The 57948-nt window shown below is 30.9% G+C and overlaps 8 protein-coding genes across 9 annotated transcripts; 5 read left to right on the top strand and 3 right to left on the bottom strand.

Moving 5' to 3' along the window:
* The first annotated feature begins 1034 nt into the window (after positions 1–1034).
* On the top strand, positions 1035–2665 carry LOC106768593 (RING-H2 finger protein ATL48). Its single transcript, XM_014653827.2, has 2 exons — positions 1035–1236; positions 2270–2665. Exons 1-2 carry the CDS (start codon positions 1176–1178, stop codon positions 2440–2442), a joined length of 234 nt encoding a protein of 77 aa, XP_014509313.1. The 5' UTR covers positions 1035–1175; the 3' UTR covers positions 2443–2665.
* A 3378-nt stretch (positions 2666–6043) lies between these two features.
* On the top strand, positions 6044–13427 carry LOC106768592 (ubiquitin-conjugating enzyme E2-23 kDa). 2 transcript variants are annotated; one of them, XM_014653825.2, is made up of 7 exons: positions 6044–6149; positions 8455–8526; positions 11040–11119; positions 11446–11560; positions 11839–11891; positions 12117–12245; positions 13087–13427. In XM_014653825.2, exons 2-7 carry the CDS (start codon positions 8483–8485, stop codon positions 13221–13223), a joined length of 558 nt encoding a protein of 185 aa, XP_014509311.1. In that variant the 5' UTR covers positions 6044–6149; positions 8455–8482; the 3' UTR covers positions 13224–13427. The 2 variants fall into 2 exon arrangements, with proteins under 2 accessions (XP_014509311.1, XP_014509312.1); XM_014653826.2 differs by having other exon boundaries at positions 6091–6149; positions 8452–8526.
* Positions 13428–15638: 2211 nt separating this feature from the next.
* Positions 15639–17280, top strand: LOC106768591 (RING-H2 finger protein ATL47-like). The gene has a single exon (XM_014653822.2). The coding sequence runs from the start codon at positions 16200–16202 to the stop codon at positions 17178–17180; it is 981 nt and encodes a 326-aa protein (XP_014509308.1). The 5' UTR covers positions 15639–16199; the 3' UTR covers positions 17181–17280.
* Positions 17281–22810: 5530 nt separating this feature from the next.
* On the top strand, positions 22811–27353 carry LOC106769296 (RNA-dependent RNA polymerase 2). The gene is made up of 4 exons (XM_014654853.2): positions 22811–23494; positions 23678–25581; positions 26133–26283; positions 26373–27353. The coding sequence occupies exons 1-4, from the start codon at positions 22958–22960 to the stop codon at positions 27138–27140; spliced, it is 3360 nt and encodes a 1119-aa protein (XP_014510339.1). The 5' UTR covers positions 22811–22957; the 3' UTR covers positions 27141–27353.
* A 1685-nt stretch (positions 27354–29038) lies between these two features.
* Positions 29039–30126, bottom strand: LOC106767386. The gene has a single exon (XM_014652267.2). It carries the CDS (start codon positions 30042–30044, stop codon positions 29568–29570), a length of 477 nt encoding a protein of 158 aa, XP_014507753.1. The 5' UTR covers positions 30045–30126; the 3' UTR covers positions 29039–29567.
* Positions 30127–33231: 3105 nt separating this feature from the next.
* On the bottom strand, positions 33232–34170 carry LOC106767502 (protein NUCLEAR FUSION DEFECTIVE 2). The gene is made up of 2 exons (XM_014652408.2): positions 33952–34170; positions 33232–33881 (listed from the first exon to the last, which is right to left on the bottom strand). The coding sequence occupies exons 1-2, from the start codon at positions 34083–34085 to the stop codon at positions 33476–33478; spliced, it is 540 nt and encodes a 179-aa protein (XP_014507894.1). The 5' UTR covers positions 34086–34170; the 3' UTR covers positions 33232–33475.
* A 4695-nt stretch (positions 34171–38865) lies between these two features.
* LOC106767250 lies at positions 38866–41360 on the top strand. The gene is made up of 4 exons (XM_014652099.2): positions 38866–39264; positions 39338–39418; positions 40631–40770; positions 40862–41360. Exons 1-4 carry the CDS (start codon positions 38947–38949, stop codon positions 41109–41111), a joined length of 789 nt encoding a protein of 262 aa, XP_014507585.1. The 5' UTR covers positions 38866–38946; the 3' UTR covers positions 41112–41360.
* Positions 41361–42985: 1625 nt separating this feature from the next.
* Positions 42986–45759, bottom strand: LOC106766365 (spermidine synthase). Its single transcript, XM_014651098.2, has 9 exons — positions 45585–45759; positions 45045–45121; positions 44699–44821; positions 44479–44583; positions 44253–44325; positions 44108–44179; positions 43777–43975; positions 43553–43679; positions 42986–43458 (listed from the first exon to the last, which is right to left on the bottom strand). The coding sequence occupies exons 1-9, from the start codon at positions 45757–45759 to the stop codon at positions 43393–43395; spliced, it is 1017 nt and encodes a 338-aa protein (XP_014506584.1). The 3' UTR covers positions 42986–43392.
* Between the last annotated feature and the right edge of the window lie 12189 nt (positions 45760–57948).

Genomic DNA, 57948 nt, shown 5'->3' with positions numbered 1-57948 from the left:
TTGACGTTATGTAATTCTAAGGTCATTGTTTTATGTTGATTTGTCTTGTCATGATGTTAATACATTTTAGATGGCAAAATGTTTTTGTAATAAATATGAAGTGATTGAAATTATTTACAAAAATATCATTGGTCATTATTAACATTTTCTTTTCTATTATTGGATGTTGAACTTGTGATATAATACACGATTTTTATACTAGTGTAACTAGTTTAAAAATGATTTTGATGTAAGTTAACTATTTAATAATATTAATATATGATTTTGCAGTAACTAGTAAAAGTTCATATATATACTACAAATTCAAAGTCCAAGTATTCATTTCAATATTCTGTATTTGATTTTGAGTATTATAGTATTTTTTTATATATGTCTTTGACTATAAGAACTCTTAATATTGAATGAGTAAAAATTTAAAGTGATTTAAAAACTGAAACATCAAAATTTAGAGAACATGTATATATACACTTGTTTCACTGTTATTTTATAATAATAATAATAATTGTTGCTAAAACAAAATATTTACTTAATTGTTTATTCTAAGTATCTTAAATATATGTTATTAAAGATAATTTTACATTTTCTTTTCGTTTGCACGCACACTGGGTATAATTTATCCAATACCAAATATTGTGTGAAAAAACTAATCAGATAATTGATATCGGTTAGAGTATTAGGTAAATTAAAGATAACTACCCAACATAAAGTTATTTTATACTCTTTTAGTTGAAAATGTATATATTTTAAGAACTTTTTAGAAGTTTATTTAATTGAATGATGTTAAATGAATAAAAGTATATTTAAAAAAACAGTACAATGTAATGCTCGCACTATTAACAAAAGAAGAAGATAAATTATTCTTATAATATTAAATTAAAATTAAACAGAATAGGTTGTATATTTTCAATCTTAAAATAGGGTAATGTAACGTGCAACAATCACATTTTGTAAAGAAAAAATTAAAATGATTTTTATGAAGTGAGAAAAATAAAATAAATAAGGGTGTATTCCTAAATAAATACAATGCTACGTGGCATTGGTTTGTCCAAGCACCCACCCCAAGGCCACCTCCTGCACGATTCATCTCCAAATATTCATTGATTTGGTGTCATCTACCTTCTTCCTGTTTCTCCAATTAGGGCTCAATTTTCACTTTGCTTTCCTTTTTTCTCAATATGTCTGAAGATTTTCTCGAACAAGGGAAGAAGCGAGTCCGGAACCCTTTTGTCCCTATTGGTAAAAACCTCTTCTTTTCAATTTTAAGGTTTTTCAATTTCAGTTATCTGCATCTTGCATTTGTTATATTCATGTATGATTTGTTTCGTCTTTCATTCGTCAATATTTCCTTGGGTCCTTCTTTTCACTGGAAAGAGGATTGACGAAAAGAAAGGTTCAGAGGGTTTATAATTAGGAATATTATTTGTTGTTTTATATAGATATTGGATGGACTTAGGGAGTGAGAAATTGTTGTAATGACTTTATTTGGGACCTATCTTCCATTTTGGAATGAAAGGTGGTGCGATCTAGGGTTGTTGTGTGGACTTGGGACTGCGGTAACAAAATGTGAGTGATACGTTAATGGTATGGTCTTATGTTGGAGGGGTTGAGAAAAAAAAAAACAAAGTTTATAGGTTTATAATTATAATTTGCACGGGCATATGTGTGAGACATAATTTGAAAACCTAAGAATTACTTATTTAATTGGTTTCTTGATGTGCCGAATTTGCTTATATGTAGGTTATCAGTATTTAGATTACCTTGCCATTACTTCACGAAGGATTATATGTTAGTGGAAGAAATTTACCTTGGTTCTGAACTTTATGTGCAATGCTTGAATTAAATCAACTAATTTTGAGTGTTTGATTCCTGTAACTTTGAGCTTAGAAATCACTTTTATAGTGGGAAAAGAATTCGTTTTTTAATATTGACACAAAATGTGAACAACATGGGATACCTAATGGTAGCATCCAGTGCCTCCCTTTATAATAAATTGTCTTCCACTCAGCATGCGAATATGCAGCAGATAAAATTGTATCTTTGCGTTTCCGAAGGAAGAAAAAAGGAATTTGATGATTTCAAATTTAAATTATAATTTGGGGTGGAGTATGCATTGGCCTTGGGGAAACATCGATTTTACATTTTTGGTGACTGGAGAGGGCTGATATTGATGTTTGTGTTTCTGTTTCGCTGGTTGGAAATTGTTCTTTGTATGGTTGTCTGGTCCTCGTCATTCTACTTGTGTTAGTTAAATTTGTTGTGTTAATTTCAGGTGCACTTGTTACTGCTGGTGTTCTCACAGCTGGCTTAATCAGTTTTAGACAAGGTAATTCTCAGTTAGGTCAGAAGTTAATGAGGGCTCGTGTGGTTGTTCAAGGTGCTACAGTAGCGCTCATGGTTGGAACTGCCTTTTATTATGGAGAAAATCCATGGCGATCGAGTTAAATTTATAGTGGCCCGGAGCAAAAGTTGAAGTTGGTAAGTGTGTGCTTCCTTGTTGGTTTTAGTTATACTTATGTCCTATCTTGGTCATTTGAGGACCAAAACCTTTGCCCGACATCTCATTTTTTAAAGTTTTATCAGAACACAACGATTTAGTTCACCCCAATGTACCTTTTTTATATATAGATTATAATGAAATAAACAGTCGATTAACCGTTCCTGTCCAGAGAAACAGACTGCAACGTGATTGTCTTCGTTATGGTTATAGAAGCCAGGTTTCCAATTATTCTGGCTCTTGCATTGAAACACTTTGTTTTGACACAAGGATACGGGAAAAAAGGAAATCTGACTTTGCTACTCTTTTTTGCTCATGCTCATGAGGAGTATAATGAATGTTGGAAACTATTTTTTTTTTTTTTGCATACTTAACTTTTGTTTGCTTAGTGAGAAAAAAAAAATAGAACTGGTTAATGAGAACAGGATGGACTGGAAGTATGTTTATGGAGACAGTTTCTTTCTGCTCCTCCATAATTTTCTTCCTGCATTCTCATACATTTTTTTTTTAATCTTTTTCGTGTTGTACACAGTTCAGGATTTATTTGACTTTTTATTGTATAATTCAAAAGATATTTCTGGATTTTGATTTGTGTAATTCAAAGTTCTTTTAAGAAAGAAAAAGTAGTTTTTAGATTAAACAATTAAAATGTGACTTTTCACTCGTTTTCCTTCACCCAACTCACCATGTTTCGTTGATCTGCATTGTTCACTACTTAAATACTCTATCTAAGGTCAACGAATGGACTAATCGTTCAACTTTTTCTTTGATTAGTTATTGCATTTGAGAGAGAAATATCTCAAACAACTACATGACTATGGGTGGATCACCTCTATTATGGTTGCTATAATATCGTACATCCCTTATTTTTCAAATAACACTCACTGCATTAATATCACTAGTACCTACTCCTAATTATATCAATATTGCAAAACTTTTTAACCATCTCTTCTAATAGATTTCTAGAATAAATTTATACAATCAATTCATGCTAATACATTTTCTTAATCTATCTGAATTATTCACAAGACTTACATAAAGGAAATATATATATTTTAAAGATTTTCTTATGATAAGATGCAATATATTGTATAAGATTAAATTTAGTTAATTTTAATATGCAAACTTAATAATTTTAATTGAATGTGTGTGTATATGTATAATACAACATAACAAATTTAGATAAATATACTACACTTTCAAGCAAAAGACAATTTTTTATAAAAAATATTAACTATTATTTTATCCTGTTAATTACATTATCAAATTGTAAATGTTATTATCTTATAGCATTCAATATCTTATAATTATTGGAATTATTTCCGTGTAATATGCATTCAGATTTTATAGGGAATATTACGTTTTGTCGGTTAAGAAAATCATTCAATTGAATTAGTAATGAATTGCACTTGTTCAGCTAAAATATCTAAATTATTGTTTTAAATGAACTGAAATGTTTCCTAGTTTTATTTTTAAAAATTAGGCTGTTAGAAAATTGAACAAACTAAACTATGCTGATTTTTTTTTTTAAATTAATATAAACGTTAATATTGAAGCAGAGTAAAATATTTAAAGATTTGGATATCTAACTAGCCTGTCAATTTTGATGATAACAACCTAATTTATTAAATTCGCTTTACGTTACATATATAATAAATATGTTTTGTAAAATTAAAACTTTTTTATATCTTAAATTTTATAAATTGATTGATATAATCTTTTTAATTCAATAACTGAACTTTTTTTTTTTACAGGCGGTATTTTAGAATAAATTTAAGTTTAAATGTGTTATATAAGATTTGAAAAAAAAAATATTTAAAAGTGAGTTTGTAAAGCAAGAACAAATGAAAAAGAAATTCATTGTCGAATTGTCAAATTTTTTCAATAATGACATACCCTATTTTTGTCTTGATACGTAAAGATCCACGACATCATCTTTCATGACATTTTTTAGAATAAAAGTTTGGTCGATGAGGTTGACTAAATTGTTATCTTACTTAAAGCGAATAGTATATTTGCAGCTCCAAGTATCTTAGAAAGATTGAGGTTATATCTCTTTCAACAACGGTGTCAATGTGAATCTTCCAAACTATATATAATCATTCTTTTTCTTACGACCTCCTCTTGAGTCTGACTCCTAATCAAGCCTTTATTAGAAGCTCGATCAGGCATCACTATGTTATTTACAAATGTCAAGCTTTGCTCGACGATCCCTGATCCCTAGATAATGACATGAGTGACAACGATGGTGTAGAAGTGTCACCAGCATATCCCTTCTCTCCCGATTAGAGGAGCCTTTTAAAGATATGTCAATGGTTGATATTATTACTTTAAGAATGAAAATAATCTAAAATCGAACAAGGCATAAATAAGTATACGAGTAAAAACAATAAAAATGACGAGATCACTCGGTCCCTATTTATAAAAAACAATGGAGACATATGACACTCTTATCACCATCAAATCTTGCATCATCCGATGACAAAGGAAACACAACATTTCGTATTTGATGTTAGTGTTAACAGTGCAGTTCATGAGGTGCCACACCTGTCCATTGCTAACAATCATATCTTCAAGGGCGAGCCTGGTAAATGTAAACCTTTTTGGCTTGTGGTCTTCACTCAAGCTTAAGACTTGGGGGTCTATATGTATTATATGTACTGAACGAGTTATACGAATCAAAATAACATGATCGATCGTCCAAGCATAGGAGAGACCAATTGGTCGTGATTATAATCAACTAATCATTTAGTTAATCTAAATAGACAAGTAATCATGATTAAGCTAACTTTAGTTAAAAGTCCATGGAAAAAAATTATAAATACAATTTAAATGTATGATTCTTAGGACTTTTAATATATACTTATTACAATATTAATAGTTTAACTAGGAGAATCCAAACTAATTTTAGTACTACGAATCGATTAAAAAACAAATTACTAAAATGAAGAAAAATTAACATTACAATAAATAATCAAAAAATTGTTTTAAATCAATGTTCAACCTTACACCAAAATTTATGAATAATTTATGAAAACATTATTCTTTTAGTTTAGTTTAGAATATAGAAGTTTTACGGTTTAAATATTATAAAAGAAAATCATTTTTTTTTCATTTAACTTTTCTAATTTGAAATATACTAAAAAATTCACCTTTAAATAAAAATAAACGTTAATTAAAATTAATATATTTTCAGATGTCATTTATATAATAGAAAAATAATAATCATAGCACATTTAATACGTTATTTATTATTAATTAAGGCTCAAATAAAATATAGTTTTATGAAAAATTGTGATTTCCATGAAGATGAGGATTATATATGAATGAAAATGTTAGAAAAATTGAGCAGAAGATGTTAAACTACCATTGGTTTATCGAGGAAACAATAAACGCATTGAAGTGGTGATTGTAGCTCCTAGAGTAATAAATTGGTAATTAATAGAGATTGTACTTACTAGAAAAATGGTGAAACATAATTGCCACATTGCCGAACCTTCATATAACACGTATTATGTGCCACGTCGACATTCTATCTCCCTCACACCCACCCACTCCCTATATATGTGTTTCTCCTCATTTCCTTTCTCAATTCTCTTCTTTTCAATTACTCTCTGATCACAACGCCATCACCATAACGCTACAAGGGTTTCAGGCAAGCCATCATTTCCCCCAAATTATAGTTTCACTTCTTTTATGCCAATCCACTTTTCCTCTTTATCCTCCCTTTCTTTTGATTTTGCACTAATTCAAGCATGCTTAGCAATAGCAGTTCACGCATTGTTTTTCCTCTATCTTTGGTTAAATGGGTCAGCCATAGATCTTTCTACCGGAATCTAGAATAGTTCTTTCCAAACCTTCTTTGTTGGTATCGGTTCATTCAATCAACGCAAATATGCCTTTTCTCATTTTGCCCTCCGTTGCCGAATTGGTGGCTAGGAAGTTTATCTAAGTAAGACAAGGAATTTTGGGTATTTGCCTTTGTTTCAAATGGACGCAGTCGTTTGCAAAAGATTTGGACTTTCATGTATTTGCACTTCGTGCCAAATAAAACGTGCACTTGTGCCACATTGTGTATCACGCACTTTGTATTGCTTATTCCTGCACATTCATCAGACCCTTGCATTAGTCACTCTTGCTTGGTGTTCTCCTTTGGACCTGGTAGCCTTATGCTTCAATACTTGGAAGGGTGGTAATGTTGGTCCGTATTTTATTCACATAGATAGTGTTTGTCTCATTGGGTTGGGATTTTTCACCAGCTTAAGTATTCTTCTGTCCTTCTGAAATTAGAGGTTTTTTTGTTGCCTTCATCGTAGTTGAAGGATTACTTTTACTGGGTAAGAATTTGGTGTAACTTTGCCTGTAGTGTAAATTCTACATGTATGCTCTATGATGAACAAGCTGTGTAGTATATACCTAAACAACTATGTCTATGACTAATGTGCTTTTATTTAGGAAGAATAACTGCTTATTCTTTCAAGTGTTATGTAGAACTTGCAAACTAGGCATTTCTCTAAAAATAATCTATATCAGACATGCAATGAAACGCATTGATGGATCTTAATCAAGTTGTTTCCCTTCATATATACAGCCTCTCTTGGTTCTTTCTAAAAGAACACCTCTAAATTGTGAACTGCATTAATTGCTTTATTGTATATTCTTATAAAATACCCCAAATCGAGAGGTAGTTTTTAGGTGGAAAGAGATTAAGTGAATAGAATTAATTTTTGATGTCGAATGATATTTTGAACATTCAATAAAAAAGACAGTTTCTTCGAACATGTACTATCTTTATATGATATAGGGCCTCTTTCTTCACATATTTGGTTTCTTTTTATGAATCAATATCTATTAAGAAGTGAGTTTAACCTCACAGAACCGCAATGTGAGGATTCCTATTTATATAATCCAGAATCTTCAATACACCTCCTTCACAATCTTCATATGTCTCCAATATCCTTCATACTGAGTATTATCTTTAAATGATAAGGGTGTAAAAATCTTGAATAGCCTCCTTCACGTTGAGTATTAACTTTGTATGATATAGGGTGTCTTTCTTTACGGATGTGGCTTCTTTTTAGAGCTCAATATAGATCTTCTTGATCTTGATTTTTGCATTTATTAAAAAGTGAGAAGTGAGTTTACATTCTTTCAAAATTGCCACCTTATAAAGTGAGGATTATCCTCACTTACATATTATAAATTTGCACCTTATAAAGTGAGTATACCTCACTTATATATTATGAAGATTTGTTTTATCTTTAGTGAAGATCTCCAAAATTTGCTTTATCTTTAGTCAAGATCTTCAACACATCTCTCCCACATCGAGACATGTTCATGTAGTGCATGTGGTGGTCCAATAATGGGTGTTATGATAGGCCATACTAATCAGTTTAAATTTAACTCATTCTTACAAAATTGGTTTTAATACCATAGTTAAAATTTATCTCATTCTTACAAAGTTGGCTTGTAAAGTAAGGATTGTCTTCACTTTTATACTCTAATACCATTCAGAATAGACTCTAATACCATACTTCAATCTAAATTTAACTCATTATCATAAAATTGACTTGTAAAAAGAGGACTGTCTTCACTTATATACTGTAAAAATCTTATCCTTAGTTAATGTGAGATCTCCAACAACATCAAGACAATTGCAAAGTTTCTTATATTTGGGTTTTATGCTTCTCTGTATCATTTATCTGGATCATTTATCAGCTTATGGTGAATCTTTTACGGGCAAAAATATGTTTTGGATTGATATGTAGGGCACCCCAGAAACATATTGAGCTTATATATCAAGTTCCTAATCCCATTTTAAATTTAACACAAATGAATTGAGTTTATATAGACTGCACATTGAAATTGGGTTTTGTTTTCATATCTTCCAATTTGGTGGAGATGAGAACAGATAAGTACATTTGGCACATATTAAACTTTCTTTATTGTATCTGTAGCAGGTTGAAATAAGTGATTTGTATAATCAAAATGTCATCTCCAAGCAAGAGAAGAGAAATGGATGTTATGAAATTGTAAGTAGACTGTTTTAATGAGTGTTTATGGTTACATTATTTTTAACTGTTTGAATTATTTATTGTATATTTTTTCTATAAGTAGGTGGCAAGCAGTATACTCAAATTCTTTTAAATGTATTATGGTTAGTTTGTTTTGACTGTTAGTATGACGTGATGAGTAAGCACATTTGGCACATTGTCGGTTATTTTCTCGAGGTATCATTTTATCTTGAAACCACGTTCATAATGTGGGTGGGTTTGAGGAAGTTTAATTTGGCTTAAAGAGAAGCCCCTTTAAAAACTAAAGCTCAATTGCACTAAAGGACCTGGACTACTTTGTTGAAATGAAACAGCCATTATATATAATAATTTTTAAGATTTGTAAAGGATTAAAATTTGTCCAAATCCGTTGAAGTGCATGCCTTTCCTAGCTTACCATAATTTTTTTGGTTTTGTTAATCAGTAAATACCGTGTAGTTTTGTTTTCAAGTTAAAATATCTGTTAGTTGATCGGTGAGAAGCTTACAAGACGCTGAAAACCAGATTTGAAGGGCCCTAATGTGATTGTTGGAAAACTGCTCTAATTGCAGTCTCCCCTTGGTTGAAAAGAGCTACCGAGGGAAGCCTTTTCATAGAGGCCGAGTTAAGGATTATAGTGGGTGGCCACCAGGACGTGTGTTCTTGATAGTTTAGATCTCACATACTCTGGAGATGAGTCATGTGGTGATTTTAAAGTTTAGAGACGCCTTATTTTTTTCCAATTTAGTAGTTAATTCTAAGAGTAATAAATAAACAAATTTTGGGGATTCATGATAAAGAAAAACTTCAGTTTTTGTGATGGTAAGGCATGATATGCACGAAACATAATTATTTAACTGTAAAAGTAATGTTTTCACTTAAGATTAAACAATAGGGTTAAGTGATAAAAAGTAGACTTTGGAGTTAAGTTTAGAAATGCAACACTTAATAGGAAATTTGGTTTACCCATTTATTAACATTCATGATAGAAGGCAGGATTATGAATTGGCTGTTTCTGTCATGAAAAATCACCTCGAAGTGATAATCGAATTCATCATAGCATGATATGCCAAGCACAGGATCCAACACCAAAATTAAAAAGAAAAATTTGCTTATGATTTTCTCCATCACATTGCGTTTTAGCATAAGCTGATTTTTAGTCATAACATAGACTTCAACCTTTTCAGTGGTAATAAGGATCTGCAAATTACTAAGAACAATTGAGGAAATTAAAAAGAAGCGAAAAAGAACATTCTTACCTAGTTTTGGTCTGTTGGCAGTTTATGTTTTCCCCATGGTGCCTTTTCTTGTGTCATACAATCATATTTCCCTGTGGTAGGGGACTAAACCACTGCTTTTTTTATGATTTTATTTTTCAGTTGAACATTTTTTTTGTAAATGCTGAATAATTTATTTTGAATCGCAACCATGTAGTTCTTTGTCAAAGTAAACTCATTATAAATCAATCCCATTCCTTCTACTTTCCTTTTCTTCCTCCCAAACATTAAATGTCTTAATAACATATGATAGTTGCTATTCTTGACATCGCTCAATTAGTAAAACTTTGTTGTTCATGTAATGAGTTATTATAGGTTTTTGACTAAGTGACGATGATATGTTGCTGTCTTGGTTGCATTATTATTTATGCATATTTTTGTTACCTAAATAAAAGTTGTTACACTGAAAGATGCCATAGTATTATGTGGTGCCACTTGGTACTTATTGGCTGTTATCACAATGAACTGGTAGATATCGTTACAGGAACATGATCAGAGAGTGTAGTCAAACTTGAAATTATATGCTGCATTTATGTACGGAATAGCATGGTTGAAATTGATAATGAAGGCATATGGGCTTCATCTAATTTAGTAACCTGTGCCTAACAACAATATCAAGTGACTTTTACATGCTTCAAATGCATTGCATAATTGGTGAGGCTTATGAAGTATGTGCATTTCTATTAGGACCCAAAAAACAAAGTCGCAAAAGCCTAGTATGAGTAAACTTTCCAACCAACAATTTTTAGGAGAGAAAAAGGTAATTATACCCCCATTTCTCTATAAGCTAAAATTAATTTATGAAGCTCAACTTTTCAAAAGCTCTATCATCGAGCTTCTCAGTTGACTTGTGTGAAGTTAATTTTAACTTAGGAGAGAAATTCAATTCGTTTTCTCTCTCTCTCTCTCCCTCTCTCTCTCTTTTTTTTTTTTTTTTTTTTTGTGCTAGAAGTACTTGTTAAAATTTTATCCAAATGGTGTCAAAGGCTTGAACTTTTTGTGGGATTTGGCATTGATCAAATGCTGCTAATATACTATCATCAGTCTAGAATTATAAAGCTTATGCATGTACTAATTTGTAAATTCAAGTTGATGACTGTTCCTTATATCTGTTGGATGAACTGAAGTCCAAGACTATCACTCTTGGCATTTTATCCACATGGTCATGTATGCTTGATTACTCGCAGCAAATTTTTTTGTAGTCATATTTCTCAAATACTCTTTACTTCTTTTCAGGATGATGAGTGATTATACAGTGGAGACGATAAACGATGGACTTAGTGAATTCAATGTTGAGTTTCATGGTCCAAAAGAAAGTACTGTCAAAATTCTTTGGTTAACCTACAATTTTGTTTGATGAAACTGTAAATGTGTACGAAGAATTACTTAGCACTCAATTTTTTTAAAATAAATAGTTTCCTTTTTTTCCTTTCTCAAGACAAAAGAGGGAAGACAGAGTTTGATGAGAAGCTGCCTTGTTTCTATCAACACAAATGTCCATATAATATTTGCATGTTATACTTCTTCTACCTTGACACTGGTTTCCTTGTCTTTAAATGGGGTTGTGAGCACAAAGATCAATTACTTGTCTTTAAGTTATTTGGTTGTTCTTTGATTTATCACATTTACGTGATTGTTGCAGGTCTTTATGAAGGTGGTGTCTGGAAAATTCGTGTTGAGCTTCCTGATGCTTACCCATATAAATCCCCTTCTATTGGCTTTGTGAACAAAATATTCCATCCTAATGTCGATGAGTTGTGAGCACTTCATATGCTATTAGTCAATCTTTATTTTTTTGGGTGAATATTTCTCCTGCTCTATGTTGTTTCTGCACTAATATGGGTCAATGGATTATTACCTTTATATTTGGGTTCCATGATACATGTCAATAATTGCTTTCTGCTGTTTATATTTCATTGTTTTGGGATTTTGTACAAGATATTTCTTGGGAGTATCAAGTCACTGAAACAACTTGCTATTGTTTGTGCACAAGTGGATCTGACTGATTCTGCTTTGCACATTTCATCAACTGCAGATCTGGCTCTGTATGCTTGGATGTCATTAACCAATCTTGGAGCCCAATGTTTGGTAATTCAGTTATACGCTTTCATAGTAAAACTTACAAGTTTCCATTGTGTGAAGGTTCTATTAGTTTGTCATATTTCGGTCTATGTACACTGAGGTATATAGTTATCTGAATGAAAATTCAACATGAATATAGAATATCCTCCATTAATGTCCTCCCTCCTTTTGTGGCTAACCTGTTATGTTTTTTGTTTCTTATCAATGACCAAGATTTATTGTGCTTTTCAGATCTTTTAAATGTCTTTGAAGTTTTTCTTCCACAACTCCTGCTTTATCCAAATGCTTCAGATCCTCTCAATGGCGATGCAGCATCGTTAATGATGAAGGATAAAAAGTTGTATGACCAGAAAGTTAAAGGTGAGCAATTGTTTGTTATGTGCTACTTTTTCTGATAATTGAAGACACGTTATATTGGTTTCCCTATTTTAGTGGTCCAAATGCAATGCCTATTGTCTGCTGATTGGCAGTGTTTGTTTGGTGCATGGATTTGTGAATAGAATGGGAATTTGACATTGGAATTGATTTGCTATTTCTGTTAGTACCACTACTATTTTCATCACTATTACTATTTTTTGCCACCATGACCATCGCTTACTCACCCCGTTGTTATCATCAATCACCTTTTACTGCCGCCGCCAATTGGGGATCAATTTTTTATTTTATTTTATTAAATTTGTTGTAATTCTAGTCAGAATGGAATTATAATTCAATTCTTACCTTTTGTTTTTTGCTTAATCCGAAGGTAAGTAGAATCATGATTCTGAACCAAAACTCAATTGCATTTCAACTACGATTGTGATTACATGCTCTTAACATACTCTTGGTGTAATCTTCCATACAAATCTCCTTATTCTGATTGAATAGCTTAACCTCCCGGGCGAATCACATCTGGACTTTGGTTTGTAATGATAAAACCGTCCTAGTGCTCCGGACCCGTATTTACTCCCTTTTTATTCTCCTAACACCCGCCCAGCCCAGATCAGGAAGTTGTATCATGAAATGCAATGGTTCAGCATTCTATATTTTGACCAAAGGCTGTAAATTATTCAAACACGATGATATTTTTTGTACCCGAGACTGCTTCATGTATTTCTTAATGTCTGGATTTATTTCTAAAGTTAGGATGCTTTGGTGAATGGGGGGCTATTTAATGGTGAAAAAAGAAATATAAACATTGCTCTGCTATTTGTGGGGACAGAGTACTGTGAGCGGTATGCTAAGAAGGAAAACATTAGCAACTCTACAGCTGGTGAGGAGAGTGGAGATGAGGAAGACATCAGTGAAGAAGACAGTGGATCTAGTGATGATGACATTCCTGGTCATGCTGATCCTTAAGCGGGTTTAATGGTCTCCCAATTATACCTTTAAAGGGTCCATGTAATACCAATCAAAGCATTATTACATCATTGTTACTTGTTCAATTATAAGACGTAGGAATTATATTCACTGTTTCTGCTTGTAAAATTACAGTTCTCATTCCTCAGTAATTTCATGAAAAGCTATAATATAATATATAGTTAGCGCTTTAGTTGAATTTTACATTATGTAGTTCATTAATTTGAAAAAACAAAAGATGTTGAAGATTCATGTTCAAAAATTCTGTTATCTCTTGTATAGTTATCTAAAAATATTACTTCCAGTTATGACGGTAAAATTCTTCCTACTTCTAACTACATAATTTTACCAATGTAGCTTAAATAAACATGAAATCCTGCCCTTTGTTCCACGCAAACCAAAGAATTAAAAGCAAAGCCATTGTAGCAAATTCAATGAAACAGGAAACTATAGAGTTAAGTTATAACTTTCCGTTCAATATGGATCATAAAAAAACTTTGTTTCGTTAGCCTCTTTGTTAATTCAAACTTTCCCTATTTTTTACCATTTTAACCAAGTTGATATACAAAGAAAGGACACAACTATCACATTTGGTATCTAGATTTCTCACTTTCTGATCCCTAAGGACTCACATTCAACGGTTTGATTCAAACACACTCTAAACTTTCTTCAAAAAGGAATTACATAGCCAGAAGAAAGAACAAAACATTCTTCACACGAATCCAAAAGCTAAAAACTGAACTTGCCACATTTGTGATGAATCTAAATTATTAATTAAGATTATTTTTTATCATATGTATGAAAGAAAGAGTCAGAAACTGAGTAAAAAACACGTAGGCCCAACCACTAGTTTAGCTTCGCTATTGGCCAAAATCTACAAATGAGCATTACCGTAATGATTTTTTGTGTGTAGGATGATGCAGAAAACTTTTGAAGTGTTAAGAGATTAAATCAGAGTGCAAAATAATTTTCAATGGAACATGAAAAAAGATATAAATTTAGAAGAAAGGTTTTGTACGTCAAAAGAGAATACTTTGTACAATGACAAAGATTAGAACCTCAAGACTTGCTTTTCTAGGTGTGTAACAATGTGTAGTAAAGTCGTGTTTTTTACAAAAGATAATCAAAACCCTTTGAAGTTAAAATGACTATTTTTTCCATCATATTATGATTGCTTGAGAGAACAGGAAGTGAGGCCAGTTTTGTGGAGGGAATAACATCTGAATGCTCGAGAGCAGAACCCATGTTATTGACTTCTTGCTGGTTTCTAAGGGGTTCCGACAGACACAATCATAGGTTTAATTAGTTGCCATGCGTGCAAGAATCCACGACCCTACCATTTACTTTTGTCTTTTCACCATATCTATAGTTTCCATCTCCTCCCAACATGTGAAAGGTTAACACAGAGAGCCTCGTGAATTTCTCACCCCGTTGCTATTATTACGATTTATAGGAATTAACATTCATCATTTCAACTTTTAAATGTGGCCCAAATGCTTGTATGATGTAACAAAACACGCCTATAGAAGTTCGAAAAGACACTTCATAGGTTTACACTTTAACTTGAGGTTACAACTCGAGCCTTGAACCACCAACATTTTCAAATTCTCACACAAAGATTTAGAACTCAGGGGCCATTCAAACTAGCATTCATGTATGAAAAAAATAAATAAAAATTTCCCCATTTCACTTTTTATTGTTTTTTTCTTTGCAGTTATCATGCCAAGATTGGCGTGGAATGGTCATTATTATCTGCAATGATTCTATACTCGAAAAAGAAGACACACCCTACAAATAGACAGCTTTGGAATTTAAACTTATCGATTTTTATTGGATATAAAAGTCAACATCTTAATCATTTGGCTATTTTTTTTCTTTGTTTTCTGTTTTTTTTTTTCCTTACAGACATCTGGTGTATTTGTTATCATACAAGTCAAAATGAAATCTTTGCATAAAACTGTCAAATCACTTTGCCAACATTGGAGATGCTCTTAATTGTACATTCTCGAGGGACAAAAATTTGTAAACATAATTTATTTTAATAATTCATAATGACAATAAAAAAAGAAGACTAAAGAATGAAGCTAATGTAAAAGTAGTTTTGAGATGATAAAACGTAAATGATTGTAATATCAGAGAGATTAACAATCTTAATGATGGAGTTGAGGGGTAAGTGGACCTAATTATTAGCATAACTTATTAATAATATTGGCATGCCAAAAAAAAAAGTAAGAGGCAGTGGGGAAGAAAGAAAATGAAAAAGTTATTTTTACTGTGTTTGAATGCCTGTTGTCATCAAGTGCGTTGCCAATCAGTGTACGTAGTGTATCAGTAAAAGGATACAAAAGAAAAAGCTTCGTGAATTCGTATCCTACAATAAGAGACAGAAAAAATTAACATGAAAGATTAGTACAGGAACTTTAGTATTTATACGTGAGAAATTGTATATTAAAAACCTATGTAAATATTAGTATAACTTTTGATGTGTAAAAGTAAAGTTAAACAAATTTTCATGTCCACCAACCAACCACTGAACTGACAATGCGGTTATGGTTGTTGACTTTATCAAAAGGTAATATACGTACACTCTTCCATCTATCATCTCTTCCTTCATTTTTCTCCTTATAAGCTCTCTATATCTCCTTCCATCTTAACTAGAAAAAGGGAAACAATTCAACCATAACATACTTTTTCTAATGCTTCTCTAGTGACTCTACTGCACTGGAATGAATCTTCCACAAAGTACAACTTCATAATCACAGTCTTTGTTCTCTTGTCCAACTCAACGCCAGAAAATGCTCCCTTGAACTCCCACATTGAAAACCAATCACGAATATCAGTTTTCAAAATATTCATGTGCTAAAGTCTTCTACAGTCACCCTACTAGCTAGCAATTTGAACAATTCACATGAAGTGTTGGACACAAACATCATTGTTGTCATTCTACATTGAAAAAAATAACATTCGTCTGCCAAAATGCGCAACATTCAGATTGAAACGAAGCAAAACGGTGATGTGAAGTACTCGTATGAGTCATATCCTATATCTCCTTTCTCAGCTTATCAAGCTCCAAATGATGGTAACACTACCAACGAGCAAGAATCAACAACGCCGTCATCTCTCAGCAGAATCAGCCCACTCATTTTGCTGGTCATAATTGTTCTAGCAGTTATCTTCTTCGTGTATGGACTTGTCCATTTGGTTCTATGGTTTTTCATGAAAACACCAACCTCTTCATCAATCTACAACTCCAACAGGTTCCACGAATCCACGCGATCACGTGTTCTTCAGAGGCAGCTTCAACAACTCTTCCGCTTGCACGATTCAGGTATAGACCAAGCCCTCATAGACGCTCTACCAGTTTTCCATTACCAAGACCTGCTGGGTTCAAAGGAACCGTTTGATTGTGCCGTGTGTTTATGCGAGTTCTCCGAGGATGACAAGCTGAGGTTGCTTCCTATGTGCACACACGCCTTTCACATGACCTGTCTTGACACGTGGCTTCTCTCGAATTCGACGTGTCCTCTTTGTAGGGCGTCTCTCTCGAACTACGTGGAGAATGAAAATGAAAATCCTATTTTGTTTAATGTGGGTATTGGGCCAAGTGGGTTGAGAGGTGAGGAAGAGAAGGGGTTTTCAGAGAGTGAAAGATCAGTTGGGAAAAGGGTGTTTTCTGTGAGACTTGGAAAATTCAGAAAGAATGGGATGGAGTTAGGGAGTGGAGATAGTTGTAGCTTGAATGAGAGAAGATGCTACTCCATGGGTTCATATAGGTATGTGGTTCGTGATTCCAATCTGCAAGTGGTTTTATCTGAATCTGGTGATGTTTCAGAAAATGAGAATGTGAAGGGAAAGAGGATAAGCGACTCAACCAAAGCTGAGAGCTTCTCTGTTTCCAAGATATGGCTTTGGTCCAAGAACCCTACATTTCATGCTTCTAATGCACCTTTCCCTTAAAACATGTATGAAGAAGAAGGTAACTGCTTTTATTTATGTTTTACATTATACCATTAATAAAATGGCCCTGCTTTTTCCTCTCTTCTTCCTTGAAACCAAGGGTTCCTGTGTTTAATTGTGTTAGAGAGGATTATTAGTTTCAGAAACATTTGGATCTTTTCAGTACCAAACAAAGCGGTATTATAAAAATTGCACGTTAAATAAAAATCAGAGAAAACCTGTAAAAAAAAATCAAATTTATAGATTGGAAGACAAAATTCTGAATTTTACACTGTGTTCCCTTTTACTAAAATTAATAATTAAAGGGATTTATTATAAAGCTTTATTTAGTATTTATTTGTCTATATCACTTTTCATCCCTAATACAAAAAATCCATAGAAAATTTTGAAACCCATGAAATTTTTTTAATTTTGAAACCCATCAAAACGAACCACAATTTTTTATTTGATTGAATTTTCTTTCTTAAATTAAAATCGAGTTAAATTAAATCACATTTTATTTTTATGCCGAGTTCAAAAGACAACTTAATAAAAAAATGAATTTAAATATATATATATATATATATATATATATATATATATATATATATATATATATATATATATATATATATATATATATCAAGCTTTATTTTGTTATATTATTATTATTTCGGTTATAAGGTCGAGTTACTATCGACACTTCCACAATTTGTCTTTTAAATCGTCTGGTGTCACTTTCGGATATCTCATTCTTTGAATATTATTCGGTCAGGTACCTATCAAAGGCTAAGTGCATAATCCATTCGGTAAATCTATGACAGTAATAAATGTGCAGCAAATGTGAATCACCTACCTCGTACCTTTAACTTGTATTAATAGTTTTTATCATGGACGATTAGCGAAATCTTAATCAAGACTCAATCCTGACCCATCCTAATCACGTCTTACCTTAATCTTGTCCTAAACTGAAAAATTATGACTCGTTGTCCGTTGTTAGAGGACCGTGTCTTTTCAAGACAATTCTTCTGCCGTACAACTAATATTATTTTAATAAGATAATGTAATTTTTTCACGTAAACATTCTATTTATTTTTTTATTAATATTTTAATAGAAATACATTTATTTATTTTTATTTGCAAATAATATATTTTAATACCATTTATTTTTTAATAACTCACATTATATTGAAAACTGGTGATATTTATAGGACTTCATTTTTTTTTTCTTCCTTCTCTAGGATTGATAGCTTCAATTCTAACAAATATTACTACTTTTGCATAAGCAAATAAAAATAATCTATTTATAATATTTGCCTCCAACCATAATTTTAAACTCTTCACATAAACACGTTTTAAACCATATTATTGGTGAAATATCTATTGATTTTTTCGGTAACTAATATATGTTAAAATGTTTGGTGGATTACCTTTATTATGTTTCACCTTCAATCACATTTTTTCTATTTATTCTTTTTGTTATAAAATTATTACCTCTAATAAATACTACCAAACAACTTCCGAAAAACATTATAATATTCATTGAGCCACAAAATAGAACGAATTTTTAATACAAATAACTTGGTAAAAAATATCATGAAGTCATAAAGATAAAAAAAATATATTAATCATCCAATTTGCATTGATTACACATATGTTTAATTATAAAACTGATGTATACAAGAATTTTATTGTAATTATTTGTAATAAATAAAAATTGATATTAATAGTTAAAATCAATAGTCATAAATGATAAAATGTTGAACAAAATATTTGATTTTGTCTAATTTCCTTTCCAAACGGATAGTGAAATGGTCATGTTAAGTTTGTCTTTTAACAAATTAAATCTTATATGAGTGAGAGGTTTAGCCAAATAGTCTGCAATTTGATCAGTAGTAGGAATACATGCCACAATTATTTCAATGTGTTTGGAATGTGCGTGTATGATTGGATTATAAGCAATTGACTTTACACTTAGGTTATCACACTACATAATTGGTTTTACGAGCATTGATAGTTTTAGTTATGTTAGCAAGATCTAATCCAAGCTACTTCAGCTACATCAGCCAAGACTCTGTATTTTGATTTTGTGTTTGATTGTGACACTACTTTTTATTTTCTTGAAGATCAAGAAACAAAAGTTTCTCCAAGAAACACGCACGGTCCATTGATTTTTTGTCATAAGTATTAGTTGCCCAATTTGCATCAAAATACTTCATTAATGTAAGATCATTTGAGGGTTTTATGTGCAAATATAAGTTCATTATGACTTGAAGATATCTTAGAATTCTTTTTATTCTTTGCCAATGATCCATGGTAGGTGTGCTCATGTATCGACTGAGTTTATTAACAATAAAGGAAACGTTTAGCCTTGTGTTGGTCAAATATTACAATGCACCTATGACTTGTTTGTACAAAGTAACATTGTTCATTGGTTCCCCTTCTGTAGTGAATTGTCTACTAGCCACCATTGGTGTTGGACAGGCTGACACTGTCACCATGTTGAACTTCTTCAGAGTATCTTTCATGTACTTAGTTTGCCTTAGGTACATTGTCCTTTATGTATACTTTAATTCCAAGAAAATAGTGTATATGTCCTAAGTCTTTTAGAGAGAAAGCAACATTTAGTTGATTGATTAATGTTTCTAAACACTGACAGTTGCTTCCTGTTACAATATTATCATCAACATAAATGAGAAGGAATGTGTTATGATTTGTACCTCTAAGAATGAATAGAGAAGAATCACTTTTGGTGTTTCGGAAACCCAACTTAGAAGAATGTCTCTTAGTCTATCAAACCAAACTCTTGGTGTACGCTTCAAACCATATATGGCCTTAGACAATTTATGTATATAATCTAGTTTGGTTGAGTCTATGTAGCCTTCAAGTTGATGCATATAAATTATTTCCTTTAGATTTCCATTTAGGAAGGCATTGCTTATGTCAAGTTGTCTAACATCCCAATCGAAATGTTCTGTAATGGCAAATATAATTATGATAAAACTGGACTTGACAACGGGACTGAAAGTTTCACCAAAGTTTATGCATGTTGTTTGCTGGAAACCTTTTACATTAAGTTTTGTTTTTCTTCTTTCGATTGAACCATCTTCTTTGTTCTTGGTTTTGAAAATCCATTTTGAGTCTATTGTGTTTTCTTGACCCTTGAATGACATTAATGTCCAAGTTTGATTAGAATCAGAGCCTTGAATTTAGTATCCATGGCTTCTTTGCATTCTGGCTTGATTAAGGCTTCCTTAACATTTCCCGATTCTTTTTCATCTTAAAAAACCTTTTTCAGTTCTATGTATGATTGCTCAGACTTGTAATTTCTAGCTTTGCTTCTAGTCACCATCCAATGAGTGTTGGTGTTGGGCTGATGTTGAACCTTCTTCTTAACTTTCTCTTGATGCATTGTTATTAGTAAAAGATTCACCAAAATCTCGTTCATTTGTACTAGTGTTGACTTGTAGTATTTTTGTTTGGTTTAAGAGTATTATTAATAGTGGTACTTGTAGAGTGATTAGGAAGCAAAACTGACATAGGTTCAATTAATTCTTTTAAAGAATTTAATCTGTCAATGAAACCTTCATGAAAAAGAAAGCGATTCTCATTGAAAATCACATGTCTTAAGATGAAAATTCTCCCATGAGAGCTAATGCATTTGTATCCTCTGTGTGAATTACTATAATCAAGAAACACACACCCTAGTTGTATGAAACTAAGCTTATTTTTATTGTAACAGACAAGGATAATAGACACAACCAAAAGGTTTCAAGTTTCCATAATCAAGTTCTTTCTTGTAAATCAGTGAGTATGGACTTCTGTTTGGATTTATTGATGACGATAGTCTATTGATTAGGTAAACAACAATTGAGAAGACTTCCTACCAATAGTGTAGGAGTATTTTAGCTTGTGCTAACAAGGTTGTTAGGTCAAGTTCAACATGTCTATGTTTTCTCTCAACCTTGCCATTTTGTTGAGAGGGCTAGAGATAAGACATTTTAAATATAATTCTTGATTTTGAGGTAATCATTTGAACAGGTTTAAATTCACCACCTCCATCACAATGAATGACTTTAAATTTTTTGTTAAATTGATTTTCAGCTATAGCTTTGAAAAGGGGGAAGACATGTATAGTTTATGATTTTTGCTTGAAGGGAAAAATCCATGTGAACCTACTAAAATCATCAATAAAATGAACATATTATTTGAGCCTAGATTGATATTGAATTAGAGCAATATCCTAAACATCAATATGAACTAAATCTAAAATTTCATTAGCATGTCAGGAAAAGCCTTCGAAAGGAAACATATGCGATTTTCCAAATTAACAAGCTTCACAAAATGTGAATAAGTCACTAGATGATGTTTTCACACTGCATTTCTTCAAGACCTTTTCGATAACTTTATTGTTGGGATGTTCAAGTTTCCTATTCCAACTTTCTTTAATAGACATGTAAACAAAAGAGTCTTTATTGTCACATAGTTTATACAAGTCATTTTTAAGTTCTCTTTTAGAAGATCTTTATCGATCAGTTTGTCCTTCACAAAACAATCATTTTCATCAAATTCAACAAGAATATTGTTTTCAGTAGTCAATTTTGAAATTCTCAACAAATTTTTGGTGGTTTTGGAATAAAGAACATCACGTAGATGAAGATTATTCAATTTGGTTGATCTTGAGACCATTACTTTGAGTCTTTCACCATTACTAACAAGTAAAAAATTCTTACCATTATTTTCACCAAGTTTCTTGAATTTTGTCACTATGGTGAGTGACATGGTTGCTAGCTCACTACCAAAATACCATTCATGATTTTGACCTTGATAAAATGAAACTATGAATACCCTATGTGTTTCTTATTTTTCACTGTCAATAAAAAAAGTTTTTCACGATCTTTGTCCAACTTGACAGATATTGTATATGGGTGACAATGGATCATCTGAGTGGTTATAAATCAAAATCTCATGTACTAAGATAAAAAAAGATATTAAATAGTCTAATTTGCATTAATCATGTATGTGTTTAAATAAAAAAATGACATACAAAAATAAGGTACAATAAATAATAATTTATAATTATACTAATAAAAACAAATATTATTCTAAACTGATATTAATAAATAATTACAATAATTATTGTAATATTACACGTTAAAATCAAGAATTATAAATAATAAAATATTAAACAGAATATTTAATTCTGTCTTACTTCATGTCTTTATTTTAATTAGTTAATATTAAAGTAAAATAAAATAGTAAAGACTTAAAAAAATACTTTAGAGAAAAAAAATAAAATAATACATGAACTATAACTGAGATGTTTTCCGCAACAAATCGTCTGAAACAAAAAAAGTAATTATCTGAATCAAATGAACAACTCAATTAATAAAACAATAAAAGATAACCTCAAATTAGAAAAAAATTACATATAAATGAAATTAAAAAGCTTCAAAATTTGCAGGAACAGTCCAGTTCTAATGTTATACGCTAAAAAGTTTTCTTAATTATTTTTATAATTTTTTAATAAGTAAAAAAAAAACGTTCAATTTTTCTTTTAGATATGAGTGTAGAGTTGGGCTCATAAGTTGTCCAAAAGAGTTGTTTTCGGCCCGGCCCACACTGTGACCCATAGTTGAGTGTGGAAGACCAGAGTCCTATAGAAAAGGGAACATGAGTTTTGTATGTTTTCCTGTATCATCAAATTCAACTATTTTCTAATTTCTATGGAAATACACTCCCAGTGTTGTGTGTGACACTGTCACTCACTGCAAATAAGGGGCATCTTCATCATCACCATGGGAACGACAACAACTCCTCTTTCGCACACAGTTAGCGTCTTCAACATTCCTCGCTCCGCCACCGCTAAGGACCTTCTCCACTTCCTCGAATCCAAGGTGGGTACTTCCACCGTCTTCGCCCTCGAAATCTTCTCCGACAACGCCAACTGGAAGTCTCGCGGCGCCGGTCGCGTTCAGTTCGAGACCCTCGACGCTAAGTCCCGCGCCCTATCTCTCTCCAACCTTCAACAACTGCTCATCCACTCCCACTTCCTCCGCCTCTCCGATACCTCCGAAGACATCATCTTCCGCCCCCTCCACCGCCTTCAAAATGGTGTCCTCTACGCCGGCATCATGCTCTCCGACCACCGCATGAGCGTTCTCGGCTCCTGGGAAGGCGTTGCGGGGTTGGTAGTGCCCCAAAGGAGGAAGCTTGACTTCTTGGTGTGGCATGATGACGACTGTTACCGACTCGAGATTTTTTTTGAGGATATTTTGGAGTCTCATGGCTATTGTTTGGGAGAAGAAGCCAAACTCAATGCCATTCTCTTGAAGGTACATTTTTTTCATATTTTATTATGATTGCGTAGCAGCATAAAAAAAAAAACACTTAGGGACTCTATATAAATTGTCTTGATCAATGACAATAAGTATGAATGTGAATTAGGATTTTTGTTTTGTGCGATTCATGAGTTTCTTTTCTTTTATATTTTATTTGACGGTGTTTTTTTTCCTCAGCTTAAATTTGGGCCAAGGATTTATAAGAAAAAGACGGGGCCAGATGTGGCAACCACGTTTAAGAGTGATAGGTACCATTTTTGTAAGGAGGATTCTGAGTTTCTTTGGGTGCGGACAACTGACTTTTCGGCTCTGAAGTCAATTGGGCACTCGACTTCGTTTTGTTGGGAAATTGAGGAAGAACATTTGGCTTCGGATGTTTTTACAAGTTTCCCGCTCTACAAGGAAAATATGACAGATTTGGCTCTGGAGGATGGGGAAGAATTCTGTTCTTCCACTGAAGCAGTTCCTCTTGTAAAGTGTGCTTTGCAATCTAAGTTACCTTACGAGGCCCTTTTCCAGTTGAATTCTCTTGTTCATACTCAGAAAATTTGTCTTGCTTCGGTGGATGATGAATTGATTGACCTTTTGGGAGGCTTAGATGAAGAAATTAGAGCTGTGATTTTTCAGAAATTGCACCAGATGAGCTTCCCTTGCTACGAGCCTCTTAAATTCGTGAAGACTCAGTTGCATGTGCTGAGTAATAAGAAAAAAAGTCCACCACAATCTTCACAGAAAAGATTGACAGATAATAACATTATGAGCTGTCATAGAGCCTTGATTACCCCAACGAAAATTTATTGCCTTGGTCCTGAGCTTGAAACTTCAAACCATGTGGTAAAGCACTTTGCCTCCTATGCTTCAGACTTCATGAGGATTACCTTTGTTGAAGAGAATTGGAATAAGCTTCCAAATTATGCGGTATCGACTGGTGTGCAAAAGGGAATATTTTCAAAGCCTTCTAAAACTGAAATATATAATCGAATATTGACTATTCTTCGAGATGGGATTGTTATTGGATCAAAGAGATTTGAGTTTCTGGCCTTCTCTGCTAGTCAGCTGCGATCAAATTCTGTTTGGTTATTTGCTTCTAATGACAATTTGAAAGCAACAGATATCAGAGAATGGATGGGATGCTTCAACAATATCCGCAGTGTTTCTAAATGTGCAGCGAGGATGGGTCAGTTGTTCAGTTCTTCCATGCAAACTTTTGAAGTGTCCCCTCAAGATGTTGAGATAATTCCAGATATTGAAGTTACCACTGATGGTGTAAGCTACTGTTTCTCAGATGGTATCGGAAAAATTTCCCAATCTTTTGCTAGGCAAGTTGCTCAAAAGCTCAAGTTAGATCATAGTCCTTCAGCATTTCAAATTCGGTTTGGAGGATTTAAAGGCGTCATTACTGTTGATCGCCATTCCTTTAGGAAGTTATCATTGCGCAAAAGCATGCTGAAGTTTGAATCTAAAAATAGGATGCTTTGTGTCACTAAATGGAGTGAGTCAATGCCTTGCTTTCTCAATCGAGAGATTATATCCCTGCTGACTACATTAGGAGTAAAGGACGAAGTGTTTTTGGCAAGGCAACAGGACCAATTGAATTTGTTGGGAAGGATGTTGACTGATAGTAAGGCAGCTTTGGATGTTTTGGAAAGTTTGAACGGAGCTGATTCAAGGAGCATTCTAGTGAAGATGTTGCATGAATTTAATGAGCCAAACAGTGAGCCCTACCTATCTATGATGCTTAAGGCTTACTATGCATACCAATTATCTGACTTGAAAAGTAGATGCCGAATATTTGTTCCCAAGGGTCGGGTCTTAGTAGGTTGCTTGGATGAAACTGGTATCTTGAATTATGGTCAAGTATTTGTTCGTGTAACGGTGAAAAAAACTACGGAAAACTTTGATGACAACTTAAGGAAAGTGGATGACGATGATAGCACACGTATAGTAGTGGGAAAGGTGGTAGTCACGAAAAATCCTTGTCTTCACCCTGGAGACGTAAGAGTCCTTGATGCTATCTACAATGAAGAGTTAGAGGAAAAGGGTTTGAGGGATTGCCTTGTATTTCCACAAAACGGACATAGGTATGTATATAATGAACTAAATTTGAAATCCCATTTGCTTGTAACCCTTTTTATATATAGCATGGAATTAACACATTTTTTACCGTTTATTTATCTTTGGTCCTGCGCGGTGTCATCGACTACCATGAGCCATTTAATCATATGCTAACAAGATGTGAACTGCAGGTTGAGAGATACAAGGGGAAAGGGGGATGTTGTTTTTAGCTATGCCATCACTGTCGCACTTATTGTCTATATTGTAGAACTTGCAGCATGTACTCTCGATGTTTTCATTTATTTGTGCAAAACCAAAATGTTATTCATATATTTCAATAATTTGGTGTTCTAGTCATCATCAGTTTATTATTGTCTAAGTGCCACTTGGTTTTGTTTGGGTTCGTTAGGTGTGTGTATTAGGTTCATTGTCTGAAGGACATTTGGTGGTGATATTAGATTTCTGTTGTTTTGCCGTGTTAGATATAACAAGTGTTTTAGGCACCTTGGTTCTGCATCAAGAAGCCATTGTTATCTTGGATGTTTATTGCTTCTAATACTTGTTGGTTGGCATACAGGCCCCATCCAAATGAATGCTCTGGAGGTGATCTCGATGGAGATTTGTTTTTCATAAGCTGGGACGAAGATCTAATACCATGTCAAATCGAGGCTCCAATGGACTACACAGGACGTAGACCTCGTATAATGGATCATAAGGTGACCCTAGAGGTAATTTTCGTCAAAGTTATTTTTTTCTTGGAAAAGTACACTGATGTGTGTAGAACAACTTAATCATTTGTTATTTCCTGACTGGGCAGGAAATCCAACAATTTTTCGTGGATTACATGATCAATGATACTTTGGGTGCTATCTCCACCGCCCATCTAGTTCACGCTGACCGAGAACCAGATAAGGCCAAGAGTAGAAAATGTCTGGAGTTAGCAGAGCTTCACTCCATGGCTGTTGATTTTGCAAAGACCGGAGCACCTGCTGCAATGCCAAGAGTTTTGAAACCAAGAGAGTTTCCAGATTTCATGGAGAGGGCGGACAAGCCTATGTACATCTCCAAGGGGGTACTGGGAAAACTTTATCGTGCTATAATTGAGTCTCAACTGCAAATAAAATATAGTTTTGTTTGGTCACAAAAGCTTGCTGAAGAAGCATATGATCGTAGCTTTGAAGTGAATGGTTTTGAGGCCTTCCTTGAGACAGCCTCAAGTAAAAAAGAAATGTACGCAGATAAGATGAGCAGTTTGATGAACTTCTACGGTGCCGAGACTGAGGATGAAATGCTAATTGGTAACTTGCAAAACCGTGCCTCATATTTGCAGCGTGATAACAGGAGATATGGTGATATGAAAGATCGGATTCTGCTCTCAGTGAAGAATCTTCAGTGCGAAGCTAAAGAATGGTTTGAAACTAGTTGCCAACCGCACGAATATCGTCCTATGGCTTCTGCATGGTATCATGTGACCTATCACCCCAGCTATTATTGCCAGGAAAGATCGTGTTTTCTTAGCTTCCCATGGATAGTTGGTGAGATTTTGTTGCAGATAAGGTCTGTAAATAAAGCAGTTCAAGGATGAAGGCTTCCTCTGATGCTGTGTGGATAAAATAACAAGTCTATGCAAAAATGTTGATATAAGGTGCCACCTTGTCCGAGACATTTTGGCAAAGTTATTGTTATATTATTTGACATTATAAATATTTACTAGCTCTACTTGCAAATCTGGTGTCATTGACTTGATGTTTATCTGTATATATAGAGCTATCGACATGGAGGGTTATTTCTTATTGTATAGCAACAATCTCAATATACATTTTTTTTTAAAAAATTCTGGATTAGGTAATTCATAATGTGAAAACTTTCTTTGAAGGTTGATCTTCATGCTAAGGAAAAGACACAGTCATTCGCAGTAAATTTTGGATTCGATAACGTGGAACGAAAGTTTGCAATCCAAATTAATTTCTGTAATAAAAAAGTGTTGAGTTGCTGCAAAATCGTAAAAATGTCGTATTCTCTGTGTGCAAAATTTAGAGGATTTAAATTCATAATCATTGAAGTGAAAGTTGTAAGAGAATTTATCGAATTCATATGTACACGCTCGGGCAATAGCTGATTAATAATATGACCTGACAGTTTGGTATCAATGTGAATTGAGACAAGCAACGAAAGAGTATCTCATTGTCTTGTCTCAAACAAAATCTGAAATCCTATCCATTATACCACCTATTAGCTGACAAACTTTTTCAGAACTTTACTCTTCCATTATTTAGATTATATAAATAGAAAAATCTACTGTTTGAGATTTTTAACATTTATTTAGTTCTTTATTTTAAAGAAAAGTTATTCGTTTTTGAAACATGGGAGGTTGATAATATGATCTTAGGATCAAAGTAATATTTGACCTGTGAAAGGGGCCCATGTTGACGAAAACAAATTAATCTTAACCTCTTATTACATCAGTACCAAAATAAATGCAGTTTTAGTTATATAAGAGTGTCTTACTTTTAAAGTATTTAAAACTAGAAACAGCTCATATAATTTACAAGTTTTTTTCTTCTCATTAGCTCCTTAATTATTAATAATGTCAATTCATTGCCCATAAAGACCATCAACGAAGCCAGCACCGTATTTTTCATGTTTCACTTTTAAATAAATGTTCACATCTATATATTTTTAATAGGTACCATTCATTTTTATTGTATTTTAAAAAAAGGTAACGTTCCCGTTTCTCATTATATTTAAATCATTTAACTTTTTCTTTATGAAAATTTGTTTAATCTTTAAATTTTAATTTTTAGTGTTTATATTTTTACTTATTTAAGTCTCAGTCAATATAAATATAATATTTTAAAATAAAATATAAATTATGATTTTTACTTTGTTTAGGATACAAAGAAGATTGACGTCATTTCATAAAGATATGAAAAACATTGTAGCCAATCTTAAAAACAGAGTAAATGTGAATATCATTATATTAATATTTGTAAAAGCTATCAGTATTATCGAATATAACCTCACGCAAGTAAGTATTTTCTTATATTTTATGATCAAAATTATTATTTTTTAAGTAATAGCTGTAATTAGTGTAATGGTGTATAATTACGAATTGGAATTTTAAAATTATTTGGTTAATCTTTTTTTATTAGCTTGTCATTACTAAAATTAATATTACAACAAGATTCGTAATGTAACTTCGCATTTATATTAACTAAAATGCAAATAAAAGCTCCAAGTACAAAACTATGGATAACGCGTCGTAGGTGTTTAAGTTGCAGTACATTAAGAAATTTTAACATACCTCAAACGATTTTTATTAAATATTACGAACATGTGTGCTTTGTATTAAATGTAATAATAAAGAATTTTATTAATTATATTTAGAACATTGCTAATATTTTTTTAAGAAATTAAATGAATTGGTTAAATAGATAAAGAAAAAGAAAAGAATTTGGGGGCAATTAAGATGTAAAAATAAAAGATAAGAAATGTCACAATCTAATATTAATTGAATAATGTGTTTACAGGGTGGAGGTTGTTATAAGAAAGTATCTTCCACTACTTACAAGGGAGCATTTCCTTCATCACATTTATGAAAATGACAATTTTTAGGGTTCAATAACGTCACATACTTCAAACAAATACCCAATTTGTACCTAAGTCTATTCATTGCAATTGCCTATTCAAAAAGCAAACCCCCACCTCATAATAATAATATTCATAATCACTACCTAATGCTATTATCAAATCAAATCAAAGATGAATTCCTGGATCCTCCACCCAAGCTCCAACCATACAAAAAAAATTGAATTACTTATGATAAAATATGAAAAAAAAAAAAAAGTGTATATACACAGTAATATGACCATTCCGATTTATATGGATGTATATACTATATAGGAAAAGAAATAATTGGCGATAGGAAATGAAAAGTGAAAAATAAGGCGAAGGGGCAGCCTCAGCTACCAACCAAAGGACTCACCGCGTTAACCACGCGTAGTACCACCACTCACACGAAAACGGCGTCGTCGGTGTCACGGGCCTTGGGGGAAACTGACTTCACGTTGACGGCGGCGTAGCGCGTTGAGAAATTGCGGAGGGCAGCGTCGTCGTTGAAATCCCCGTTATGGCCCTCGTCGAAGTTGAGGGCGTAACTCATTGGATCATACTGGTACTTGGGCATGCGCTTGGAGGCGCGGTTGCGGTTGAACTTGCGAATGAAGGTCTTCCACCTGGGGCCGGCCACGATCTCGGACCAGTCGCGAAGCTTCTTGAGCGCCCTGAGGCCACGCGACCACCATCGGTCACCGGATGAAGGCGAATTGGAGTGGGACCAGGAGGTGGAGCGGACTCGCTCCCACCATGAGGAACGGCGTCGTGGCCCCAGACAGCAGGAAGGCAATAGCAAGGCGCAGCCGGAGTTGGATCTGTCTTGGGCTTGGGCCGTCGGAGTGGAAATGGATTGAGATTGAAACTCGATGGACATGTCAGCAACTGAGATGAGATTTTGGTTATTCTGAAGAAACGCAAAAAGATGAGTGGGCTCTCCAGATATTAATAGCCTCACTACGCACCATCCACTCACTCACTCCTCTTTTATTATTTTATTTTATTTATCAATTATTAATATTATCTCCATCCCTAGTTTTAGTACCATAATAACAATTTTCTAATATCACTTTTCTCACTGTTTCCTTTTTTCAATTTTTTTTTATCTATCTGTCACATCATATCTCGTGTAATTTTATTTTTATAAAAAAAATAGTTTTAAAATAATTTTAAGGAGGCGCCCACAGAAAAACAAGATGATTTTCTAATTGGTCTGACTGCTTGGACTGGTAACACTGAGCTCTTAAAAATAATGTATATCTTATCAACACTTCTCCCCATAAACTATGATCATAGCTTCTGCCCGATTCACAAGGTCAAAGTAACTATTTAACACCAAAATATCTGCAACAATTCTCGATTTCAAAGGATGAACCAACGTTGACTTCATTCACTCAAGTCAGGAATTTCATTGTTTTCATTAACACCAAAATTGCGTTTTTCTTTTTTCTATTTTTATGCTTTGTTTTCATCTATTAAAGACCAAACATCTCAATCATAAAATTTATTAAACTGGACGGACATTTGTGGAAGATCAGAGTTCAATAATCACTACAAAAAGGTCTCATAATATCTTCATATTTTAAATCATCCATTGCCTATTACTATCCAAACTATAGATTTCGATTGTATTTTTATTTCAATAATTGGAAACAAAAAATCAACTCTTATATTTTCAACAATTATAAAAGCACCTCCATTCAATTCACGTCAATATAATTTCAACAACTACTTTAGACTTAATATATAATATGCAAAAATTATGTTTTTAATCGATTATATTAAAATGTAAAATTAAAATTATGTTTTCTTCTCTGCATTAATTGATTAATTTTTGGGATAATAAATTAATATTATAAAAAAATGAAATATTATGTCGTTTTTATTTTAAAAGCAAATATGTGGGTTTTTTTAATAAGTTCTTTTTATATTCTAAAAAGGATTAAGATCAAATTTTATTGAAAAATCTACTACTAAACATTAGGTAAAATTATAACATCTTTCAGGAATTAGATTACTTCCTGTGTAGTTATTTTTTTGTTTATTTGATAACTAAACGTAAATTTGTATAAAATTGAACCCGTATAAATTGTGAATATTCTGCATTCTTTTTTTTATTATTTTTTTTAATGTTGGTGATTGTTATCTTAATTAAACATCACTCAAATATTTTGTTAATTGATTAAAGAAGTTTTTGAAGATTATTTTTTATTAACTAAAAAAAACCAATTTTTACTAAAGAACCAATTAACTCACTCTTAAATAAAGATATAAGCTGAAACCATTTTTAACATTTTAGACTTAGAAACTTTTAACATATTTACACTATAATAAACACGGTATGTAAACCTTAAAAGAACAAATTATAAATTAAGTAGCTTGATTAGCTTACTAATATCAGTTCTTAAGACTCACTAATTGTTATAACAAATATTAAAGACCTATAACTATTGTTTCTGATTCTTGACTACTTTCTGGTACATGATATCCTTAATTATTATTTAATATATTTTAGAATATAGTTTATGAGATTCTACCAAAAATTTATAACTAACATGCATGTAAAACTAATGATGTGATATTTTTAGAATTGTGATTTCTTGCTGCTATATCTGTCAAGTATATATTAACTTTTTAATCTGTTTTGAATAGCAATGAATACTAATGTGCAGTATTCCAATTTTTATTAGTTTTATCATGCACACTAATCATTATTGAATAAACTTTATATGGGTCTCACTAATATTAATTCAATTTGTATGAAAATATCATGTGTCTGATTGGCTATTTGGTAACAAACTATTTTGTTTAAAAATGTTATTTTAGAAAATATAGATTAATCCAATTATTTAAATCTGAATTAATGGGCACCCATGCTTTTTCAGATTTTATGTATCTTTGACTATAACTTATTTTTTTAGCACCCTGTTAGACATTATTCTTTCGTGACATTAGACAGATTTGTTTCAACTTAAAAAAGAATTTTTAAAATAATCACTTATTTAAGAAGAAGATGGACTGTACTTATTAAAATTTGACAAACACTTGAAAAATACTTTAAACAAAAAAAACAAATAAAGTCATCCATTGTCAAACTCATCTAATGACAGTTAACAAACCACAGTGGCGAGAACAATTTCATGCAATGATTCTAATATGAAGGCATTGTCATCATATAATGTTACATTGGTATTTGAAAATAATCCACATCATTCCAAAAGCCATGAGGATCACACAGTCTTACTTTCCTTCTCCAACATTTAGCAGGTTTTAAGACAGCTTCAACAAGACTTATTTCAACTTACATGAACATTTAAAATGAAAATTGAGGTTCGGCTATAACTACATGCCTGTTTTTTAAGTTTATTTCACTAAGATTCAAAGAGTAACTTCCTGAATAATGCCTATCCTATTCAACGCTTGTGACTTGAACTTTCTTGCATAATCACCTAATTATGTTATTTACCTTAACACATGCCTCAGAGGGTATTATTCAAAGATAAAAGGATAAGTAAAAAACATGGTTCTGCACCACCTGCAGTTAGGTATCAGCTCCCAGAAAACGAGTTCAAGAACGGTGAAATGAAACAAGCATCAGCTTTTAGTGACAAATTTCACACATTACTCCTCCCAGCTTCATGAGAATTTACCCGATGTAAAAACTAAAAAAGATTTACCCAAAACAGACCAAGGCAATGATTAGGAAAAGAGACAATAACCTGGTTAAAATACTTAAACCAGTAACCCCAACTTTACATCAGAGTAGGTCCTGCAAACATTTCAAGCAACATTTTTGTCTTTCACGATGTAATTAAAGAAAACATAAACATCAACTAAAAGACCAAATAGGTATTCAATTCCAAGGGTATTTCGAGGAAAAAAAGTAGATTGACACTCGAGAAAACTGACTTAAAACCCCCTTTATTAGAGGACCAAATTCATGTGTTCACCCTTATTGCAGACCGATTTAATATCCTATGTGTAAGTCAATTTAAGCATTAAGTTTTACAATAACAGCAGAAATAATTGACATTTGACCATAGCCAGACGACATCAGAAGTTCATAACATAAAAGAAAAAAAAAAAAAGCTAAATAGCTTGCTTCATTACTCATTCTGTTAGCAAACAAGTAGTTATAGATCACACTAGATTATCATTCGCTGCTTCACAGCATAACCAGTGGTCCAACACTAATAGCAGTAACTAGATTGTCTTAAAAAGAAACTATAAACAACCAACACACAAGTCACTATGAAGTATCTTGAGCAGCAAACACAAACATAAGAAAAATTGAAAACTAAACTTAGTTCAAAGAGCCACAGCAGATCCTAGGTCGCCGCCATGAAGGTTCCAGAAGACATTACCTGCATCATCGGACTTGCCGGTGTCAATAGAAATGGCAGCGAAGATTGCTCGAAACGCACCGCAAACGACGGCAGGGGTGGAGGAATTGGTTTTGGGCGAGACGCGAACGATCTTTTGCAACCCTAATCGAGTTCCGTCGACGGCGCAGGAAGAGTCGACGCTGGAAACTTGGGACAATCGACGGTTCAGCTCTTTAGGAGAAATATCAACGTCTTTAGATAATAAGTGAAAAGAGACGGAAGTTTCGATGACGGCGGCGCCCAGAATGGCGAAAGCTTTGTTGTTTTCTTCGGAGAAGGAGGCGTGGGTCATGGCGCGACGGAGAAGATCAATGCTCTTAAAGGTGTAGCTGACGCAGAAAAAAAAAAACTTGAGTAATGCTTGAACACAGAAAATGAGAGTAGAGGGAAAGGGTTTACCCGAGTTGTTTTTGGAGGGTTTCGAGAGCGGTTGAAAATGGAGAAGAGAGAAGCTTATGGGACGCTGCGTGTCCCTGCGAAAGGAGAAGTAACAGGGTGAATATGGTGAAGCATCGCATTGTAGAGGATCGCATTTTGGTAACCTATGGTGATGACGGTTGCTTGTGGAGGACTTTTTACTTCCTCCTTAATCACAACCAACTTTACTTAGCTAGCAAGGACTTTCATCTTTTTTTCTCTAATAATGAAACAATTCTAAAGTTATTTTTCTTTGAAAAATGGCCACTTTCTTCATTATTTATTAGAATATATTAGTATTATTATTATTATATTTATGATATATGTAAATTATTATAAAATGGTTATTAGTTAGTTAATAAAAAAAGTTATCAAACCATTATTCATTTATTGTTTCCTTTTTATGTAGTCTTCAACACTTTGCTAATCAACTTTATAAAAGTTAGGTTAAGCAGAAATTATTAAAATAATTTTTTTATAAGATATTAGTATTATGAAAATAAAAAATATTTTCTATCTTAAAATATATATTTTTACCAATAATTAAATAAAACATGTCTTAAAAATTTTAAAAATCTTAAAAGTAATAAATGATATTAACATAAAAATTGAAGAAGAAAAACGGTAAAAGTGATAAATGACATAACACAATGAAACTTACGAAAATAAGATTAAAATCTTGCAGAATAACTTTGTAATGAGACAGATAGAAAGTGTTTAAAAGATGCATTTATGTCGTTTACCAATTATTACGTGGAAAATGCAAAGCTACTCCTCACAAAATATTTTTTTTTATTAAAAATCAAAAGGAATATTTAAGATGTTATGAAACGATTTCACCAATGTTTATTATCATAAAAGGTTATCAGTTTCAATAATATATATATATATATATATATATCATTTTTTAATTCATAAAGATAATATATACGATTATTATAATTTTAATTAATAATGTTACTGTTTGAATTTTATCACAAGAAAGTTATAAACTTAGTAGATACATTTAAGGACACTACTTGTCATTTAAGAAATAAAATTTCAACTAATAAACATGACTTAAGTGGTTAATAATTCAATAGATCTATTTATTTTCATAGAAAAATAGTAAATATGCTCTTTTTCTAATTTTCAATAAATTAGATGTCTAAAAACATATTAAATGAAGTGAATCCATATATTTCATAATTAGAAAACATATTCGCCTTATTTTTCTCACTAGAGGATCAAGTATAAAATTAATAAAATAATAATAATAAATATCTTAAAAACAAGGGTTAAAAGATGCATTATTTAGCAATTATTTTCTCAAGGCAATTTTCTCGTGTATAATGTATTATTCTTGATTTGGTAGTCCAAATGACTGGTGCATGAAACATTCTAAAATTTTTTATTCTTAACTAAAAACATAATAAGATCTTTATAAAAATAAGATATTTTTAAAACTAAATTTTTTATTATACATTTTACATCCATCATTTTCTAGTACTTGTTCATCCCTGACATCTTTCTAACTTCACACCATTAAGATGATTATTATAAAAGAAAAAATAAACAAAAACAACACGAGTAAGTTATATATTGTAAATGAATCAAATCATACAATTATGATTCATTCTACAAAGCATTTCACTTTTAAATCAAAAAAGAACCTCAACATATATACATATTCTAAACTTGACAAATTCGGATACAAGTATTGATGTTGAACTACGGTGAGTCATGCACTTATGGTAGTCTCTACTATTCTGCAGAGTGCTAATATGTTTCACCTTACCATACACACAATATTAGTCCTTTAAACAACGTTTTAGGCCAAGATGGAACCTAGACTAAAACCTTCTGTTACTCCTCACCATATAATCTCATTCTCTACCTGAGATATAACTATTATTTAAGCGTCAGGGTAACCTCTAAGACCGAGCTTCCTACATCAACACCTACATTGACACCACCATGGAATCTCTTCACGAGAGTCATGGAATTATTTCCATCTACCATCCACATAATCAAAACAAAACCATCATATTCATCAACTATTACACGTACACATAAACATATTCATAAATCATAAATATCCATTTATTTAAATCAATTAAGTAAAAAAATTTGTAAACTACTTATCTAAATAAAGAATCCAAAACAAGAAAAACTTATAAGAACTTAGAAACAAAATGTCTAACAAATTTTAAATTTTTAAGTTTTTTTAAGGATAATTGATTATCACACTTGATAATCGATTATTCCAGAAGAAATTCATACAAAGATAACCTTGTGAAATAATCCATTATCAAATTTGATAATCGGTTATTCTAGAGAGTTTTGAAGAAAAAAAATAACATTTTGACTGAAATAATCAATTATCAAGTAAGATAATAGATTATCCCTATCAGTTTTGACATTTAGCATGATTTTTTTGGTTTGTTTACTCTTGTTATTCATCCAACATATCAAATAGGTTCCTTAAACACTAGAATTGATGCTGAAACATATTTATGGTTAAAATGAAGTATCAATTTGCTCATTAGACCATAAACTAGGTGCATTAAACCAACTCAATCATTCAAAAGTGTCTAAACTTAATTCCACACTTTCTAACACAAAACTTGGCAACCTAGGGGTCTAAACAAGTCATAATTGACCCAATAACAAACCCCAAACCCTTTACTTTAACACAAACACTCTACTTTAGAATTTCACTAGTCAAAACTCTAAAAATGAATAAAAAATCATACAAAACTCAACAGATCAACTATCAATAAGTTCTATATCAAATTTCACTTAATTCAAAGTTTAAACAAGTTTCAAATGACTATAAAATATACCCTAAAGCACATTTCTCCCATTTAACCATTACCATAACTTTTCACCTATCAAAACTCCTTTTAGACCAAAACCAACCTACAAATCAACATATTTTCCACTTCACAATGCTACATCAGTTTTCTACTCAATATAACTTCACAACTCACTATCAACCAACTATAAAACTAGCCATATACCACAATTTTTCACAACAACATACTATTAATCATCAATACATATCACAAATTCTCAAATTCATCATGTTATTCATTTAATACCACAAAAGTACCAATTTAAACATACCAAATAGATTCAAACTCACTATAATTTTATAAACAACTAATTAGCTTCCTTTATATGTTTGGAAAGCTACAACGGCTCTTTGAAACATACTACCCCTATCTCATCTAAGAGAATTCTAAAAGTACTTACAAACCATAAAATAATGAGTAAGAGTAGATATTTAGTACCACTGATAGATCTTATTTCGAAAATTATTTAAAATTCTATGAATTCTATTTAATTCTATTTAAGTTAAACTTGATTTTTCTCTAATTCTATATGCTAATACCTTTTCAATATTTTTTATCTTTTAAATTTTTTATATCTATATGTATTTCTATTTAAATTTTTTATTAATTTTGTATTATATTTATTTTATATAAAATCATATTACGTAATACATTTATATTTTATTCTAACAACTATAGATAGATACGTATTTGAGTTTAATATAATATATAATTAAAAAATTTAATTATATATTTTAATCATACAACAAAATTGTTTAGTACACGGCATTAAATAATCATTGTATCAATTTTATAATTTATATATACAAATTCATAGTCAAATATTATTATTATTATTTGTGTTATTATTAGTAGTGGTATTATTATTATTATTATTAAGTACTATTATTAGTATAATTCATTTAGTATTGATATTATTAATGGTACACTAGTAAAAAATTTGAGCAGGAGATTGAAAATTTATTCACGCGTGTGAGACTCTCTTTTCTGTTCAAACTTTTATCGAAAGAAGTTTGACGATCATCACATGTAATTTTTTTCATTTGATACAAATGTATGTTAATTAACTAGTATGATTTTCGTTTTATTTTCGTGTTCTTGTCTTTAATAAGTGCATTCTACTTTCTCTTTCACTAGTGGCAACACTTTTTTCCGATGAACCCACCTTTTGAGGATTAATTTTGAAGAACTTATTTGTTGAACTTGTTTGCTTTTCTTGAACTTATTTGTTGTTTTTGTTTGGTTGAACTTGTTTGTTGTTGTTTGATTGAACTTGTTTGTTGTTTGTTATTGTTCTTATTGATCCTATATTACTGTTCATAGTTCATGCTTTATAAAATATCAAAAATTGAAATGGGTTGTTTTTCTATTTTTTATGTCTTGTAGAGTGGTAAAATAGATCACAATTAATTAAAAAAAATGATTAATATTGACGAAATTCGACATTGAAATAATGTCCTATATTGACAATATTCGGTGTGAAAGGCAAAAAATATTGTTTTTGTAGTAGTGTTACTTTCTATAATCTATTACATTAACTTAGAAAAATCAATACTAAAATAATATTATTTGTTTTTAATTAATGTTATAGAAAAAATAAATACATGTAATTAATTATTTAATTTTTTTATGTTAATTAAATGTTATATTTATAATTATATATAATTATAACACTTAAATATAATTATAAAAATAAATTATTTTTTAAAATTTAATAATAATTAATTAATTTTCTTAACATAAATTAATAAAAATAAAAAACGAGTCTAACACTAGTTGTTATGATAACGAGTTGAAAGATGAAAAGAAAAGTGTAAAAATAGTTGATGGTGAATTAAAGATACAATCTAATACATGAGAAAAATAAATTAATTTCTTTTGAGAAACTTAAGCTAAAAAATTTGTATTAATAGAGAGAGAGAGAGAGAGAGAGAGGTGGTTGGAGAAATTGAGAAGGTATTATGATAGTGTGGGTGACGTGGAAGGTGCAGGGTAAAAGTGGAAAAAAAGAAACGGTATGAGTATCCAAGATAACTAACAAAGTGGGATTAGATTACTTATTGAGGCGGTTAGTTTTGTGGAAGAACCAAAACCTGAACTAACAAAGTGAAACTAGGTTGCAATTGCAATTGCAATTGCAATGCCAGGTCCTGGTCCTCACCTCATCTATGCCATGGCCTCTGCTTTAGCTCTCACTACCATCACCAATGGAAGGTTTACTCCTCATCACACAATTACCTACACAGTAAACGCCTTCTTTGGCCCTGATATTGGTTCTTTCTCAGAATGGCTTGCTTCACTTTCTCATGGCCCTGCTCACCCTCTCGGATCCGCTCTTGCAAATCTCATCCATCATCCTTTCTACTACATCCTTATTTTCGCTCTTCCTCTCTCTTTTCTCTATTCTCGGATATCCACCTATCTTCTTCGCACACACCTTCTTGATTCCGTCTCCAGGGTCAGTCTCACTCCTTTTCTTTCCTCCTTCCTCAAAATTCATCTTTTTCTACTTTATTAACCTCCGATTGCAGGTCCCCCTTACCAGGATGCAATGTTTTTTCTTGATATCTGCTGGCTCTTTTACCCACTTCTTTCTTGATCATCTCTTTGAGGTAAAACATGCTCTGCTTTTCTATTATCTAATCAATTTTTAAGTTAACCCAAAAGCTTTAGTTCAAGCTATGAGAAAAGGAATCATTGTCTAAAGGGTTAGTGCTTGTTTATGTTTTTGTAGTTGTCATGGTTTCAATCAGTTTTTCTTTTCTCTCTCTCTTATTTCTAATAAGGTAAGGTTTCAACCAAGCCTTCAAACACTAAATTTTGTAATCAATCACACAAGGATGAATAATGTTTGGAATTCAATTACTTTCGCATTAAATTATTAATATGGACATTTATAAAGTAAAGAAACTAGAATTTCAGATTATAAATCCATAACAATTAGAGCCTAACATCCCTCACGTTCTGCCGGTGTGGGATCATTGTGCACTTACCCTGATTGATACCAAATGATAACGAACAAACCTCATAGTTCAACTGAAACAATGGAAACAATGAGGAATTTGTGACTACGGGTAATTTAAGATTAATATAAAGGTATAATATACAAGTTAATTACAAGTTAAGGGTAGAAGTAACCCCTAATTAGTCTTTGAAAGTGTATGAATTGTACATTTCAATACCTGAGATATTATAAACTCTTGAACAGACCTGGACTTTACATTTTAGCCTTTTTCGGTACAAAATTGCTATAGAAATTAAATATGTATAAATGATTTAAATTAATTGCCTTGAACTAAGTTAGGGACTAACAGTTTTTAAAATCTTCATATGCTATGAAATATTTTAAGTTTATTTTAATCCTATAAAATCAATTTATAAGATTATATATATATAGACTAAACACTAATAAGTGATTCAATAGCATCTAAAATGATATGTTCAATAAAAAACAACAAATTTCATTGTAAAATATTTTAAACCATTCGAAGAAGTAGATTTTAACTCTAACTAAATGTTTTATCTATTTAGTCTAAATTCTAAAAGAGTAATCTGAAAGCTTTGATTCTCGTGGCTGACTTTACACTGAACTACTATTAGTCTTTCCTATTTATGATAGCATTTACAAATATAATGGTGTTAGCTATTTTTTTTTTATGGAAACAAAAGCAGAAACCTGGAATTGAGCTGAATTTGACAGTACTGCATATTATGTAATGGTGTGCATAGAAAAGCAAAATGCTGCAATTCGACATAATTTGTCCTGAACTATTAGTCTTGTACTACAACTGATTGACAAACATATTATCTCCCAAATCATTCAGGAGAATGGGAAAACAACCACGTACACTTGGATTTTGAGCACGGGCTGGTGGGAAAGTAGAGCACCAGTCAATCCAGATGCTGTTCTTGTAGTTGGCTTCTTATGTGCTTGCTTAATCGGTGGCTTTTTTTACATCAACAGGTTTCTAGTTTTTGCTACTTACAATGTTAATCATCAACGTATATGACAAACACAATGATTTTAGCTTTTGCTCTCCTAAATTTCCATGCAGAGCAAGTTCTTCAAACTCCATAAAGAAAAAGTCATATCAGTCGATGGTACTTATTATATGCATAGCTTTGTTGTACTGTTTTTGGTGTGCAGTCCAGATATACTGGATCAGTCCGCGTCGTCCAGCAGTTGGTGAAGAGGCTGATCTTGGTGTCCTTGTGTTTTTAGCTCTATACTTTTTCCTACCTTACGGTTTGTGCATAATGTCTATGTCACCTAAAGATCCCGATACAAATCAAATTCCCCTTTAACAGTATTTATAGTACAATCAATCACCAGCAATATGTAAAATTCCCCATCCATTCCTTGTTTGGAACAGGATTCTTTTGACCCTACGGTTTTTATTCCACTTACTTGTATAGAGTGTTCATTGTTATCTGTATCTTATTCCACTCTTCAACATGAACCTGTTGCAAAGTGATGGAATGTACAAGTTCCATTTTGATTCCTCTCATTATGAGTGATTCAGCTGTTCGAATAAAGGTTCTTGAAGGTGTTAAGGTTAAATTTGTTTGGATGATTAAGAAATTCTACAATATATATATACAGACACACTACACAAAGTCATGTTGACAGCTTTTTCGTGTTTGATCTGTATTCATGTTAAAATGAAGCAAATATGGTTTTCTATATGGAACATGTTATAATAGGAAGTAAAAGTTAAAAATCTAACTCAATTTAAAAGATGGGAATTTATATATTATCATTTGATTTTAACTTTAGTACGTAAGTAGAACACAAAAGAATCGGTTTCTAGTCTTAATTAAGAATGCTTCCTCTCAAATTTATTCTCTGAAGTAACTTCACCTGTTTTTTTTTTTTTTTGCTTTGATAGAAAGTTTCCAACTGAGTTACTTAGCATAATAAAAATTAGTTTGAGTGATCATAACCCTTATTATTTTATACAACTAAATATATTGCTATTTTATTTTTAAAATTTTATTCATATTTATTATTATCATCTTAATATAATATTTTATTATTAAAAGAAGATATTAGGTACTTGTTTTAAGAAAATGGATTGTCAACAAATTATTTTTTATGGTGACATGATGACAAATAAATTCCTTTTCATAAATACTATTCGAACCAATTCTTATTTTATTAGAAAATTTCTATATTAACGAAGTATGTATGTATGGATAATACTTGACTTTTTTTTAATTAAATATGAGGACGGAATAATTTTCTTTGTATAACTGTCTTAATAATCATATAGTTTTGTTTAAATTACCAAAGTACCCACGTCATTGCATTTATAAGTATTCTTTTTGTTACACATTTTTATTTTCTTTTCCTTTTTTTAGTTTGTTTTATATTTATAAAATTTATTTATATTACTTTTTATTTTATCATAATTTTTATATTATTATGTATGTTTAAATAGTTTATTATCAATAATACTAAATCAAATGATTTTTGTTTTATATTTAAATATTTACTCTTTTTAATATTTTTATTTATTATTTTTTTCACCGTAAAATCTCATGTCTCTAAACACTAGAGCCTCTTGTTCACTTGAGTGGATTTGAAGGAAAATAATTGAGTGAATTTGAATGAATTTGAGAGGATTTGAAAGTAATTTTTTTTGTTGTTTATTTGACTGAATTTGGAGATAAACAAGAATGGATTTGGAAGTAAAGTTTGTGAGAATTAGTGTAGGATTTAATTTATGTGACAGATTAAAAAAAATTACTTCCAAATCCACTCTCACTTATCTCCAAATCTATTCAAATAAACAACAACAAAAAATTTATCTTCAAATCTTCTTGATTAATCTCTTCCAAATCTACTTAAGTGAACAAGACCTAACGGAAGCAAGATAACATGTCACCCAATTAGAAACAATCAATAATGAAACTCTTAGATTCTTTCACCAATTTTTATATATTTCTCAATTTTTTATTTTGATTTTCATTTCTCCTTTGTTAAATCAAACATTATTAATTTCTACTTTATCTCTTCTCGCATTCCAATCTACCAACTTATTTACATTTTATCTGTTTTTACTCATGATTGTAGATCTGATACTTGTACGCCTAGCTCAAAAGTTAAAACTTAATACATTCTTCAAAGATTGGTTTCAATTTTGCCTCACTTGTTGAGAGGGTTCTTTCTTGTCCATTCCCCCATTAACAAATGTCATTGTGCGACTTTGTTGGATGAATGTAGAGGATTATTACAATTGATGGATAGATTCTTTGTTTTACATTTGAGTTTTGAATTCAGTTGTCTTTTTAGTGTTTTCATGACCGGACACTACGACCAGTGATGGACTTCTAGAGAAGCCTGTGACACTGATGGTGGAGGCTATAGAGTTGTGTTCAAGGATCAAACTATGTGATATTTGGTAGCGTGGGACTCTGCACAACTTGTCGCTAGAATCATAAATATCTAAGTTGAAGTAAGTGCATGAGTTGCATTATTCATCAATTGTATGTCTACTGATTGGAATCAACTTCTCATTTTTATAACCTTTATGGGGTAGAAAGGATTAATAACAATTCCTTATTATTACTTGTGAGATTTTTATCAACATCTTTTTGGATCAACATCCTTGTCCACAAAAGAAGGAAGACAGAATGCAGCAGAATGGATCTGTCGTAAGAAAAGTAAAAGGCCTTAATTCTTAAGTTGGAAAGAAAGAGAAAAAAGCAAAGGAACTTGAACTGAAACCATTTCAATGGACTACCTCTGAGTTATAGAACTTAGGAGGTCCCTTTGCGACCCCATTTTGCTCCGTGTTCAATGGATTTATTGGGTGTTTGAAGTTGACTGGGGGACCCTCTGTGGAGCAAAGCATGAACCCAATCACCCCACTGTGAAACAAAAACAAATAAATAAGCACTTTTCACCAAAAGCTTCTCTTAATATCTAGAGTTCAGAGATGTAAATATGTAGTTATATAAGAAATGCCTTGCATATGTAGGAACTGTGGTCCAAGCATAATTAACGGAGCCTTTGAATATATTCTTGCATTTTGCTATTGTCTCTGCAACTACAAAGTTCTTATGCCACAAGCTGTCTGCTGGAGCAGACAACACTCCACCAGGTCGAAGAGCCTTTGCTACTGAATCTAAGAAGCAGTTATCAGCAAGAACTTCCGCAATAGGTCCTGCATCACATTGCGTTCCTTCAAGCCTTTAAACTACGTTCTGTTTGTTTTTAAGGCAAAAACGTCTATGTTCTTTTCTCACTTCTGCTCCAATTTTAAGTAAAAAGATAGAATGAAAGAAGGTCTTTTTACCCATTGGTTGGAAAGCATCCAATATAATGACATCGTACGTGCCCTCAGGAACAGAATTGATGAACGCAATTCCTGCATATGTTTGTTACAAAATTCGTTATATAAACGTGTGGTTTAAATTTTTACGTGTGGTTTAAATTTTTACCATCTCTGATGTGAACATGCACTCGAGGATCCTCGTAACCAACGGCTATATCTGGGAAAAACTTCTTATAAACCTATATAGGGTATAATAAAAAAGCATCAGAAATTAGCATGGTTGTGAGAATATTCAACAGAAGCAATTTCTTTGAGAGGGGTGTTTTTTATTTGTAATTCATTTCAGTGAAAGTTCATTCAGAGTGGATCCAAGGAATGTTAAGAAGACTTACATCAATCACCATTTTGTCTATTTCACATATATCAATGTGTTCAACAGATGAATGACGTGATATTTCCCTAAGAATTCCACCATCTCCCCCTCCAACTAGCAGTACCTGTAATGTTTAAGAAATTTGGTAATCACATCACGTTTTCCATTACATAGGCTTGAGGGATATTGAGTAATTTAAAGTTGATATAAAAAGCAATAGTGGATGAAGAACAGAAAACCTTCTTTGGATTTGGAACGGAACAGAGTGCAAGGTGAGTGAGCATCTCTTGGTAAGCAAATTCATCGTTCTCTGTCAGCTGGATATACCCATCCAGAATTGCAACCTTGCCATGCCTGGATGACTGCACAATTCACAACATCCCATCAATGTTTTATTTTGTTCATAAGAAATACAGAAAAAAACTTTCAACATGCATCAGTGTGATGATATACATGACCAGATATGGTAACCCCTACACTGTAGAGATGAGAAAAAAATGGATTACGAAAAGTTGCATTAAAATCAAATAGTAACAAAGTTATAAAAAACAAATCAAATGGGACATGCTCACAAAGAATAGATACCTCAAATACAAGAAGCTCTTGGAATTCTGATTTCCCTTGGAATATGATTTTCTCCATTTTATATATGTGTGCTTCTCCTGTACAGTTGTTGGTATGGTTAGTAGTTCAAAATGTTACTAGTACAGATAGTAATGCCTCATTCTTGCTACACTTTTTACACAGTTCCTTCTTTTATAAAAAGTACTAAAAAATCCTTCCAACACTTTTTATATTATTGTAAAAATTTGAAATTTATTTATAACTTCACAAAATTAAGAAACTTAGTAAATTCGTTATCAATATGTATGTTTTTTTAATATTACTAAGATACCATTTTTACTTCTTTCCTCTCAGAAAACTACTTGTACCAATTGGTAGGTGTGACAAAGACCACTGAAAACTCAAAAAGTTAACACCAAATTTAGAGCATTGACCAAAAAACAGCACCCAATTAAAATCTAGAATAAAGAATATATGAAATGATATGATATGATATATAAATTAATGAGTGAAGTAATTGAATTTGAAGGGTCCTTAGAGATAGTAGGAAAGAAACAGTACCTGGCCAAGATACGTCAGCATACCACCCAGGAAGCGTAGGAGATGTGTCTTTAGGTGCTACATTACACTCCTTCTTTCCATTATTAGCTTCTGGTGTTACAACGTTTTCATCATCAAAATTCTGAACCTGAAGTTGTGCTTTGGTCGGATATTGACAGACAACACTAGATGCCATGGGACTTTGCTTTCTATCTGAACTTGTCGGTTTGGTATTCAGTTCTTATATTTTTATTTTCTCTGCCTTGTAAAGTTTCGTAGGGAAAACTAGGAAGGAAAAAGAGAGTGAATGTTCTAATGCGTTTCCTAGCCTTCACCTGGTATAATATATATAGGTGGAAAACTATGGTGTAGATATGAAATCAAAAAGTGGGACATGTCATAACTAAAGATATATACTTTTAAAACCATACTAAATTATGAAAATGTTCAATAAAGTTTTAATTTATTGATTAATATCTCTAATGGTATAAATTGAAAAAGAATATTACTCCAATCATAATTAATAATATTTAAAATTTAAGTACTAAGTATTTATTATTTAGCATGTTTTAATCAATTTTTTTTTTAAATGCTGGCGAATCTAGATAAACTAATTGACTTAACTAACTCGACTAAATTGATAATACAGTGCTGATATGTGTATTAAATATTTCATTGATCATACCTGTTTAATCTCTTATTTACACTTATGCATATATTATATATAATGGGTATTCTTAACTTATATTATGATAATAGGTTATTAATTAAATTAGAATAATGATCATATAAATCAAATAGTGTAGCAATTATATCATTGTTTTGCTAGAACTTCACATATGTAATAAACATTAATTAGTGATTATAGACCCAAAATGACAAATTGAGTGGGAGTAATTATTTTATTAGCTTACAATGATAATTGTACAATATCTTTAGCTCTGCAAGTCTTTTTATTTATTTATTTTTTACAAGTGAATCTACGAGTCTATTTATCTTTTTACTTCTTTAGCTCTTTACGAATTTATTTATCACTTTTTTCTTTTTCTTTTTGTTCTTGCATTTACCCATTCTTACCTACAATACAAAGTTAAAAAGAATTAATCTTCAAATAGACCCTTTCTTAAATTGCTCATTTTTCTTGCTGAAATAAAGTCTTAGTTTTGCGGAATTATTTAGTTGGCATCTGACATGAGTATATATATTCGGTTACACCACCCAAACTTAAGTTTTGAAAACATAAATTCATCAAGATTCTTGATACATTATAATTTCCTCTACATTTTAGAAAAACTAATTATTTTATCTTCGTAATTTTAATCTCATTTTTAATTATCACTAGCTTTTTAAAAATAGGAATGCAATGTTGTTAAATAAACAATATAGACAAGTTAGTGTCATAATTTGTTGGAACTTTGAAAAAGGATTTAAAAGTGAATAAAAAACAAATATTTTACTATAAAGAAAAACTTTTTTTAGTAAATACTAGACAAATTTAAAAGTTGTAGGAAAGGGGTGCCTCCAATATAAAGTTTGACTCTAGAGGAATACGAAGAGGAATGACTTTACTCATTCAATATGTTTTGTTGCCATAACAAAGGTTAGCAATAGGATAAAATATATTGAATTTCATGTAATGATGCAAATTACTCTACTTTTTTATTTAATAAACTTATTCATAAATTTCATTTACATCAATCTAATTAACAATCAAGACTTAAAAACATATTGGATTATTTTTTTCTTATTTATTTATTTATAAAAAAATGCAAAAAGAGTTGCAGGTATCAAAGATACACTCCATTATTGAGTATCAACCTTTTTGTTGTCCGGAAATGTAAACATGAAAAGAGGATTCCTTTTATGTTTAAAAAGGTTCACATGTCTCTTCATCTTAGGAACATGAACCTGAATAAATATGTTTTCTTAATATTGTTGCTGACATTCTTGTACTATTTGACTTTAATGTTATGTTAGGATTTGCAGCATTATTATTAGTTTTTAAATGCTAAAGAAATTAATTTAGTACTCTGGTGTCTCATGAAACTTTGAGGGGTCTATAGAATTGAATTGGTAGATACATTCTGACTCACATCCCTGGATCTTAAATCTAATCATTGAGCATTATTAAAATGGATATTGTACCTAAAAAAATAGTGCATGTATGTTAGATGGTTGGGGTTAATGTTTAAAAAAAGAATAAAATGTTCTTAAATGTAAAAGAAATATAATATTTTTTAAATAATTATGATGGTTCAATGCGTTACAATTATATAAAATATTTTTATTTTTAACATGGGGGCTTAACTAAATGTGTTACCAAAAAAATATAAAGAAAAACTTAAAATATTTTGGCCGTAGAAGCTTTTATAAAATAAAGTAGGAGAATGTAAGTTGATTTGGCAAATCTGATTCTGTCATGCTCATATCTAATTCAAAAATATTAATGCTCACAGTATCTGTTGCACTAATACTTTTTGTTGCACTTATATAATTTTTTTACAAATAACACTTTATGAATGTAGTGTGTTCATGAGCCAGTAAGGTCACTTTGAGTATATCGAAAGAACATCACTGGTTTCTTAAGAATTGGTACCAACTATAACGAGAGAAACTAACCAATTAAGTGTAAGTGTTTGAAATTAATTAAGATAGAAATAATTCAAAACCAATTAGGTTTATTATATATATTGATTTGAATTTTGAGTTCATGCTTCAATAATTTTTTTTATGCAATTTGATTTGTGAGAAGAATCTTATATTAAAGTTGAAGTGTTGATATTAAGAAAAATAAAAATAAAAACAGTGAAAAGTTGATACTATATTTCCAAATTATTTTGTTGAATTTTGTTAGTATTTATTAAAATAAATAAAAATGTCAATAAATTCGGTCATACGTAATTGAGTTCATCACAGAAAAAAGTACTTTCCGTGTATTAATTCACTTAATTTAACATTTTTCCTCTTTTCACCTAATTTCTTATACATTATTATATATTTTATTCCATGTTCTTTCTATTCAATAAACTCCCTCTCTACTATAACGTTTTTATTTGAGCATGTAGAAAGTTTTGAAGGTTATTATATACAAAATATTTTGTTATTGTGATTTGCATTTAGACAATTAATAGATATAAACAACCCAACCACACATATTAAGTATATGTGTGAATGAGGGGAATTGATTTATTTTTACATGAAATTTGATTCAAATTATCTTATAAAGGAAAGTTATCAAACAAATATTTTAAAAGAATGGATAATGATATTTGAGAACATTTTTTTAATAATATTTTATTATTATCTACGTGTATTATATTATTAGTTTATAAAAAATTTTATGATTATTATTATTTATTATAAAATAATTTTTAATCAATTATAAAATCACATATAAATAATGTTAAAATATTATCAAAATGTTATTAAAATATCATTATTTTAAAAAAAAATATAACATAATTTAAAAAAATAACTTCTCTCTTCTCAAACAAATTATAAAGTTATACATTATAAACTATTTGTCTATGAATCTTTGTAATCATTATTGGAAACTTTAACAATAACAAACTACTCAACCCCTTTAGAAATATTACAAGGTGATGTCAATAACAATAAGATTTTTTTACTGTATATTGATTATCATGCTTTCAGGCATTTCACATCTTCCAAACACTCCATATGTGTGAAAGTCACTTAGACAAATATCTTGTACTTGAGTACTTACAATACTATTAAGCACCTTCAAAGAAAACAAAATAAAAATAAAATTTATAATACAATTAAAGGTACTTTGAAACCAATCTCAAAATTGGAAAGTAGTTGAACAATCAGGAAAAATATTATAAGCAATGTCCAGCTGCCTTAAATATAAATAACAAACAAAACATAAGTGAACTCTTATCTTTTATTAAGTTAACATCAAAAAACAATTAAGTCTTCAATATAGAAGTATCAGAAATACAACTGCAAATTTAAATTCCACATTAAATATGTAAATTAGAAAACACTAATATCATAAAGAACAAAATTCATGAATTCATAATAACTTTATGATTTTATATTTAAGATAATGTCACTTTCATATATGAATTGTATTCATGTTTTATTATTATTATATTTTCAGTAAACCTCTTTCAAAATACTCATTACCAAATATACGAAACTTTCAAATTTAACCATTGATCAACAGTTTTTTGAATTAATTTTTTAAGAGTTTTTTAATTACTAGATAATAATTAAACTTACTTCAAACAATTTAATCAAAACCGTTATTCACATCATATTCTCATCTTAGTTTGCAAATTATGTAAGTATAACTTCATTAAAATAAATTATTACCTTCTTATAAACTTTATCATAGGATTATGAATTTAAAAAATAGTAAACAAATTATTTTCTAAAATATATGCATATTACAATTTTCTATTACTAAAGCTTTGATTTATTTTTTTTATGTTGATGTTAAAGAATTTTCCCTCTATTTTATTAAGAATGAAACTATATTAGAACCTTTTTTAATCACTGTACCACTAGTAATAATGTCGAATTTACAATTAATAAGCAGGTCATCCACCTCTAAAACTAAAAGAAATTACATCTCAATACATTTCATTAACCAATCTATATATTCGAACTGACTTCCAACACTTTTCAAACTAAAATGTTCTAGTTGGGTTACTCCTTCCCCCATCAAAAGGAAAAAATCTAATAAAAATTAAAAGAAGAGAGGTAAAGATTATATGAACCAATAAACCCAAAAGTTTAGAAAGGCTAAAGTTCACCATCCATCGTTTTTATTCTATTCCATTTTTTTAACTTTTCATACTTCATTTTAAGTTTTGTAGTATAATGTTACTTTTTTTTTTTCACACTTGTTAACTTATAAGGAATATTCAAATAAATTTATTACAAACTCTAAACTATTTTATTAAACCTTTCAATTTGGTTCAAGGGGAGAGGGTTTGACTTTGATTTATGTGAGTTGAAATAAAAAAAAAAACCTTAGAACAAAAAAATTCATATAAGAAAAAGTCCACCTGACAAAGTAATAATGAAAGTCCCATGAATTGGTTTTTGTGTGAGTAGCTCAAAGCTAAGATAGACATGATTTGATCATATTCGTGTTAAGTAAGCCAAAGTTGACATAGTTCACGTTATGTTGAGTTGCATTAAGTTTATATCAAACATAGTTGAGTGGGGTCCGATATATTTCGAGTTCAATTGATTTTCATATAACTCAAGCATAGTTGAGTCCAATCCATCTTAGGTTGAGACAAATTGAGTTTGCATAAGGCCGAGTTGAATCAAGTAAAATTCAAGTCATGATAGATCTACATTGGACCGAATTACTTAGCCTCGTTCAAATCGTGTTAGGTCAAACCCACCTCAAGCAGAATCATGTTAGACCCACCTCAAGCAATCAAAATGGGTCCACCATAGAATATGAGTTGTACTTGACTCACCTTATGCAAAGTAGAGTCGAATTCAACTTAGACTAAATCAGTTCGGACACACCTTTTGAAAAGTCGATTTGAGCTCACTTTTATCAAAATTGTGATGTAAAAAGAATTATATCATAAATATTAATTATAACTTTTATGACCTAGTTATAATAGTTTAATCCAACATATGTACGATTAATTTTTGTGGTAGTATTCCTTAACATTAGTCTTGAAGTTCTTGTAAGAGGTTGTTATACTTACATATTTCTGTTCTGGTGTATTATATGTTAAACTAATTTCACGCACGAAAAATATTTTTCTCTAAACTATAAAAACAGAATAAAAATGGTTATGTATAAAAATATAAAAACTAAAAGAATCTAAAGCCCACAAGCTCTCACTCTCATCCACCTCTCGTTAACCCTCATTACACTTTCCCATCTTCTTTTCTCTTTCCAACACAAAAAAACTTAAACTTCTTCTACCCATACCCCATGAACCCGTAATCCAATGCAAGAGTTGGTATCTCTCACTTTCAAGTTCTCTCACAAATAATTAACCTAACACCCTTCTTCCCCTCTCAGCCATGAAACCCCATCATCCCCACTTTCTTTCTTCTCTTTTAAACACATCCAAGAATATTTTTCCCTTCTTTTTGTTTCACTAACACCCACCTATATCTCTATATATATACCCCATTGCATGAAACCGTAAACCCTCATCTTTCAGCCAACCTTTTGTTTTCTCTTTCCTCCCTTAATACCACACTCATGTGAACACCCATTAACCTAGTGTCCACGAAACAAGACTATCATCACACAAGGCACAAGAGCTCTCACGTGCAACATATCTCTTCTTCTTTCCCATGTATGATTTTTTTCTTCTTTAATTTGATTTGCACTTTTTTTTGCCTTTCGTCCATTATCTTGATAACTTTTCTTCCCTCTGTTTCTTCTCCCACTTTTAACTTTTCTTTCCTTTGTTTTGTAATATGGGTAATGTTCAAGCACATCATGTTGAAGGAGAAACAACACCAAGAATTGAAGATGTTGAAGAAGGAACATCACAAGGAGCCGAAGAATTTTATGATGTTGGAGAAACAACATCCAAAGAATTTTATGATATTGAAGAAACAACATCCCAACAACCAATGCAACCAGAAGGAGAATTTGAACAAGAACATGGGGAAGATATTCCACCACATGAAGTTTCAATAGCAACAAGAGGAGCACCTGCAGTAGACGCACAACTTCCTCTTCATATTTATTTAAGATAAGAATAAACTAGAAATTTCCTTGCTGTCGCAACCGGAAATTGCGACGGGACGACGATCCAAAGAGAGAAAACAAGTTTTGAAAAAGTTTTTGGAGTCGCCACCATAGTTTATTCTGGAAAATTATGGAAAAAAATAATAAAAAGGATAAGGCTTGGTCAAATTGAACCAGACTCGGGTTCGGGAGTCGGTTACGTGTAGGGAAGGTATTAACACCCTACACGCCTGCCCAAAGGCAGTACCTTTAATTAAATGCGCAAATTCGATGTGGTTTTCAAAATGTTTAATTTCCCCAAAAAAAATAAAACTCTAAACAAAATATTTTTTGTTATTTTTGTGCCCGACAAGGACTGGCCTTGCTCCTACGTATTCTCAGTAAGACTGAGAAATCAGGGTTACGTAGTTCTGAAGGAAACCATTTGGAAAATTTGTTTGGAAAGTTTGTTTAGAAAATTTGGATTTTTGGGAAAGTGAGCCTGACAAGGACTAGCCTTGCTCTTACGTATCTCCACTTTGGATGGAGAATCAAGGATCACGTAGTTCTGGCTGAAAAGTTGATTGTTTGTTTGAGAAAGGATGTTTTGGTATTTTTGTAATTTTTATGTAAGAAAAAGAAAAGGTCTTCTAGCACAAGGACGATGCGTGCGATCATACATGCGCTAGAATCCTTAAAATATATTTTAAATTTTTATTTATAGAAAAGAAGGGGTTTTCTAGCACAAGGACGATGCGTGCGATCACACATGTGCTAAACCCCTTAAAATATATTTTTAATTTTTACTTATAGAAAAGAAAGAGTTTTCTAGCACAAGGACGATGCGTGCGATCACACATGTGCTAGAACCCTTAAAATATATTTTTAATTTTTATTTATAGAAAAGAAAGGGTTTTCTAGCACAAGGACGATGCGTGCGATCACACATGTACTAGATCCCCTTAAAATATATTTTTAATTTTTATTTATAGAAAAGAAAGGGTTTTCTAGCACAAGGACGATGTGTGCGACACACACATGTGCTAGACCCCTTAAAATATATTTTTGGTATTTTTATAAAAGAAATTTTATTTTTATATTTTTATATTTTTTTATGTTTATTAACACACAATAATAAGACAAATACTAGAGTTAAAAAAAATAAAAAAGCAAAGACAAATTCCAGTGAAAGCGAGCTGTTTTTTTTTTTCCCTTTGCCTCAGAGAGAGTCTCCCTTCTTGCTATTTTTCTGAAGAACTTTGGTCACTCCCTTTCAAAAATGCCAGTGTATTCCCCGTAACACTCCTTTCTTCTGCTTTTTCAATCCTTCTCCCCGCTTTTGTTGCTTGTTTTTTTTTTTTTAAATTCCCTCAACACCAAATGCTTTAACCGTTTCTTTTGCAAATCCCCCAACCAAAATCGCCTGCCACAGACCAAAACCGCACTCTGTCTGTGCGTCCTCCAGACCAACTTATCCCTTCTTATCGTTATGCACACGTATTTTTTTATATTATTATTTTTATATTTTTTCTTTTATTTTTTTTCTTAGATAGAGGATTTTTAATCTTTTCCCTTTTTGTTTTTGTCATTTTTTTTTAACTAAATTAGTTAATGCCTAACTAATATGGATTTGTGTTTGATTATGCTAGTTATATTAAAACAAATTATATTAAAACAAAGCTTAAGAAAAACACAAAGATTAATAAACAAAAAATAAAAAAAGAAATAAAAAGAAATAAGAAAAATAAATAACATAAAGAGATAAATAACATAGAAATAAACTAAAATAAAAGAAATAAAAATAAAATTAAAGAATAAAGTAAAATAAGAGAAGAAATTAAGATAAAAACATATGGCAACATAATATAATAAAGCTAAAAAACTAGTCCAGACGAAATTTGGTATTGACACTTGCAGCATATTCACTATTCCTTTTAACATTTATGACTAATGTTGTTATTGACTCTCTAACAAAACCTGTTTGGGCTAATTTGTTTATCGGGGTTCTGCTCATACCGATAAATGAAACCCCATTTACATGTTTCGAAATATGGGGAGTGGAATAAAAAGATTTATAATAGTATGGACAACATCAGCAATAGTGTAGCAATAGTGTGACATCTTATGGTTGGTACATTCGTTATTTGGCTTTGTGGTAGTATTCCTCAACATTAGTCTTGAAGTTCTTGTAAGAGGTTGATATACTTACATATTTCTGTTATGGTGTATTATATGTTAAACTTATCTCATGCACGAAAAATATTTTTCTCTGGAGTATATTGTGTTACCTTCATTAATTGAATAAGGTAATTAAAATAGTCGTACAAAAACAAAATAAAAATTATTACGTACAAAAATATAAAAATTAAACAACAAAAATTTTTCAATGTTAATATGATTTTTCAGCATTATATGAACTTTTTTGCATTATTCTAAGATTTTCCATATTCATTCACAAAGTATTAAGTTTTATGTTTTTCTGAGCAATTATATTTCATTTGTATAAATTTAATTAATTTATGTTTAGTCCAATTAATGCTTGAGATTAGTTTTTGAATAATGGAGTAAAATAGTTTTTAGATCAAATTATTTTAAGTAAAATAATGTTGAATAAATATATTTCATCCCGAATAGAACACCTACTACTAATAAAAATTCAACACACGTAAAGTCCAACTATTACTCATTTCAACTGACTTAGCATTCAATGTTTTTAATTCTTATATTATTAGTTATATGACAAAGAGAGAAAAAAAAAAAAACTTCACAGAATACTTATTATTTGATTAAGAAGAAAAAATATTCTTAAAGGAAAAATTTTGAAATTATTACTTCATTGTTTTGTTTCCTTCAAAAGTTTTGATAGAAAATGAAAAATAATAATTTTAGTTTCTCACAAAAAGATGTTGAATAATTTTCTTTGTCTCAAAATCAAAACCGATTTATAGACCTTGAACTTCAAATCTGTTTCAACATATTGTTTTTCCATAAATGACTTTCATCAGTTTCGACATATTGATTGTCCATAAATGACTTTCATTACTACAAAATTGGTCATAGATAACGTCTTATAAATAGCGTTTTTTTAAATAAATGTTATCTATGAACGTGAAGAACAATTGATAGCTCTTATTTAAATAAAAGCTATCTATTCCTATAATAATAGATAACGCTTCTTTGAAAAAACGCTATCTATAAATAATTAATATTATTTTTTTAATTTATTATTTAAAATAAATCCATAGATAACGCTTATTTAAAAAAATGCTATCTATTTCAATAGAATAGATAGCGTTTAAAAAAAAAAAGTTATCTAGAAATGTTTAAAAAAAATATGAAAAAGGTTTTGAGTCTGTTGCTCTTTTTTTTCCTCAAGCTTCTTGCGTTTCCCTCTAGGTTTTTCCACTCTCTTCCTTATTAACCTTTCCACATTGCATCGCGGTTGTTACTTCCCTTCATGGTTAACTCTTCCACGTTGTTCTTCTTTGTCCCTATGATAGACAATAGCACAATGCTTTCATGAAAGGCAGATAACGACCACAATTATGAAGATAAGCTACGACATCAAGCTTTCACACCAATTTTTTAAAATGTGTGCTCCCATTTAACTCTCTCTTTTCTCTTTTCCTTCCTCCATTCTTCAATTTTGGTGGTTGACGTACGTGTGTAGATCTTCGCTTTCCTTTGCACTTGGATCTGCAAATGCACTTGGATCTGCAAATGCGTACCATTTCGACCACTTCCTTTGTTTTCTATCTTTATTGGATTATGAATCTCGTCACGGTGAGTAAAACCTTTAACGGTCACATTCCATTTCCCAACTTCGAATCATGTTTTCTTAACTATGATCTTGTTCGACAATGAATTTTAGGGTTTTGTTTTGGAATATGATCCTAGTGGTATGTATCATGAAAATAGTTGTCCCTCTTTACTTGGGTTTTACTAGATAATATGACAAAGTAGTGTTTTCATATTATATAGTAAAAGATAAGTAAAAATAGAAATACTAATTTTGTCTGAATTTCTACGGAGGCGAAATGAAGTAAGATGAATTCGTAAGATTAACCAAAAATATGAGGGATTGTAAAAAAAATTGACCATTGCCTAGCAGATGGTCAACAACATAAAAACGAAAACCCTGATTCGACCATTGCCTAGCAGAGGGTCGATACCGCAAAAGAAAAAACCGGATTCGACCATTGCCGAGCAAAGGGTCAAAATCACAGAACAAAAACCTGTATTCGACCATTGTCGAGCAGAGGGCCAATAGCACTTTTTTAGAAGCGTTATCTATTGGTGCTGACAATAGATAGCGCTTAAAAAGCGCTATCTATAAAATAAAATAAAAAAAAAAAAAAAAACGCTATCTATACACTTTTTTGTAGTAGTGTTTAATTATCTATATTGATTATTTGTAAATGACTTTAATTAGTCCTCAATATTCATTGATAGATTTAATTGTTTTTTTATGCACGAATTAATGACTTTAATGATTTTTTTTATCGGTCGATAATTTCACAGTTGATTGGTTAATTTAAGCTTATCAGACGGTCATACAGGACAAAAATAATATATTTAAATTAAATGTTGCACACAAAAGACTTTAAATATTTATTTTCACACAATATTTTGTCAAAATTTAATTTTACTTATCAAACTAAATTATTTATATCATTAGTATATTGTTGTCTATGATAAAAATAGTTAATGATACAGTGAAAATGTTAATATTGGCCATCAGATCATTATATAATTATAAAAAAGTATAACACCGAATAATAAAAAATTATATTAAAATCAATTTTTAGCAGAAACTTCATATGACAAAAGTATGTCTAAACCTTACTAATAATTGCTATTTGTCAACAACTCCATGTGATGATAAATGGGTGGGGTGCGTCAACTGAGATTTGCTATGTTTATTTAAAAATGATTCTTTTAGTTATATATAAGGAGATTTGTTTTTTCAATTTCATCTTTTTAATTATTTTGTTAAATTTAAATGATAATTTATAATAAAAAACTATTTTTTTAGTTTTTCATTTTAATAACTACTTTTTCAAATTCAAATAAATATTTATTATAAATAAAGAATTATTTACAATTTATCATTTTAGTATTCATTTTTTAAATTTAAATTATTACTCATAATAAAAAAATTATTTACACAATATTACTTATAATCTTTTCTATTTTAATAACTAAAATTTATTTTATCTATAGTTATATCTATAATTATATATACATGTTGTTTTTCAAAATTTACCATTTTAATTATCACTTTTAAAATTTAAATAATTTATGCATGTATATAACATCTCATTTAATGATATATATTTATTAAACAAAATATTGTATATAATAATCATTAAGCAAAGGATAATAATATTCAGACAAATTTTTTTTATAACATTTTAACATTGATTACGTGTCAATATGTGATTGGTCAAAAATTATTCTATGTTTATGATTATTATTATTAATTGTGGAGTAATTGTCTAAATATCATTATCCTTAAACAAAGGGTTAAATATGTTTTTAGTTTAGTTCCAATATAAAGGTTTAATTAATCAAATAATAGATAATAAATGGGTTGGTTTGAAAATAAATGAATTACTGGTTGTAGAATATTATTCTCGTCAAACTTAAACTTAACTAAAATAACAAGAGTTTTTTTTACGAGGATTTTCTGCT

Source organism: Vigna radiata, chromosome 7 (assembly GCF_000741045.1).
Source record: "Vigna radiata var. radiata cultivar VC1973A chromosome 7, Vradiata_ver6, whole genome shotgun sequence".
NCBI classification, from domain to species: Eukaryota; Viridiplantae; Streptophyta; class Magnoliopsida; order Fabales; family Fabaceae; genus Vigna; species Vigna radiata.
This window is presented reverse-complemented; position numbering and strand designations above follow the sequence as displayed.

Excerpts from the sequence above, each read along its gene's own strand:
- LOC106768593 (XM_014653827.2), top strand. The coding sequence starts at position 1,176 with ATGTCTGAAGATTTTCTCGAACAAGGGAAGAAGCGAGTCCGGAACCCT. Across the intron at positions 1,237-2,269 it reads GAACCCTTTTGTCCCTATTG|GTGCACTTGTTACTGCTGGT; the intron begins GTAAAAACCTCT and ends TGTTAATTTCAG.
- LOC106768592 (XM_014653825.2), top strand. The coding sequence starts at position 8,483 with ATGTCATCTCCAAGCAAGAGAAGAGAAATGGATGTTATGAAATT. Across the intron at positions 8,527-11,039 it reads GAAATGGATGTTATGAAATT|GATGATGAGTGATTATACAG; the intron begins GTAAGTAGACTG and ends ACTTCTTTTCAG. Across the intron at positions 11,120-11,445 it reads GTTTCATGGTCCAAAAGAAA|GTCTTTATGAAGGTGGTGTC; the intron begins GTACTGTCAAAA and ends TGATTGTTGCAG.
- LOC106768591 (XM_014653822.2), top strand. The coding sequence starts at position 16,200 with ATGCGCAACATTCAGATTGAAACGAAGCAAAACGGTGATGTGAAGTAC.
- LOC106769296 (XM_014654853.2), top strand. The coding sequence starts at position 22,958 with ATGGGAACGACAACAACTCCTCTTTCGCACACAGTTAGCGTCTTCAAC. Across the intron at positions 25,582-26,132 it reads TTTCCACAAAACGGACATAG|GCCCCATCCAAATGAATGCT; the intron begins GTATGTATATAA and ends GTTGGCATACAG. Across the intron at positions 26,284-26,372 it reads ATCATAAGGTGACCCTAGAG|GAAATCCAACAATTTTTCGT; the intron begins GTAATTTTCGTC and ends CTGACTGGGCAG.
- LOC106767386 (XM_014652267.2), bottom strand. The coding sequence starts at position 30,044 with ATGTCCATCGAGTTTCAATCTCAATCCATTTCCACTCCGACGGCCCAA.
- LOC106767502 (XM_014652408.2), bottom strand. The coding sequence starts at position 34,085 with ATGCGATCCTCTACAATGCGATGCTTCACCATATTCACCCTGTTACTT. Across the intron at positions 33,882-33,951 it reads ACCCTCCAAAAACAACTCGG|CTACACCTTTAAGAGCATTG; the intron begins GTAAACCCTTTC and ends TTTCTGCGTCAG.
- LOC106767250 (XM_014652099.2), top strand. The coding sequence starts at position 38,947 with ATGCCAGGTCCTGGTCCTCACCTCATCTATGCCATGGCCTCTGCTTTA. Across the intron at positions 39,265-39,337 it reads TTCTTGATTCCGTCTCCAGG|GTCCCCCTTACCAGGATGCA; the intron begins GTCAGTCTCACT and ends CTCCGATTGCAG. Across the intron at positions 39,419-40,630 it reads TTCTTGATCATCTCTTTGAG|GAGAATGGGAAAACAACCAC; the intron begins GTAAAACATGCT and ends CAAATCATTCAG.
- LOC106766365 (XM_014651098.2), bottom strand. The coding sequence starts at position 45,759 with ATGGCATCTAGTGTTGTCTGTCAATATCCGACCAAAGCACAACTTCAG. Across the intron at positions 44,326-44,478 it reads TAGACAAAATGGTGATTGAT|GTTTATAAGAAGTTTTTCCC; the intron begins GTAAGTCTTCTT and ends TACCCTATATAG. Across the intron at positions 43,459-43,552 it reads CTAAGTTCTATAACTCAGAG|ATCCATTCTGCTGCATTCTG; the intron begins GTAGTCCATTGA and ends TTCTTACGACAG.